The sequence below is a fragment of the Leucoraja erinacea genome, chromosome 31 (assembly GCF_028641065.1).
Source record: "Leucoraja erinacea ecotype New England chromosome 31, Leri_hhj_1, whole genome shotgun sequence".
NCBI classification, from domain to species: domain Eukaryota; kingdom Metazoa; phylum Chordata; class Chondrichthyes; order Rajiformes; family Rajidae; genus Leucoraja; species Leucoraja erinaceus.
Genome location: NC_073407.1, coordinates 9,863,740 through 9,935,828, shown reverse-complemented (window position 1 = coordinate 9,935,828; position 72,089 = coordinate 9,863,740). Strand labels below are relative to the sequence as shown.

At 44.7% G+C, this 72,089-nt stretch overlaps 1 protein-coding gene across 1 annotated transcript; it reads left to right on the top strand.

Moving 5' to 3' along the window:
• The first annotated feature begins 42,386 nt into the window (after window positions 1-42,386).
• Window positions 42,387-71,825, top strand: zbtb26 (zinc finger and BTB domain containing 26). The gene is made up of 3 exons (XM_055659889.1): window positions 42,387-42,486; window positions 64,505-64,654; window positions 67,305-71,825. Exon 3 carries the CDS (start codon window positions 67,315-67,317, stop codon window positions 68,689-68,691), a length of 1,377 nt encoding a protein of 458 aa, XP_055515864.1. The 5' UTR covers window positions 42,387-42,486; window positions 64,505-64,654; window positions 67,305-67,314; the 3' UTR covers window positions 68,692-71,825.
• Window positions 71,826-72,089: the final 264 nt, after the last annotated feature.

Genomic DNA, 72,089 nt, shown 5'->3' with positions numbered 1-72,089 from the left:
AATAGTGGAGTAACTCAGCAGGTCAGGCAGCATGTATAGAGTAAAGGAGTGGGTGACAATTCCGAAGCAGGGTCTCGACCTGAAACCTCACCCATTCCTTTTCTCCAGAGATGCTGCCTGACCCTCTGAGTTACTCCAGCATTTTGTGTCCATCTTCGGTGTAGAGCAGCATCCGCAGTTCCTTCTGACAGGTGAAGGGGGGAATTGATTGGAGGATGGATGGACAAAGGCCGGAGGTGAATGTCGAGTTATGCTTGTAATAAGGCTCGTACCACGACGTAAACAGAGTATATCTTTAATCTGTACAACAGCAGCAACAGCAACAGCCTCGTGTGTAAGCCCAGGCAACTCCCTAACTCCCCACACCCTGGGTTCCAGTCACATCCGGTTACTGGAGCCTGGCTTCTGGCACACAGGGTCCTAGTGCCCCTCTGCTCAGCCTTACACTATTATTGCATAATACCACAGTGAACAGGAGACAACAGGGTGTGAGATGATGGGAGGGGGAACAGGCATGAAATGTGAAGGGATGTAGGTGGAAGGGGACGGGGGACGGGGGGAGATAGTGGGAGAAGTGAGTGCATATCCATGTGGGACACAGGGAAGGGGGAGGAGACAAAAAGGGGAGGGGGAGATGTTGATGATTCACTATCTAACATTGGAGAATGCAATGTTCATACTGCTGGGTTGTGAGCTGCCCATATGAGATGCTGAGGAGACTATTCACGACCGTGCAGGCAACACCCCGGCACCATGTGGCAACAGCCTAGTCGCCTGGAGTCACCTATAAATCGCCTAAGTGGGACAAGGGCATAACTGTGTGGGTGGCAGCTCAGTCTGAATCTATCTGCTTAGTTCCATGCTCACGGATTGTATCAATGGACACAATGGACTGATCCATTGATACATCGATATCCAAGTATCAATGAATAACTTCAAGCAAATGGATTTACAGTACATTATCAATTGATAGTTCCTGGTCCCAGGGCCAGACCTGCTGCAGAAGAATGCATGTTTCTCAGGGGAAAGCAATAGCCGCTTTGATTACAAAAACTAAAATCAGAGACACAATCTGACCTGTTGTTCACCTGATGTTAAAGCAGTCAGATTATGTCCCTGGTTTTAGTTTATAATTAAAACGACAATCAATTTCTCCTGAGAAATGTGTGCATTCATTTTCCGTGGGTGAGGACCTGCTCTACAAATTATCAACGGGTAACATAGCCCGTAGCCTGAGCGAAACACAATGCTGGAGGAACTCAGCGGGTCAGGCAGCATCTGTGGAGGGAAAGGGCAGGCCAGGCCAGTATCAAGTCAGGATCCTTCTTCAGACCGTGTAAATCATTTTTCCATTGTTCATACATGTGACAATTAAACACTCTGTTCTTACTCTCTCTTTCTCTCTCTCCCTCTCCCTCTCACACTCGCTCGTTCTCTCTCTCTCACTCCTCTCCCTCTCTCTCCCTCTCCCCCTCTCTCGCCTATCTCTCTCTCTCTTTCTCCCCCTTCTTCTCCCTCTCCCCTACCCCTTTTTTTCTTTCTTTTTTTTCTTTTTCAAAGACTTTATTCAACACCTCAAATAATACAACAGATCAAGTCATACACAAAACGAACTTACAATGTATCGTGTCATTATAGTACAACTTTACAATCATTATTCACAATACTCTCAACCCCACGCGGTGACCAGCGCCCACGGAATACCTCCAAAGTCCCCGTGAGCACCGCATGTTCCCTCTCCAGGGATCTCCCCTACCCCTCTCTCCCTCTCTCTCTCTCTCTCTCTCTCTCTCTCTCTCTCTCTCTCTCTCTCTCCCTCTCTCTCCCTCTCTCTCTCTCTCTCCCTCCTCTCTCTCTCTCTCTCCCCTCTCTCTCTCTCTCTCTCTCTCCCTCTCTCTCTCTCTCTCTCTCTCACTCTCTCTCTCTCCCCTCTCTCTCTCTCTCTCTCTCTCTCTCTCTCTCTCTCTCTCCCCAATTCACCTAAAAAAATGTAAATTCAATCCGTAACAAAGCTCTAGAATTAAAAGATATCTTCAGCAATTGGGACTTTGAAAGCACGAGATGTTGGCAAGGGCAAGCTGGGTCACACAGTCCAGTCACTGGATAAGTAACATGGGCCATGACTGTAAACCCCACCCTGGGAACTGGGGAACTTAAATTGAAGTAATCAAATAAGCCAATACAATATGTAAATAAAGCTAATCTTGCTAACAGGTTTATAGTCACATGTTGCGATGTGAAGTGAACAGCTTTTGTTTGCATGCTGTACGTTCCAATCGGACAGTGCTATGCATAAATACATTCAAGACAAACACACAGGTTCAACAGGTGGAGCAAGGAGAAAAAGATCAGAGTGCAGAAAATAGTTTCTCAGCATGAGCCAGCGATACGAGTTGATATGAGACATATCTCAGCAAGTTCCAGAAAAAAAGTCCAATGTCTACAATGAGGTAAAGAAAATATTGTTAGCACAGCTAGAAATGGTGATAGTAGGTTTAAGTTGAGGTTTAGTGAAGAGTACAGTGAAAATTTTTGTTTTGCACGCTATGCAAACAGATTAGATATACTCTATATAAATACAATCGTCAAACTCAAGTACAATGACTAAAGGGGAAGATATGTTAGCATTCATAGCAAAATAAATTGAGTATAAGAGCAGGGAGGTTCTACTGCAGGTTACACAAAAAAGCTGGAGAAACTCAGCGGGTGCAGCAGCATCTATGGAGCGAAGGAAATAGGCAACGTTTCGGGCCGAAACCCTTCTTCAGTTGTACAGGGTCTTGGTGAGACCACACCTGGAGTATTGCGTATAATTTTGGTCTCCTAATCTGAGGAAAGACAATCTTGCCATAGAGGGAGTACAGAGAAGGTTCACAGGACTAATTCCATATGAAGAAACACTGGATAGACTCGGCTTATACTCGCTAGAATTTAGGAGATTGAGGGGGGATCTTATAGAAACTTACAAAATTCTTAAGGGGTTGGACAGGCTAGATGCAGGAAGATTGTTCCCAATGTTGGGGAAGTCCAGAACAAGGGGTCGCAGTTTAAGGATAAGGGGGAAATCTTTTAGGACCGAGATGAGAAAAAAAAATTTCACACGGAGAGTGGTGAATCTCTGGAATTCACTGGCACAGAAGGTAGTTGAGACCAGTTCATTGGCTATATTTAAGTTGGAGTTAGATGTGGCCCTTGTGGCTAAAGGGATCATGGGGGTGGCCAAAGTGCTTTACATTTGTTATAAGAATAGCACAAGAAAACAACAAAACAAGCTACATACATATATACATGTAGCCCTCACTCAGAGGACATCAGGAAAGGCTTGGGAGTATAGATAAGTCTTTAGGGAGCAGTTCTGATGGGAAAGGGGGATGCTGTTCCACAGTCTAGGGGCTGCAACCACAAAGGCGCGGTCGCCCCTGAGATGCCTAGACCGCGGGATATTCAGCAACCTCAAGTCGGGACCTGGAGCTGGAGTGGTGGGTGAGAAGACTTTTTATGTAGGAGGGGGCAAGCCCATTGAGGGCTTTGTAGACATGGAGGAGAATCTTGAAGTTTATACGGAACCGCACAGGGAGCCTGTGGAGAGAGGCCAGGGTCGGGGTGATGTGGTCCCTTTTTCGGGGCCCGTCAGGAGTCTCGCTGCGGTGTTTTGGACCAGTTGCAGGCGGGAGAGGGAAGATTGGCTGATGCCAGTGTAAAGGGAGTTGCAGTAATCTAGGCGGGAGGAGATGAATGTGTGGATGATCTTTTCCAGGTCATCAAACTGGAGGAATTTTTTTATTTTAGCTATCGTCCGAAGCTGAAAGAAGCTAGCTTTTACCACGGCATTGACTTGTTTGTCAAATTTCAGTGCCGAGTCAAATATCACCCCAAGGTTTTTGACGTGAGGTTTGAGTAGTGGGGTAAGGCTTCCAAGGATGCCTGCTATCATTTTGATTGAGTCCGAGGGGCCGAGAAGGATGACCTCAGACTTACTCTCGTTTAGTTGGAGGAAGTTCTGGGCCATCCAACACTTTATATCCTATAAAGTCGAATGGCCTACTCCTGCACCTATTTTCTATGTTTCTATGTTTCTATACAGAGTGTAGAATATAGTTCTCGGCATTGTAGCACACCAGTTCCATAGACAAAGTACAATGTCCACAATGAGGTGAATCAGACCGTAGCCCAGCTTACGGAAGGACCATTTACAAGCCTGATAGCAAAGGGGAAGAAGCTGTCCCTGAGTCTGGTGGTACACACGTTCAAGCTTCTACACTTTCTGTTGGATGGGAGCAGGAAGAAGAAGGAATGACTAGGGTGGGACAAGTCTTTGGCTGCTTATATTGGCTGCTTTTCCGAGACAGCATGAAGTGTGGTTGGAGTCACTAGCCTGCTTGATGGACTGGGCTACACTTACAGCTCTGCAATTTAATGCGGTCTTGGGCAGAGCTGTTCCCAAACCAGGCCGTGATGCCACCCGACTGTACCCTTTCTATAGTGTGTCCGTACAAGTGGAAAAGAGATGAAAAGAATGGGAGGATTGTATCGGGTAGTAGATCCTTCTCTGGGACCAGCGGGCAAAGTGCCGCCGAGCTCGGGTGCCATCTTAACTCAGGAAACGGGCAGCCACGAACCCTCAGCTCCCCAGCGAAGGTCTAGCCAGCTCACTAATGGAATGGAATGGAATACTTTATTTTCACATGCGGCAAGGCACAGTGAAATTCTTTGTTTGCATACCCAAATTATACAAATAGTGGCCACCTACGGCGCAGACAAAGTTACAAAATATGCTGGCTTCTCTTTTGTTCTCTTTTTATTTAAAACAACATTTGGCCCACTGCCTTATTAACTGTGCATAGATTAAAAAAACTACAATGGAATCCAAGTGTTTGGGACAAAACGGTTGTAGATTTTGTTCAGGAATATTAGAGTCATTCAGCATGGAAACAGGCTCTCCGGCCCGACTCATCCATGCCGACCAAGATGCCCCATCTAAGCTAGTCCCGTTTACCCGAGTTTGACGTATGTCCCTCTAAACCTTTCCTATCCACCTGCCTGTCCAAGTGCCTTTTTGATATTGTTATCGTACCTGCCCCAGCTACCTCCTCTGGCAGCTCGTTCCATGCACCCACCACCCTTAGCAGGTGAAAATATTAACAAGTGATAATAGTTCCCCCGACACTGACACACAGAACGCTCCTCTTTGCTCTGCTTTACAAATGTGCGTCTGTTTTATTAATAGGAACTGACTGATGGTTAATTTGTCTGAAGATCATCCCAGTGACATGGTGAACGGACGGTGGAATATTGCACAGTGTGGAACATACACTGTAGGAATAAATTAAAATGCAACCCAACTACAAAGTCAATACACATATGTTGGCTGACAAGGCAACAATGCCTTGTACATAATTTACCTTGACAGAATGTAAAATTACTTTCATTTAACCCCAAACCTGCTGCAATACTTTACTTAAGATGTGCTGATGACATCAACAATGAATAACTGCACAGAATTAATAATTGCACAAAGTGCTGGAATGACTCAGCAGGTCAGGCAGCATCTCTGGAGAACATTGCCTATCCATGTTCCAAAACTCCATGCCGACATCGCACACCCATGTTCTCCAGAGATGCTGCCTGACCCGCTGAGTTACTCCAGCACATTATGTTTTTTGCTCAAGATTCAAGCATCTGCAATTCCTTACGTCTGCCTTAATATCTACCATATTTTGTTGTTTTCCAATTCTGTTTTGCACTAAAGTCATATTTTTCTCTTTTCACTGTCTTATACAATTATACACACAAAATACCTTGTAACATGAACATCCACCACAATGACTCCTCCACATTCCTCACTGTGATGGAAGGCGAAAAAAAAAGTTAAATTCTCTTCCCTTCTTTGCTCTCCCGCGGTCGGGGGTCTCGAGCCCTCTGTTGACGGGATGATCTTGACTCCCGTAACCGGTGGCATTTGGGCCCTCCTGCATCGGGGCGATCAGATCGAACTGGTCGAACCTCTGTGTCCTTACTCTAAAAAGCTACAGGATGGGAAGAGCATACACTTAGGTCCACAACAGGTCGTTCAGCAAATCAACCTCCCCTGATAAAAAGAGCAGAGGGAGCGGAGCCTCTGACTGAATCTTCAATCCTTGTCACGGTAAAAAACAGTCTTTCCGGAAGAAAGCAGTGAGTGGAGGATTGTGTGGGAAGGAACTGCAGATGCTGGTCTAAACCGAAGATAGACACAAAATGCTGGAGTAACTCAGCGGGACTAGAAAGATCTCGACCCAAAACGTCACCTATTCCTCCTTTCCAGAGATGCTGCCTGTCCCGCTGAGTTACTCCAGCATTTTGTGTCTATCTTGAGTAGAGGATTATTAGGTATAAATTCCATGCATAAAATGATCTTTTCTCACGAGTTAATTTACTGTCACGTGTACCGGCCAAGGTACAGTGAAAAGCTTTTGTTGCAAGTCAGTCAGCGGAAAGACAATACATGATTACAATCGAACCATCCATAGCATGTAGATGCATGATAAAGGGAATAACCTGAATAACATTGAGTGCAAGATGAAGCCGATAAAGTCCGATCAAAGATAGCCCGAGGATCTCCATTGAGGTAGATAGTAGCTCAGGACTGCTCGCTTGTTGGTGGTAGAATGATTCAGTTCCCTGATAACAGCCTGATAACCTTATCTTACACTAAACGTTATTCCCTTTATCCTGTATCTGTACACTGTGGACGGCTTGATAGTAATTATGTCCCCTCTTTTCGCTGACTGGATCGCATGCAACAAACAAGGTTTTTCACTGTACCTCGGTACACATGACGATAATGAACTAGACAAAATTACATACACTGACGGCAAACAAGACCTGACATGTACTGGCCCTGCTCCATGCCCATGTGGGTTACAACACTGCCCTGGGTGAAATAATACACCTCAATCGATCCTGCATCCGACCTTGACAAGGGGATCTGTGATCCACTAAAGCGCATTCACCAGAACATCCCTCAACATTACGCAGCAATATGATATCTCCCTAGACATTGTATAATGAGCAGAGCTGCAAGTGATTAGAGGCCAGAGTGGATGGAGGCTGCACAGACTGAGTGTACACTGCCAACTCCAGCCGACAGTATCAAGTACTCCAGCTCCTGGTGGAATCGGACTGCAAAGGTGATTGAGCCCCCACCCCATCAGACAGGATGCTACTGTCGGGCGGGGAGGTCAGAAGCCTGAAGTCCCCCACCGCCAGGTTCAGGAGCAGTTGCACCTTACAATGCGTTGGAGGATTCAAGAACCAGAGCACATTGGTTTAAGGTGAGGTGGGGGGGGGAAAGATTTAACAGGAACCCGAGCGACAATTCTTTTACACAAAAGGTGGTGGGTGTATGGAACGAGCTCCGGAGGAGTTGAGGCAGATACTAACGTAATGTTTAGAAAACGTTTGGGCAGGCACATGGATAGGAAAGGTTTAGGGAGATGTGGGCCAAATGCTGGCAGGTGGGACTAGTTTAGGTGGAGCATGTTGGTCACCATGGGCAAGTTGGGCCGAAGGGCCTGTTTCCACGCTGTTTGACTCAGTGACTCAGTGACTCTACCATCACCAGGTTCTTGAACAGACCCGGATAACCCCAATTCTACCTTGATAATGGAACATAAGAGACCACCTCGTGCACGGCTGTAGACTTGGTTTCTAATTGGGGTTTGCACTAATGCCTCACTTAAAACACACACAGTACAGCACAGCAAAGAAACAGGCCCTTTGGCCCACAATTTCCACGCCAGATATGATGGCACGTTAAACTAATCTCCTCTGCCTGCATGTGCCTCACAGCACAAGAGTCTCGGGTTATGAGAGGCATCAGTAGAGTAGACAGACTTAATCTTTTTCCCAGGATGGAAATAGCAAAGACGTAGATTTAAGGTTAGAAGGGGAATGTTTAAAGGAGATGGGCGGGGCAAGTTTTTCACACAGAGGATGGTGAGTGCCTGGAACGCGCTGCCACGGGTGGTGGTGAAGGCAGATACAAGAGACTTTTGGATAGGTACATGGGTCACGTGCAGAGGAGATTAATTTAACTTGGCATCATGTTCGGCATGAATATTGGCGACCGAATGGGCTGTTGGGTTCCGTACTATTCTTTGGTCTATTTTTTTCATTTTAATTTGAATTTCCTCAATTTAATCAGCGTCATGGCATGATTTTTTTACAGATTGCTTTGATCTCGTCAATACAGACTGAAGATAGAGATCGATATGTTGGGCTGTGGCAAAACGCCACATCAAGTACAGACTTCCATTCTTCAATATTTTCATTTCCAATCGACATTTATTCTTTTTTGACATCAATATTTCTTGAACAGAATTGCTTTGTTCTCGGAAATATAGGTTTCATCCGTACAAGATGTGCCCCATTAGTGGACTCACGATAGACAAGTATTCACATGTACCGGAAATTAATTGAAAGCTGAGGAACGAGCATGACAGTTCCACGAAAAACAAGCTGCAAAATGCATGACCTCACATCAAAACCACGGAAAATGCCTTCCCATTTAGTTTCTATAATATACATTTTATTTTCTGCTTTGTATCCTAAAAGATATACATTACAAATTTATAATAAACTCAAATGATTTTCCGTTTATAGGATAGTACAATCCTCATTCAGTTCTTGGCGAATATTCTAGCAATGTTACAAAATTTTGAGATAAAAAAAATCAAGTCTGCAATTTATCCCATCAGATAAAGCATAACAATAAGTTTAATTTGACACCTAATTCACTTTCATATCTCAAGTAATAAAAAGGTTATGGCCATTTTCATACTCGGAAATTAGCATCTTGTTCCCTATTGATTTTCTATGGACATAACAAAAAAGCTGTGATCGTGGACAGTCAAAAGCCCATAACCTTCTTAAAAAATTAAGAGAACTGAATGCAATTTTCAGTTATCATAGATTGAAGCATTCTGAAACAAATATAAAATAATCTTACTTGGATGACCTGAAATTAAAGCATATAATTAGTTAGTTACCCAATTGTAGCTAATTTCAAACTTCAATCACTAGATCTAAACATCTATCCATTTCTTAATAAATGATTAACATTTTTAAATAGCCCAAGTGTCCAAATAATATTCACAAATAATTCACAATAAAACATGATTTTTAAATCTCATTTACATCAATTTATAGGCCAAATGGAAGGAATTTAGTGTTCATTTGCTGTAAATTAAAGTCAATTTAAATCGGCTTTCTAGTGGGTTCCTGTGAACGCGCTGGTTTAGAATGTTCACATTGCGCTGGATTTGTGCCGTCAAGTGCCCAGAAAAATACTGCGGGATATAAAGAGCCCAAAATGAACTACTCGCTATAGAAAACTTTATATACAGGGTTCTTAAGAAGCCCCATTTAATGTAAAAATAAGGTACATACCTTTAATTGTTTGCTTTATAAAACCCTGGGGCTGCGAGAGGTTGCGGAGTGAGAGAGTGATTTTTAAACTACTATAAATATTATACAAGGCCATAAAAACTAATAATACCTTTTGCGACGGGGTCTTTCAGCGATTTTCCGTTAATGATTTACTTGGCTGAACATTTTCGATTGGAACAGCCTAGTAAGAATCGCGTTTTAAACCCGCCCCCTCTAAACAGCGCCAAAATCACACACAAGGGGTGGGGCAGATGCTCAGCCACGATTCAGGTAGGTTTTGTAACATACCTAAATATTCTCTCGAACTTCTGCACGTGGACAGTAGAGAGGATACTGGTTGCTTCATGGTCTGGTTTGGTTACGCAAACGCCCAGGAATGAGAATGATTACAGAGAGTGGTATACACTGCCCAGTCAATCACAGGCACTCACCTCCCCCACCATTGAAGGGGTCTACAGGAGATGCTGCCTCAAAATGGCGGCCACTATCATCAAGGGCCCACACCAGCCTGGCCACACTCTCATTTCACTCCTACCATCGCGAAGAAGGTACAGGTGTCTGAAAACCGTGACCACCAGGTCCAAGAACAACCATTAGGCTCGCGAACACTGTACAGCACTAATTTCAGATTTGTGGCATATTGTGTGTTCAAGAGGCCACTGGTTGTTGGGAAGAGCATCCATGGTTGCACTCTTTGGGGTCATTTTACACTGGTATCGTGGTTATTAATGTATTATGTGTGAAGTGTTTTAAATTTCATGTGCGATGCTCCGCTATTCACTGGGTCTTTTCATTTTGCACTGTAACAACTGTTGCTTGCAAGATGACAATAAAGGTTGATTGATTGATTGAATTTTTGTTTATACGATATGATAGAACATTATTCATCCCCTGGAGGGAAATTGGTCTGCCAACAGTCACAACACACGACAAGGCACAGGAAAATCTTGAAATTAACATTAAAGTAAAAGTGAATAAAAAAGACAAGCGACTGTTGGCTGGCGGCTGTGTACACAGCGCCTTAACCGGACCGAACGAACAAACAAACAAAGGCAGGCTTATCCCTTGTGCGGAGAGGATTCTAAAACTAGAGTGCCCCCTCCCCACGACAGATCCTCCATTGTTCTACACGGCAGCCCCCCCATGCCTGGCCCCCATTATTATTATCTGTTGGCCTTGTGTTTACAGGCCTGTTATGCTGCTGCAAGTAGGAATGTATTTGTTCCTTTGTTGGTACATATGACAGTTAAATGTTCTTGATTCTTGACTCATTCAGCAGAAGACAGGGGTGGGAGATTGCAACCTTCACGTGGTCCACCCTGTTTCGACTAATACAATCAACCCGACGTGCGCAAACAAATAGATTAAATAGACCAAGTTGTCCATACGCAAGAAGAAGAAGCAGAAGGCAGCTTTTCCAGGTCCCACTGCTTGAAGCAGCATTTGGTTTATGGTACATTGGATTAACGATAATGGTAGTTCATAGAGAAGTTGTGAATATCCAGTGTAAATGTTGAATGATATTGATGCTTAACATTGTGCTCCATACAATAATATATATTAACTAAAATCTTCAAAGTCTGATTTATTATATTAACCCAAATTTGTGGGTAACGTACACAGAAGCTTCTGATCTTGACTCTCATTGTCTAAAACGTCCAGTAACATATATACAGGTGACATCCCAGAGAACATTGGCTTGACTGGTGGAAAGATGATACTTCGCCTGCTGAGTGCTTCCAGCATTTAAAAATATATATATTTCAGATTAAACCTTTGCCTGTGGTACCTTTGTTGTAAATAACTTCATAGGACCTTGGTCTACACATACTATATGCAGCATCTTGGAGAGATGCACGCCTATGAGTATGTTGAAATCCGGTAAGCATCAACCTTAATGATGTTGGGAACAGCACAGTACTAACATTCATAACATGTGCAGAGAATAGTAAGATTAAACGAGAACTTACCAGTTTGAAGTTTGATCTTTATTTTATGAGGAGTTACGATGAGGGATTACGTGAAGACCCCACCAGCACGCGTGCGCGACATTCTTCAAAGGCAGCGGTGTGGAATCACAGTAATAGTAATTGAAATAAACATAGTAAGATAAGAAGAACTAATATACCAGTTGACCTTTATAATAGAGGGTGGGAGCGGAGGGCATGTAATCCCTCATCGTAACTCCTCATAAAATAAAGATCAAACTTCAAACTGGTAAGTTCTCGTTTAATCTTACTATTTTACTTCGGAGTCACGTGAGTGACTACGTGAAGATTTTATAGCTTTGATTTCAAGCCGTGGAACAGTCCATGCTTCACTCACTGCCGAAGTCATTCAAGGGAGGAAGTATGTTATTGTATTCAGACATGCATCCAATTCAGGCAATAACAATTTATTTTAACAAAATAATCCTCCCTAGGGCTAAATATATTACAGAATTCAAACTTGATTCTGCAATACCGCAGGTTTGGTTATTGGCTTATTATAAAGAATTGGAAGGTCTTTCTCTAGACCATCCTGCTGTTGCCAGGATATGGTCCATAGGCACTTCCTTGTCTCTGGCTGCGGGTGTTGCTGTTGCCCATGTGGATAGAAACTTATGATGTCAGTATCCACCCCAGCAGCTCCCAAGCCTGTCTGAGCCATCTAGTGATGGTTAGTGCTGATACCCAGATTCAGATTCAGATTCAGATTCAACTTTAATTGTCATTGTCAGTGTACAGTACAGAGACAACGAAATGCAGTTCGCATCTCCCTGGAAGAGCGACATAGAATATGATTTCAATAAATAAATCTATTTACATGCATACAGTCATAGTGTTTTTCCTGTGGGAGGAGTGTCCGGGGGGGGGGGTTGATTGGCAGTCACCGAGGTACATTGTTGAGTAGTGTGACAGCCAGCCGTTAGGCTGTTTATGCCCATAGTGCCAATTTACTTCCTCTTACGTTTTAGTAGTTTCAAGGTATAATAGAAGGTGTGTCAGTTGGGTATATCTGGAATTCCAAATTTTGTCCTGATGTTCATGATCTATCTTGTTTAACAAGCTCTATTATGCGAAGTTATCTTTTCTGGAGATGCCATCATTTTTTCCAGTCTAAGTTTATGTAGAAACTGGACCCCTAGAGCTGAGACCAGTACTATCAGCATACTGTTTTTAAAATGTCAGTTTCCCCTCCACCCAGGGACAGGGACATTGCTGGTGCCCCTAGCAATGTTAGTACAACACTGACGTCCCAGATCTGGGATTACCTCCCTCTAGGAGGGTTAGTGTTATAAATAATCCTCATAATTTTGGCAACTAGAGGGTGAGATCCCATGGAGAGTTGTCGTGGCACCTGCCACCAGTAAGCTGACAGGGCACTCCTGCACAATTATAGTGCTGCAGCTCAGTCCTTCATCTACATGAAAGCTGGATAGGAATTCCCAGGACGTTGGTGGTTGTAGCTGTATTATACGCTACACCAGTCCTTGTTGATTCTTGATAGGCCACCGTGATCATGCTCATGGTCCTGTCTGCCAGCCCGGATCCAGCATGGTGGACTATGGTTCAGAGACTATGTCCGAGACCACAGGGATCCATGGCTGTGTAGGCCAATCAGGTACTTTCAAGACGCTTGATGCTGAGTCCATATGTGTTTTTGCTTAGGATCCGACTGATAAGGCAGGAGGGAAAAACATTGTAAACAATTATTCCCCAATCAGTGAGTAACGTCCATTCCTGCTGCCCGAAGTGTGATTCACAAGCGGCATACGTTGGTAACTGGTGATTGGGTCTTGATGCAAATGGATCGATATCTGGTGTCCCTCTTTTGGTAATATCAGCACCTTTTTTGTGGTCCAACAGCCATTCGGTGCTGTCATTGAATTTTCATGACCTGGTGTGAGCCTCAGTATTGAGCTTACCTGGTAGGTAAGTTTGCTGATAGCCAAATATGTATGTTAACACACCATAGCCAAATATATTGGCCAGATTGACACATGATATCGATCTTTTCTCCCATATGATTAATATATGCCACCACTGTGATATTATTAATTCGTAGGCGGACATGCAGATGGTGCATTGTTAGCAGTAGGCTTTTAGCCCATAAAACGCACCCAACACCAGTGTTTTTAGTAATTAATTTTGTTGTAGGCTTCCACCAAGTCTGCTTTACTCTTTGGCAATGTTACAGACATATGGATAACATTAATTGTAAATCCCAGAAAGTCCAGTTGTGGATGCCATCAACTTAGATTTATCTGGATGGAGATGACCCCAGTTTCACCCAATGTTTGGTAGCTAAAACTGCTGTTTTAGCTAGATCCAGGGTTTTTTCCCCACAATTGATATATCATCACGATATGCCATGACAATATGTTTTTGTTTCTAATATTGCCAAGGCCCGTTTTAATATCTTGGTGAAAAGTCTTGGGGCTGAAGTTAGCCCATTAGGCAACGCTATACCCTGCCATAGTTGCCCCATCCAGTTAAATTTTAGGTATCGACAATGATCCCTCCATGTCTCCCAAAACAAGTGTAATATTCCCCCTGTTAGTACATGTCATACACCTTTGTGTTCTGGAAGGAACCAGATCCACCTACTTACCTGGTTGCCGGTGGTACATCCCTTCTGCAGAAGAGGCGCCGGAGTGCGGGGTTGGCACGTTTTACATGAGGGTCGCTCTGGGCCTTGACCTAAAAAGGACCCTCATGGTGCTGCGCGGCCCTCATGCTTTCACCAGCTTCCAGGTGTTGATACCTGCTGGTGGCTGCATAGGGGTGCTGTCATTGCTGATGACGCTGTTATGAGCCCGATGGCTTTAATCTCTTCGTCGAGCTTTTTTACTTGTTTAAACAAGTTTCACCCCTGGTTGTGTTGCAGCTATTTCGCACAACCTTGCAAATTTGGGGTTTAGTGCAGGTTTCCTGTGCTCTCATAGTATTGATCTCATAGTGGGTATTGCAGAGCAATGTCAATCCTGCTGTCATCTCTGTACCATCGTCTGGGCGAGCAACCAATGATATGCCCGCTGTCAGAAGTTTTGAAATCTTCTGTAGTTTGACCTCTTGGGTTTTTGTGCCAGTCCCACTGTACCCCCAGATCGCATTGTTTGCTGCAGGCATTTTTAACGAAGTAAAGTTCACAGGAGGCCTATACTTCTGCGTAATTTTGTTGCCCGTTCCTGCAGAAGATGGACGTACAGGTAGTCGATGCTGGCCGCCAGCTTCGTGTGTAATGGTATTTTTCGTTGATCCGTAATTTTGGTGATCACTCCCAGTAGCTCCTTAGGATTCTGCACCCCCTGCACACTGCCGTTTTCTTCAGCCACGTCCCCTTCTTCCGGACCAGCCCAGCCCTGGTCCACAACGTTCTCCTCTATCGAGGGAGATGCATTGTTTTACAGCACTCGATAAGGTGCTGTTGTGGGAGTGTGAAGACTCCCATAGTGAGCTTGTTCCATCTCCCGGAGTAAGTCACGGGCGGACCTCTGCTGCACTTGGGCAGCGCGCCCCTTCGGCCGGACTCAGATGAGTATGATCAGCCAGGCTGAATCCTGCTGGGCTTTGCCTCCATCCTGCTGCGCTGCTTTGAGCTGTAATCTCCTGGAGCCGCTGGACGTCTATGATTGTTGGCTGCCGGGAACTACCTGGTTCCCCGCGGCAGCCTGCGGTCCTGGACCGTTTTTTCTTCCCCTTGTCCAACGTGCTGTAACATAAAGCACAGCAAGGGGAAGAAATACAACTTCAATTTTTCTTACCTTGTAGGACCGTTTGAATTTTTCCAGCGGGAGTGCTCCGCCCCCGCCCGTCGCTGTTGCACTGCGTGAGACGCTATGTCGCGCACACGTGACTCCGAAGTAAAATAGGATGCTAACATAGAACATAGAGCAGGGCAGCACGGTGGCGCAATGTCAGAGTTGTCAGCGGTAGAGTCACTGCCTTACAGCGCTTACAGCGCCAGAGACCCGGGTTCAATCCTGACTACGCGTGCTGTCTGTACGGAGTTTGTAGGTTCTCCCCGTGACTACGTGGGTTTTCTCCGAGATCTTCGGTTTCTTCCCACACTCCAAAGACGTAAAGGTTTGTAGATTAATTGGCTCGGTATAAATGTAAATTGTTCCTAGTGTGTGTAGGATAGTGTGCGGGGATCGCTGGTCGGTGCGGCTTCGATGGGCCGAAGGGCCTGTTTCCGCGCTGCATCACTAAACTAAACTAAACATGGAACAGTACAGCACAGTGCTGGGCAGACTCTTCAGCCCACCGTATCTATGTTGTGCATGATGCCAAGTTAAACAGCACATGTAATCCGTATCTTCCCATACATGCTCCTATGCCTGTCCAAATGCCACTTAAACACTGCTGTTGTATCTGCTTCCATCACTTCCCTTAGCAGCAAATTCCAGGCACCAACCACTCTCCGAGTCAGAAAATTCCTTCCTAAATCCCCTTTAAACATTCCCCCCTCTCACTTTAAACACAGGTCCTCTCAACTTTGATATTTCCACCTTGGGAAAAAGACTATCTATCCTACATATGCCCCTAATAATGTATAAACTTCTACCAGGACACCCCTCAGCCTACAATGCTCCAGACAAAATAATCCAAGTTTGTCCAACCTATCCCTGTAGCTAACATCCCCTAATCCAGGCATCATTCTGGTAAACCTCTTCTGCAGCCTCTCCAAAGCCTCCACATCCACCCTGTAATGAGGCGACCAGAACTGCACGCAATACTCCAAATGTGGCCTCACCAAAGATTTATAATGCTTCAACATAATCTCTTGACTCTTATACTCAATCCCTTGGCCAATGAAGACAAGCATGTTATATCCCTGAAGAAAGATCCCGACCTGAAATGTCATCTATCCATGTTGTCCGGAGATGCTGACTTACTCCAGCACTTTGAGTCTTTTTTTTTTAATCTGGATGACTTCTTTACCTCTCTATCTTGGACCCCAAGATCCCACTGTACTTCAATGCTGTTAAAGGTCTTGCCATTAACTGTACACCTTCCCTGTGCATTCAATCTCCCAAAGAGCATCTGCCATTTGTCTTTTAATGTTGCAACATGGCTTCCTGACCTTTGTGCTCCAATGAAGCTAAAGGGCCTGTCCCACTATACAAGTTTACCCAAGAGCTCTCCCGATTTAAAAAAAAATCAAACTCGTGGTAAGGACGTAGAATGTACGTAGCGGGCACGTCAGAGCTTGGGACGTCTCTTAGCGGCTCGTAACGCTAACGGCAGGCACTCGGGAAACGCGGCAAGCTCGTGAAGTTTTTTCAACATGTTGAAAAATGTCCACGAGAGCCTGGAGTACCTACGAGCGACTATTACCGTAATTCTCCGAGTTCGAATCAGGGGAAACTCGGGAGAACTCTTGAATTACCTCGTACAGTGGGACAGGCTCTTACGCAAGTGGCGGCACAGTGGCACAGCAGTAGAGTTGCTGCCTTACAGCACAGAGACCCGGGTTCGATCCTGGCAACGGGTGTTGGCTGTACACAGTTTGTACTTTCTCCCTGTGGCCACATGGATATTCTCTACACCCCCCCCCCCCCCCCCTGCCCCCCCCCACCCAGTTCTCCAACCAGTCTAACTGTCCCTGCTTATATTTTATCTCTGTTGGCTTTGTTGTTAACTTCTACTAGCTAACAATGATCTGTTCCACATTTTCCTTGCTCTCCACCCCCTTTGATATCTCGTTTTCGCACCTTACACTTCCTTATCTCTGTGTCCCCCTGTGTCTCTGCTGACTCTCAGTCTGAGGAAGGGTCTCGACCCAAAAGGTCACCCATTCCTTCTCTCCAGAGATGCTGCCCGTCCCGCCGAGTTTTACTCCAGCATTTTGTGTCTATCTTCGGTTTAAACCAGCATCTGCAGTGGCTTCCTACACATACACTGAAACCAAGCTGAACTGAACTGATTCAATGTAGGGATGAGGAAAGAACTCTGAACATTAGTTTTTTCCTTTATGTACCTTTAGTACCGAACTGAGTCTGTTGGAATGTGATGTGTTTGTAGTTTTCTCATTTTGCATCAATCATGAATATGCAACAATTTGTTGGCACTTATCAAACAACAGTGATACCAAGACAGGTTGTTTACATGATGTGATTAATCTAATTACCTTGGCTGCTGGGTGTAATTAACTAATTTGCATGTATAAAGTAAAGCTAAGTAGGACAATTAATATGTTTTCCGTTTGAAAGAATCAGAAAGCCAATATTCATAAAGGTACAATTAAAATTTTTGATCATTTTATTAATTAACATAATTTTGCATGCAAATTTGATATAATTAATTGGATTCCTGTGATTCTACAACTTCTGTTTTAACTATTCCTAAATACCGCTTGAACATTCTCAGTCAGAAACGAATGCATATAATGTGTGAATCGCTCTCGAGCTGCATGTCTATAGAAACATACTCATCCTCTTCTGCATCATACTGTTGGGATGCATCACAGCTTGGTTTGGGAACAGCCCTACCCAAGGCCACAAGAAAACGCAGAGAGTTGTAGATGTGGCTCAGTCCATTGCACAGGCCAGGCTCCCACCATTGATTCCATCTACCTCTTTTCACAGCCAACATAATCAACCTGTCCTCCACTATCACCCTGAGCACCGGCACACCACAGGGCTGTGTACTAAGCCCCATGCTCTACTCCCTCTTCACTCACGACTGTGTTCGACACCAACACCATCGTGAAGTTTGCAGACGACACAACAGTGATTGGGCTGATCACCAACGGCGATGAAACAAAATACAGAGCGGAGGTGCAGAACCAGGCAGACTGGTGCGCACGTAACAACTTGTCACTAAACACCTCCAAGACCAAGGAGCTGATTATTGACTTCAGGAGGTCCCATAATGGAGAATACGCCCCAATCTCCATTTACGGGGAAAGTGTGGAGAGAGTGTCCAGCTTTAAGTTTCTGGGCACTCACATTTCTGAGGACCTCACATGGTCCACCAACACCGCTGCGCTGGTCAAGAAGGCACAGCAACGACTGTTCTTCCTGAGGACATTAAAAAAGACTGGTCTGCCCCAACAGCTGCTGACAACCTTCTACCGCTGCACCACAGAGAGCATATTAAGGTATGGCATCTCTGTGTGGTATCTCAGCTGCACGGAGGCGGAGAGGAGAGCTCTTCAGCGCGTCGTCCACAGAGCGCAGAGGATCATTGGGACACAGCTACCAGCCTTGGAGGGCATCTACCACACACGTTGCATCAGGTAGGCCGTCAGCATCCATAAAGGCTCCTCACACCCTTGTAACGGACTGTTCGAACTATTTCCCTGCGGCAGACGTTACAAGGCCTTCTACGCCCGAACCTCCAGACTCAGAGCTATAGCGGCTCTGAACCGGCGCTGCTGAGTGCCACCCACCCCCCCTGGACTGTCTCCCTCGGATGGTCACGACACACAGCTTATTTATTTATTTTACTCTTCTTTTACATCGGTTGGAAGCTGCATACTAAATCTCGTTGCACTGACGTGCAATGACAATAAAAGATATTATTATTATTATTATTATTATTATTATTATTAAGACTTGTCCCAGCCCAGTCGTTCCTTCGTCTCCTCAATCCCATTGGACAGAAGAGACAGAAGCTTGAAGGCGTGCACCACCAGACTCACCAGTAGCTTGTTCCCTTCAGTTGTCAGACTTCTGAATGGTTCTTGCACAAGCTGGGGTACAGTCCAATTCACCTCTACCCAATTGCAGGCATTGGAAGGTAGACAAAAATGCTGGAGAAACTCAGCGGGTGAGGCAGCATCTATGGAGTGAAGGAAATGGGCAACATTTTGGCTTGAAACCCTTCTACAGACTGATGTGAGGGTGGGGGGAGGGGAGGGAGAAGGGGGGCGAGGGAAGAAGAAAGGAAGAGGAGGAGCCTGTGGGCTGAGGGAGAGCTGAGAAGGGGAGGAGAAAGTAGGGACTATCTGAAATTGGAGGTCAATGTTCATACCACTGGGGTGTAAACTGCCCAAGCGAAATATGAGGTGCTGCTGCTCCAATTTACGGTGGTCCCCACTCTGGCCAAGGAGGAGGCTCAGGACAGAAAGGTCGGATTCAGAATGGGAGGGAGAGTTGAAGTGCTGAGCCACCGTGAGATCAGGTTGGTTATTGCAGACCAAGCGGAGGTGTTCGGCGAAGCGATCGCCAAACCTACGCTTGGTCTCACCGCTGTAGAGCAGCCGACAGCTAGAGCAGCGGATGCAATAGATGAGGTTGGAGGAGATGCGGGAGAACCTCTGCCGCACCTGCAGATATTGGACTTTGTCTGTGGAATTGATGTGTTTTGATGCTGAGAACTATAATCTGCACTCTTTATCTTTGCCTTTGCTCTACCTATAGTGCTCGAGTTTGAACTGATTGTATCTACGTATGTGTTTAAGAAGGAACTGCAGATGCTGGAAAATCAAAGGCACACAAAAATGCTGGAGAAACTCAGCGGGTGCAGCAGCATCTACTGTATGGAGCAAAGGAAATAGGCAACGTTTCGGGCCGAAACCCTTGGGTTTCGGCCCGAAACGTTGCCTATTTCCTTCGCTCCATAGCTGCTGCTGCACCCGCTGAGTTTCTCCAGCATTTTTGTGCGCCTTTGATTTTCCAGCATCTGCAGCACAACTCAGCAGGGCCGGTTCAGAGCCGCTATAGCTCTGGGGATAAAGCTGTTTCTGAGTCTGGAGGTTCGGGCGTAGAAGGCCTTACAACGTCTGCCGCAGGGAAGTAGTTCGAACAGTCCGTTACAAGGGTGTGAGGAGCCTTTATGGATGCTGACAGCCTTCCTGAGGCACTGTGTGTGATAGATGCCCTCCAAGGCTGGTAGCTGTGTCCCAATGATCTTCTGCGCTCTGTGGACGACGCGCTGATGAGCTCTCCTCTCCGCCTCCGTGCAGCTGAGATACCACACAGAGATGCCATACGTTAATATGCTCTCTGTGGTGCAGCGGTAGAAGGTTGTCAGCAGCTGTTGGGGCAGACCAGTCTTTTTTAATGTCCTCAGGAAGAACAGTCGTTGCTGTACCTTCTTGACCAGCGCAGCGGTGTTGGTGGACCATGTGAGGTCCTCAGAAACGTGAGTGCCCAGAAACTTAAAGCTGGCCACTCTCTCCACACTTTCCCCGTAAATGGAGATTGGGGCGTATTCTCCATTATGGGACCTCCTGAAGTCAATAATCAGCTCCTTGGTCTTGGAGGTGTTTAGTGACAAGTTGTTACATGCGCACCAGTCCGCCATGTTCTGCACCTCCACTCTGTATTTTGTTTCATCGCCGTTGGAGATCAGCCCAATCACTGTTGTGTCATCTGCAAACTTCACATAGAGTTTCTCTAGCATTTTTGTGTACCTTGTATCTATGTACCTTATATCTGATCTGTTTATTTCACTGACAATAATAACCTTAAACCCCAACCCCAACAGTGTAACGAGGAACTCATAAGGTCGTAAGTAATAGGAGCTGAATTAGGCCATTCGGCCCATCCTCTGCTCCACCATTCAACTATGGCTGATCTATCTCTCCTAACCCCATTCTCCTGCCAACTCCCCATAACCCCTGACACCTGTATTAATCAAGGAAATAACTCCAGTGTTTTAGTGGTGTTGGCTGAGGGTTAGGCACTGAAGACACGGGGAGTAACTTTCTTTAGCTCCTTGAAGAGAGCCTGCGGGGACTTGGTTTAACGCCTCCGACGATACTGTTCATCCTCAGAACTGCTCAGGAGTAGCAGCCGAGTACCCAAACTGCAAGAGGCAAGAGTGTTTGATTGTCATATCTGTACCAGCAATGGAACAATGACATTCTTGCTAGCTACAGCTTTACAGGCCCCAATAACTCAACAACACAACAATGGAATATACAAGAGTCAATGATACAATACATTATCAGTAATATTTGGTAATCAGGGCTTAAAAGTGCAAACCAAAGTATGTAGTGCAACCAAATCAAAGTCCATAATAGACCTTAGCTACTGAGAGAGGGATGCGGTTAATATTGTCCAGTGTTCAAGAGCCCGATGGTTGGTGGGAAGAAACTGTTCTTGAACCTGGAGTTTGTGGTTTGCAAGCTCTTGTGCCATCTTTCAGATGGTATCAGCGAGATGAGGGAGTGGGCAGGCTGGTGTGAGTCTTTGATGATGTTAGCTGCGTTTTTGAGGCAGCACCTCCTGTAGATCCCTCCGATGGTGGGGAGGTTGGTATCTGAGATGGACCAGGCAGTGTCTGCCACTCTGCAGCCTAGTTCGTTCACGGGCGCTTGAGCTGCTGAACCAGGCCATGATGCAACAACTCAGTGTGCTCCGTACCATAGATCTGTAGAGGTCCAATAGGGTATACATCAACAGACCAGATCTCTGCAATCTTTGATAGAGAAAGCGAGAGAGAAAGAGAGAGAGAGGGAGAGAGGGGGGGGGGGAGAGGGGGGGGGAGAGGGAGAGAGAGAGATGGAGGGGATAGGGAGAGGGAGAGGGATAGAGTGAGGGGAGAGAGGAAGAGAGAGAGCGAGAGCGAGAGCGAGAGAGAGAGGGAGAGAGAGAGAGAGAGGGAGAGGGAGAGAGGGAGAGGGAGAGAGAGGGTACGAGAGAGGGAAAGAGAAAGAGGGAGAGAGAGAGAGAGAGGGTGAGAGAAGAGAGAGAGAGAGGATGAGAGGAGGGAGAGAGGGGAGAGCGTAGATAGAGAGGGGGAGAGAGGGAGAGAGGGAGAGAGGGAGAGAGGGAGAGAGGGAGAGAGGGAGAGAGAGAGGGAGAGAGAGAGAGAGAGAGGGAGAGACGGAGAGAGGCAGGGAAGGAGAGTGGGTGACGCTTGGGTTGTCCATTACCCAGCTGTGTGTGAGGTGCTGTTCACCCTGTGTGTTGGGCCTCAACCCGCCAGTGGAGGAGGCCTAGGAAGGACCGGTTGCCGTGGGAATGAGAGGAGTTGCTGTAAATTCTGGAGGACAACCTCAATAATATCTTCAAAACAGTGAGCAGTGGCGTAGCAGCTGGAGCCACCGCCTCACAGAGCCAGAGACTATGTTTCGATCCTAACACCGGACTGTCTATGTGGAGTTTGCACGGTCCCACTGTGACCGCATGGGTATCCTCCGGGTGCTCCGGTTTCCTCCCACATTCCAAAGACGTGCGGGTCTGTAGGTTAATTGGCCGCTGTAAATTGCCCTGAGTGTGTAGGGAGTGGATGAGAAAGTGGGATAACATAGAACTCGTGTGAACGGGTGATCGAGGGTTAGCACGGACTCGGCGGGCTGAAGGGCCTGTTTCCTTCAAATCAATTCAATTTTCTGCTTACGGGCAAGAGCAAGGGGAGAGGTCATGAATACAAGGCAGTCTCTGAGAAATCAGCTCGTATTTACGATTTATGAATCCCCCGCCCTCAGCAAGATACAAGAGGTGGAGCTATGGAAGCGTTTAAAGGGAGTCTGCGTGAGTAATTGAGTGGGAGAATGTTGCAATCAAGGATGGGTTTCAGGTGGCCATGCACAGACTCCTGATGAGATAATTGTTTCAGCAATCGCAACCACATCGTCTAATGGTTGTGGGGGAACAATTACAGTTTCGTAACATTATGATCTGAGCAGTAGTTTGTCAGGATGTGGAACCTGCCCATTTTGAGGCTCAGTGTGAAGAAGGGTCTCGACCCAAAGTGTTACCTATTCCTTCTCTCAAGAGATGCTGTCTGACCCGCCGAGTCACTCCAGCTGCTGTGTCTACCTTGAGGCTTTTGAGGCTAATGTGTGACTGAAAATAACTGCGTTGCGGCCACGTTTGACTCATATTTAAGCAAAGCTCAGGTAATCCATTGTGGTAGCGGCCTGGCTTGCTGCAACCTCCCTTCCATTGGCTCCATCTACACTTCACGCTGCCTCACATACAAGTCTCACCCCGGTCACTCTCCCCCCTCCCCTCTCCCATCAGGCAAGAGGCACCAAAGTGTGAAACGCACACCTCCAGTTTCAGGGACAGTTTCTTCCCAGCTGCATTAGGCAACTGAACAATCTGATACAAAGATTACGTTACTTGGAAATTGTAAAATAAACACTCAGGAACAAGTGAGGGTAGATGGTATTGATATGGAAAGAGTATATGAAAATACATTTCTAGGTGTGATATCAAATCACAAAATCTGCTGGGGTCCTCATGTAAAACGTATGTGAGCAAAGCTGGCAAGAAGCATTGCAGTCCTGGGAAGAACAAGGCACATTCTGAATCACAAAGCGCTTTCTTCTTCTTTTGTGTCCATCATCTGTGTTTCAAATGTTCGGCCAGGCTCTTGCACAGTGGACAGACAGCCTCCTCGTTTGTACAAAGCGCTGTACATTGTTCACTTGTGCTGCCATATCTAAATTACTGTGTGGAGGTACGGGGTAACACTTACAAAAGCACCCTACATCCATTATGCATTCTGCAAAAAAGGGCCATAGGGATAGTTAGTGATGTAGGATTTCGTGAACATACCAACTCTCTGTTTTTTAAAGTCAAACACCTTGAAGTTTATGGATGTAGTAGAATTTAATACAGCACAAGTAATGTATAAAGCAGGAAATAATTTACCACCAGGTAATATAGAAAAAATGTTCTTTAACAGAGAGGGTGGTTATAATTTGGGAGGAAAGCTTGATTTAAAGAAACTTTGTGTTCGTACAACTATGAAGAGTAAAGCCCCTGTCCCACTTGGGCGGCCTAATCCGCGAGTCCAGAAGAGTGTCTTCGTCCTTCAAGCTCAAGGGCACTCGCCTGGAAAGCCTCGAGGTGGATCTACCGAACCACATGCTGCATCTACCGACCACACACACACACACACACACACACACACACACACACACACACACACACACACACACACACACACACACACACACACACACACACACACACACACACACACACACACACACACACACACACACACACACACACACACACACACACACACACACACACACACACACACACACACACACACACACACACACAAACATTTTTACATTTGTACCAAGACATTTAACCTGCAAACCTGCACGTCTTTGGAGTGTGGGAGGAAACGCGAAGATGTCGGAGAAAGCCCACGCAGGTTACAGGGAGAACGTGCAAACGCCGCACAGACAGCATCCGTAGTCAGGATCAAACGCGGGTTCTCTGGCGCTATAAGGCAGCAACTCTACCGCTGTGCCACCATGCAGCCAAATTCCAAATTCATCGCAAAGAGTCTATCTCGTTAGGATAGTGGGGAGGGGTCGCTGGTCAGCATGGACTCACACACACACACACACACACACACACACACACACACACACACGCGCGCACACACACACACACACATCGCGAAGGTGGGGGCCAGGGACAGCGGAGGAGCGCTGTCTGCGCGATGAAGAGGAAGCTCTTCTTCTTGCGTGTGACGTGCACAGCCTAAAGTTGTCGGACAACTTGTTCTATTTGATCTTATTTGATTGTGTACACCAGGTTGATTGCATTTGTTGAAACAGGGTGGACCACGTGAAGGTTGACTTCTCCCTCCCCTAAGAGGAAGGTAAACAGCTGCAAAGAAAATATTTTCCAGAGGTATAAGAATGAGGAAGGGCTGGGATGAAGGTTAAGCTTTAGTTTATTGACACAGTGTGATATTCGTGTTGTGCATAAAATTTAGATAATTGTTTATAAACTGTATGTTTGCGTGCATGCATATGCGTGTATAAATGTATGTATGTATGTATGTATGTGGCTTATGTATGGATATATGTATGTATGCATGTATATGTTTGCGTATGTGTATGCAGTACACATATATATGTAGAAGAAATAAATTTGTGAATTAATGAGTACCGGAGAAGGCATAGGAATAAATAAGTGTGGACTTGTGTATACTTATTTATTCCTACAAATAAGATTTAATTTGTGATGTTTATGATAAGTTATTTTTAATGAATTGCGTATTGGTTTATTGTTCATTTCATTTTGTTGTTATTTTGCATTGTTTTTAACTTTTTTTGTTTTACATATATACAAATGCTACCAACAACTAGAGAGTGGTCCTGACCTATCATCTGCCTCATTGGAGACCCTCGGACTAACTTTAATTGGACTTTGTCTTGCACTAAACATTATTCCCTTTATCCTAGTACCCGTACACTGTGGACGGCTGGGTTGAGTCATGTATCATCTTTCCACTGACTGGATAGCCTGCAACATGAAGGCTATTCACTGTACCTTGGCACACGTGACAATAAACTAAATGAAACCAATCTAAGCAATCAAACTGCCCCCGTTCTCGACACCAGTCAGCCTTCCTTGAATCATTCAGCCTCGTACTCCACCCACACTGTCTCCAGAGGGCAAACCTTCCCAGAGAGAAGAATGCCTTCAGATGTCCCAGACCACAGTTTGTTGTTTGCACCTGCAGTTTTCGCCCCTCCCCGACTGCCCTCGAGAGGCTGGTGATGATCCGCCTTCTGGATCCACCTGATTGGGGAGGCAGTGAAGAAGGCGAATGGTATGTTAGCTTTCATAGCAAAAGGATTTGAGTATAGGAGCAGGGAGGTTCTACTGCAGTTGTACAGGGTCTTGGTGAGACCACACCTGGAGTATTGCGTACAGTTTTGTCTCCTAATCTGAGGAAGGACATTCTTGCCATAGAGGGAGTACAGAGAAGATTCACCAGACTGATTCCTGGGATGTCAGGACTTTCATATGAAGAAAGACTGGATAGACTTGGCTTGTACTCGCTGGAATTTAGAAGATTGAGGGGAGGATCTTATAGAAACTTACAAAATTCTTAATGGGTTGGACAGGCTAGATGCAGGAAGATTGTTCCCAATGTTGGGGAAGTCCAGAACAAGGGGTCACAGTTTAAGGATAAGGGGGAAGTTTTTTAGGACTGAGATGAGAAAAACATTTTTTACACAGAGAGTGGTGAATCTCTGGAATTCTCTGCCACAGAATGCAGTTGAGGCCATTTCATTGGCTATATTTAAGGGGAATATTTCGTGGCTAAAGGAATCAGGGGGTATGGAGAGAAGGCAGGTACAGGATACTGAGTTGGATGATCAGCCATGATCATATTGAATGGTGGTGCAGGCTCGAAGTGCCGAATGGCCTACTCCTGCACCTATTTTCTATGTTTCTATGTTTTGATGGCGAGCAGTGGCTTCAATGCAACCTAGGGACAGTCTGGGCCATGTCAGAGGGTGGCTGAGAGGCAGTCGCATTGCTGTGGGCTGGAGTCACAGAGCAGGTCGGGCAACACAGTGGCGCAGCGCCAGAGACACAGGTTCGATTCTGACTACGGATGCTGTCCGTATGGAGTTTGTACGTTCCCCCTGTGACTGCATGAATTTTCTCCGGGTTCCCCCCCACACTCCTAAGACGTACAGATTTGTAGGTTAATTGGCTTCAGTAAAAAAAATTGTGAATTATCCCTGTTGTGTAGGGTAGTGCTCGTACACAGGGTGATTGATGGTCAGCATGGACGCGATGGACCAAAGGGCCTGTTTCCCCACTGTATCTCTAAAGTCTAAAGTCACACATCATCTCCTTTAAAATATTCCCCACATCCACTAACAAAGAGCATAGAACAGTACAGCACAGGGCCAGGCCCTTCAGCCCACAATGTTTGTGCTGGCCATGATGCCAAGTAAACAAATCTCCTTTGTCTGCATGTGATCCACATGCCTCCATTCCCTGCACATCCGTGTGACTGTGAAAAAGCCTCTTAAACACCACTACCGCATGTCCACCAACACCTCTGACAGCACGTTCCAGCCACCCACCACCCTCTGGGTAAAAAAACCTGCCTCACCCATCTCCCTTCAACGTTGCCCTCTCGCCTTATAGCCGTGCCTTCGTATCTTTGACATTTCCACCCTGGGTAGAGGGTTCTGATCGTCTGCCCTATTTATACCAGAACACATGAACTCTTTTCAAGTTTAAATATCTACATTTGAAATGTATCTACTGCGTACGGTGGGATTTGAACCAAGGCCCGGAGATCTCAATACCAGGCCAGTAACGTGATCACTGTGTCAATGTGATAGTTGTGCAATGCCCCAATAACCAGGCAACAGGGCAGCAGTCAATACCGCCAGTACGTAGTCAGTCCCCTGCTCTACTCACTCTATACACATGCCTGTGTAGCCACACACAGCTCCAACACCAGCTTTAAATTCAACCTACCATGGACTGTATTTCGGTTGCACTAGCAACATCAATTTGATACTATTATAACGCCAGAGAGCCATGGAAACAGGCCCTTTGGCCTTATTTGCCCATGCCGACCAACATGTCCCATCTACAATGGTCCCACCTGCCTGCATTTGGCTCATATTTCTCTAAACCATATGAAGGGAACGGAGGGTTTGGATTATGAGCCGGTAGATAAGTGATGATCTTGGCATTATGTTTGACACAGACATGAATCCTGCGTGGTACTGTTCTACCTTCTATGTTCTGTGGTGATTTACAGTCAGCTGCCCAAAGGTAGGATAATCCTAATGCATGAAATCAGACATAAAAAGAGTTAGCCCAGTGAAAATTCATGGGACTTTTCTGACAAGGTCTTCGACTTGAAACACTAATCCTCATTCTCTCTTCGTAGACCAGTTGAGTGTTTCCAGTTTTCTGTTGTTCTGGCAACAACAGAGGATTGATCTCTGGGGCTTTATAAATGTTGCAGTCCCACTTGTATCTACCTGTACAAGACGGAGGCACAAGAGACCGCAGACCATGGAACGTTGAGGGAAAAACATAGTGTTGGAGGAACTCAGTGGGTCAGGCAGCACCTGTAGAGAGAGTTGACTTTTGTGTCAGGACCCTTCTTCAGATCCAAAACGTCATCTGTCCATTCCCTGACCCGTTGAGTTCCTCCAGCTCGTTGTGTTTGCTTCTCAGTTTTCTCACTGACACGAAAAGTGGTGAATACTGCCCGGTCCATCACAAGTACTGACCTTCCTGATCTAAGGCTTTTTCGGAGGCACTGCCTCAAAAAGACAGCCAGCATCATCAGGGACCCACACCACCACCCTGGCCACCCTCTCATTTCACACCTGCAATCAGAAAGAAGGTATAGGACCCTGAAAACTGTAACATCAAGGTTCAGGAACAAGTTCTTCCCAACAACCACCAGGCAATTGAACACTAACAACTCCAACTAAACTCCAAACTCCAAACTTCCGTGATTGCACCAGGGACTTTGGGCTTTTGTTTTTGTTTTTTTGCACTATTTGTCTTTAATTTGAACTTCTTTTTGTTCTTTATTATGGTATCTGCTGAGTACTATGTTTACAGTAGTCGTGCCGCATCATGTAAGAATTTAATTGTTCCATTTCGGGACATGTGACAATAAAACGCCCTTAGTTCTTGGCACCCTGTGCTCAAATTATGCACGACAGCATCCCATGAGCGGCAGCAGATAATTGGACAGAGAATCTGTTTTCAATTATATTGTTTGGGAGATAATTACAGGCCATGTCACAAGGGAGATTGCCTCTGCAGTTTGGAAATCTTGTGGGAGACCTAGAGTTTTCTCCAGGGATACCTAACTAGACCGAGCCGAGTAATTGCCTTAATGTGCATGGTGTTTCTTATGATGTCTCTGCATTGATGTAACACGTGTGTACAAAATCATGGGAGGAATAGATCAGGTAAACGCACAGAGTCTCGCCCACAATAGGGGAGTCGAGGACCAGAAGACCGAGGTTAAAGGGCCTGTCCCACTTTCCCGAGTTATTCACAAAATCTCCTGAGTTATTCACGAATTCTCCCGAGTTTTCAAACTCGCAGAATGTTCGTAACGAGTCCGTAGGAGTCCGTGGATATATCGTAGCGGCTCGTTATATCAGCCGTAGGTACTCGGGGCTATTTCTTTTACTCGTGGACATTTTTCGTCAGGCTGGAAAAAACGTCCCGACTTACCTGATGCCCCGAGTACCTACGGCTGGCATAACGAGCCGCGGCGATATATCCACGGACTCGTTACGAACATTCTGCGAGTTTGAAAACTCGGGAGATTTTGTGAATAACTCGGGAAAGTGGGACAGGCCCTTTAAGGTGAGGGGGGAAAGATTTAATCGGGTCCTGAGGGGTAACTTTCTTTACACAAAGGGTGAAGTGTGTATGGAACGGGCTGACGGAGGACGTAGTTGAGGCAGGTACTATCGCAATGTTTAAGAAACAGGCACATGGATAGGATAGATTTGAGGGATACAGGCCAAATGTAGGCTGGTGTGACTAGCGTAGATGGGACATGTTGGGCGGTTTGGGCAAGTTGGGCCAAAGGGGGCGTTTCCACGTTGTATGACTGTGGACTCTAAGACTCTATGAACAGTACAATTAAAAACAATTCCTTTTGCAATGCAAGAAACTAAATCACTCAAAAAAAACCCCAAAGTGTAAATAATTTAAAGTGAACTATCCTTTTAAAAGTACAAGATTAATAATTTAAATCTCTTTCTGGTCCACACCACCTTTGGGAATCAGCTGCAGGGAAGTGTGGCGCCACTGCCATCTGCTGGCGGCCATAACAATTGCAAATAAATACTTTAGTTGCTCAATAAACCTTCAAAATGTTTTAAAGTTTAAAAAAAATGGGAATCTGAGATGAAAACAAATGTGTGAAACACTCAGCAGGTCAAGCAGCATCAATGGAAAAAGAAGCAGTTAATGTTAACTATCGATGCGACTTGAATCTGAAATAGTTGAAGTTTTGGGCCGGCACAGTGGTGCAGTGATAGAGTTGCTGCCTTACAGCCCCAGAGACACAGGTTCGATCCTGACTATGAGTGCTGTCAATACAGAGTGAGTACGTTCTCCCTTTGACCGCATGGGTTTTCCCTGGGTGCTCCAGTTTCCTCCCACACTCCAAAGACGTACAGGTTTGCAGGTTAAATGGCTTCGGTAAAATTGTAAATTGTCCCTAGTTTGTAGGATAGTGCTAGTTTACGGGGTGACCCCTGGCAGGCATGGACTTGATGGGCTGAAGGACCCGTTTCCACACTTTTTCTCTAAAATCTGAAGTCTACTCTCCAAAGATGACTCACAAGTCAAGAGTGTTCAATTGCTATCTGTACCAATATCACCAGGGGGCGCCGCACAATGTCTGCCTCGCCAACGGCCTGTCTTCGTCTTTTCCCTCTTTGTGTTTTTAGTTTGTTGTAAAATGTATGTTTTAGTTTAACTTCCGTTTTGTATTATGTGGGGGTTGGTGGAAACTTTTTAAATCCCGTTCCTGGACGGAGATGCAATTTTTTTCGGTGTCGTATCTCCATCCGCACTGAAGCTTAACATCGTGGAGTTGGGACTTCTAGAGCTCCAAAACCACTGAGCCTGCGGACTTTAACATCTCGGAGCGGGCGATCCCTTTGCCAGGGGTCGGCCTTTGGTGCTCCATCCTGCGGGAGCTACGGACTTTAACACCGTGAAGCTCACTGTCCCTCACTTCGGGGACTCCCAGCCGCAGAAGCTCGACCGCCCCCAATGCAGGAGCTTAGACTACCCCAACGTGGGAGCTCGATCGCCGGCTGCTGATGGTTCGACTCCCCTGACTGCGGGAGGAAAGGAGGAAGAAGATAAGACTTTATTGCCTTCCATCACAGTGGGTAACGATGTTTATGTCAATTTTGATGGAGTTGTGTGTCTTGTTGCTTTTTTGTTATGACTGTGGCAAACCAAATTCCTCGTATGTTGCAAAACATACTTGGCTAATAAATTGTGATTATGATATTGTAAACATTACACGGGGTTCATATATAATAACAAAAAGACAAAAAATTAATAAATACATTGCCAGTGTACAAAAACGTTTTGTCCGTCATGCAACCAAAGATAGTCCATAGCAGTTGATAGTTGAGGTTAGTTTTATGTAGTGTTCAAGAACCTGATGGTTGTTGGTAAGAAGCTATTCTTGAGTCTGCTGGTCATGGTTTTCAGACTTTTATTCGACGGTAGGAAGGAAATGAGAACTTAGCCAAGGTGATGTGGATATCTTTTTGGTGATGTTGCCTGCATTTTTTAAGGTGGTGCCTCTTATAAATAATTTCAATGGTGGGGACGTCAGTACCTGTGACGGACCGGGTAGTGTCCACCACTCTCTGTAACCTTCTTCCATTCTGTGCATTCGAGTTACCAAACTAGACCACGATGCAACCAGTCAGTCTGCTCTCTTTGGGCTTTCCTTACGATTGCATCAATGTGCTGATCAGATCAGGGCAGATCTTCAGAAATGTACACGCCCAGGAACCTGAAGTTGATTCCCAACCTCCCCCCCCCCACCCCACCCCCCCCCCCGTGAATCTCTTTCACTTTCTATGACTCTAATGTCTTTGGGATGTGGGGATGGAACCAGAGCGCCCGGAGGAAACGCACACGGTCACACGGAGAATGTGCAGTGGCACCCACAATTCCAGAATTTGGGATCCTGGAGGGGCCAGTTCCCTGTCGTGATGCACCTCAGCAGGGTTTAGGATCTAGAACTGAGGGAGAGATTTTAGGAATCTCAGTGTTGAAGATGGGAGGAGTGAACCGAGAACGGATTTGAAGATGAGCAAAATACGACGAGTCCTTAAATGACCAGGAGCCACTTTTACACCCTCTGTGTACAAAGTACCTGCTCCGCACATCTCCTTTAAACTGCAGATGCTGGTTAATACCAAAGTTCTGGACAGGCAGCATCTCTGGGGAAAAGGAATGGGTGACATTTCGGGTCGAGACCCTTCTGGCAGTCTGAAGAAAGGTCTCAAACCAAAACGTCACCTATTCTTTTTCTCGAGAGATGCTGCCTGACCCGCTGAGTTACTCCAGCACTTTGTGTCTACCTTTAAACTCTGCCCCTGTCCCTGTCTATCCTGTTTCCACACTGTATGATACTATGGTTTTCATCACATCCAAAAGATGGCAGCACTGCTCTCCCTCAGTATTCTTCTTCATTCATGTGGCGTGCACAGACTAAAGTTGTTGGACAACTTGTTCTATTTGATCTTCCGTTTGTGCACGTCGAGTTGATTGCATTAGTCGAAACAGGGCGGACCACGTGAAGGTTGCAATCTTCCACCCCTCCCTCAGTATTGCACTGATGTTTCAGCCTGGATGTTGACACTCAGCTTTCTGGTACAGAACCTGATTCCCAACCTTCCCACTCGGTGTCATCCACTGAGTCGCAGCACCGGGTTGTCTTCAGCGCCACTGGCACTAGGCAAACACAAATTGTTTTCCCTCATGCACGTCCTTGGGAAAACGGCCAACATAATCAAGGACCACTCACACCCTGGTCATTGCCTCTTCTCCTCTCTCCCATCGGACAGAAGATACAAAAGCTTGATAGAACGTACAGTGCCACCAGATTCCGGAACAGCTTCTTCCCCACTGTCCTCCCATGAAGCATATCGGTGTGGTCCCAATCTCCCAACCTACCTCATTGCGGACCTTGCACTTTTTAAATCCACACTTCCTCTGTATCTGTAACGTTATAACGCTGTGACACTATCTTCTGCACTCTGATATGCACGCAAATAAACATGCAGTCTCACTAACACACCCACACACACCCCCACATACACCCCATGCACATACCCCCACACACGCGCACACGCACGCATGCACACACGCCAAGTTAAACGCTAAGTTAAACAGGACAAGTATCAAATAGAGCAGAGAAAATAACCATGACATCAGAGGGAGGGCATGTGTAACAAAGACTAAGGCTGACCGAGTGGTAAATATTGAGAGGCAGAAAGAGTGATCAGAAGTTAGAACGGTGGAGTATTGATCGAGGAGCTAAGCAAAGGAGCAATCTCTGCCTAGCAAGGCAGTGGATTAAACCTGAGGCACATTTGAAAGCTGATCCTGTATCATTATGGATTAAACACCAGCCTTTTATCATCAGACACCTGGGTTCAAGTCCAGGTTAAACCACTGATTAGAAAAAAGACCATATCTTTTTCCCACAGTGGTACTTGTGGCGGAGACCTCTCCTTAGTCTATGGTGTAGGGGCAGTGAGTTTGAACGACTCCCAGACCCGAGTCATCTGGAATTACATGTTGCTGGTGTGGCCACCTCTGTTGATCAGCTATTGAATGGGGCAAGGTCCATAATAGGACAGGAGGACCAGGTGTGTCTGGGAATCAAACCAACACCTCCTGCCAGCATCAAGGACAAGGCCACAGGTGAGGAGGAACACCACCGCCTGTTGGTTCCCTTCCAGGTCATACCCAATCCTGATATTGAAACAAAATACATAAAATAGTACAGGCCCTTCGGTCCACTATGTCCATGCTGAACGAGATGCCAAGATAAACTAATTTCCTCTACCTGCATGTGATCCATATACCTTAATTTTCTGCAAATCCATGTAGCTATCTAGAAGGTAGACAAAAGTGCTGGAGAAACTCAGCGGGTGCGGCAGCATCTATGAAGCTATCTAGAAGCTTCTTTAACACCACTATCGCATCTGCCTCCACCACCACCCGTCACCCCCGGTCCTTCTTCATGGGTCTAATTCCTGTAATTTGCTGCTTTTAAAGAAGGCACGTCACTTCCATCTCTGCGAGGATGCCAATAAATGTTGACCTCACCAGCGCTGCCCAGATCCCGTTAATGAATTACTAAAACAAAATGCCCACTGTGCAGGCGTGGAGAGGCTCTCAGCAAGGTGGAGAGCTCCTGAAGTCTTGAACTACTTTGACCCACATCTAGAGCATTCTGTACAGTTTTGGTCTCCAAATTTGAGAAAGGACATCCTTGTGATTGAGGCAGTGCAGCGTAGGTTCACGAGATTGATCCCTGGGATGGCGGGACTGTCATATGAGGAAAGATTGAAAAGACTAGGCTTGTATTCACAGGAGTTTAGAAGGATGAGGGGATATCTTAATAGAAACATATAAAATTATAAAAGGACTGGACAAGCTAGATGCAGGAAAAATGTTCCCAATGTTGGGCGAGTCCAGAACCAGGTGGCCACAGTCTTAGAATAAAGGGGAGGTCATTTAAGACTGAGGTGAGAAAAAACTTTTCCCAGAGAGTTGTGAATTTATGGAATTCCTTGCCGCAGAGGGCATTGACAAATAAAGCACCATTGATACATTTGCTTGGCTTGACAACACGACTCACCCCAAGAGGTAGCCAAGCATGAAGTGACAGGAAGGGAGCCACAAGTCGGCAGTCAGGAGATGTGTACACTTCTGAGAGGAATTTCCCTGCTACACCATCGAACAGTTGGTGCGTTCCTCAAACACGGCCACCTGCATACACAGCCTGGGCAGAAGTTCCCATGTTTGCCTTGTGATCATTGTGAAAATAGTTTGGGCAGTGTCACCGCATTCCCATTTCGCTCTAAAGGTACACATGACAATAATAAACTCAACTAAAGATAAAACTGCCCCAACTCAGAACCAATGAGTGAACTCATTCTCAGCTTTATTTTACTTCGGAGTCACGTGAGTGACTACGTGAAGAATAGACCAGCACGCATGCACGACATGAGCGTTCACACAGTGCAACAGCGACGAACGGGAGTACGGGCGCTCCCACTACAAGCTTGAAGGAATGGACCGTTAGACAAGTACTTACCCACAGGTTCAAACTCACAACTTTGCTCCTCTTTGTTCACCAGGGGAAACTGGAGAAAGCAGCACAGAGGGAAGCGGTCCCCGTTCGACTCCAGGGAAGGAACGTTCCGTCAGTGGAGGGGGGAGAGGCGGCACCTGGACCGCAACACGCTGCGGTCCACAGTCAGGGTACTGAGCTGATGCCCAGTCCGCTAATAGCTGTCTGACCAACAGCTCAAAAACCGTCTGGTAATCCCTGCATACTCCCGACAAGGAGACTCGCCGCCCGAGAACCGCAGAAATGCTGCCCGAAAACGGCAGGCAGCCTCTAGAGCAAAGTCAGCAACCAAACCTCAGGCTGGAGACAGACACGGAAGATGGAACCAGCACTTCAAACTACCGCCCAAGAGCAAGTAAGTGTCTGTTCTCCAAGCCTAGAGTAAGGTCATGGAGTATAACTCCAGTGAGACTTGCCTCGGGTGCTGCGGCAAGCTCGCCAAGGGAGCATAACACTCCCGCTCCAGTACACTAACAGCACTGGCCATCTCCCTCATCAGTGGAGATCGATGGCGACCAGGGCTGGGCTGGTCAAGAAGAGGGGTCACTGGCTGAACAACATCGGGAGTATGTTTGAGGTACAGGATCAGGAAGAGCTGCTGGGTGTGAGATACTGCTAGGTGGCTACACCACGAGCGAGATGGCCTTTTCAGTCTAAACTGACGGCCAGCTTACTACCTGTTTTTCCAAAAAACCTCTCCAAGGCAGGTAGTCATGAGGCGTTGGATTTTATCATGCCTCCCCAAAATTGCATTTACTCAAAGTGCCCACCATTATTGGGGGGTACATTGAGCAGGGTATTTAAAAACCCAAATATCTTAAATTGCATTTGATACCCCTGACATTGGCTATCATTTTCACATGCTCATTCCAGAGGGGCAGGGTAGTATGACAAAACACCTGACCCTACTGTTCAACACAGTATGCAACCGCAACTTCTTGAAGGAAGTCATAAAACCTGCCCTCAACCTAAAAAATTCACAGGACTGTCAGAACGCCGACCTCACAACCACAGATCCTGCTATCTGGTAAATTTACCAAATCAAATCTAAAAATTGGACGAAATATCCAAGATATTCGGCATCAAGAGGGCAGGGCCTGGAATGAGCAAACCACACAAAACCAGACAGCAGTACCTCCACGCGTCCACCGGTAGGCGTCTACTTAATGGTACTGGTGAAATCTCGGGGCCTGCATGCCAGCCCCCGTAAGCCTTTTCAGGCCAGGGTCCAGAGCGGGCCCCATGGAAAATGCGCCACCCCCCAACAACACCATCCCTATAGACAAGGAACCAGAAACAGAAGAAATGAACACACCACTAAACAACAGTGAAGGCAGATAAGTGTGGTTCCTACCATCACATAAAAGGTGAAGGTTTTGTATTTTCAGGGGGGGGCGGGGGGGAATGGGGGGGGGAATCACACCTGAGTTTGGAAGCATGAAGAACTATCACACTTGGTAGTTATATACCAAAAGTATTCAAGGATAAAAATTGAATTAATAAACTTGCCACCAGTTCAGCATGCACCCCAAAGGGGTTTACCCTCCCACTGAAAAATAACATGAGGGACTAGCTAACTGGAGAAGATATACAAAGGGGTCATAAAGAAGTCTAATATGAACCTTTGATACAAAAGAACCCAAAGATGGTGAATGTCGATGGTGAATGTTGCACCATCATTGACTTAACCACTTGAGCATTTTCACCAGGTATACACACTTTATGGAAACTTGTAACTGCTAACCGTGGATTTCCTAGGCTACTTTATGGTAGACATCGACTTAAAAGATACATACTATTCAGTACCCATTCAGAAAAGATCTTCGGAGATAACACAATTTACCTGGATGGGGTAACTATGGCAGTATAAATTATGGACAATGGCTAAATATGAGCCAAAACTGTTTCCAAGATATTCAAACCAGCCCTGACACTATTAAGGAACATATCGTCATGGCATGTCTCTATGATATTAACGACAGACAAAACCATGGAAATAGCTAAATCAGCAGCATTAGCTACTAAAACCTATTTAGCCTGGGCTCTGTCATACAATCCAGATAAATCTACATTGACACCATCCACAACTATGGACTATCTGGTATTCAATTAACTCTATCCACTTATCTATAACATTGCCGAAAGGAGAGTCAGCGTATGGCACAACCTGTAACAATTAATGGTAACAATCAACCAACCATTCAACAAAGTGGCAAGAGTAATTGGGAATTAGTAGCAGCATTACCAGCTACTTAACTTGAACCTTTCCATTAGAGCTAAGGTGCTAATGTTTAAACAAAATAACCCATACCCAGAACAGGTGACAAATGGACTAATGTGGAGTCGTCATCACTATAGACACTGGGCATAAAACCTAGTTGGAAATATTGAGTACGTCCTATGGGTAAAAGCATATTGTTCAGTAGTGCACCATTTTGCATGTTCGTTTATAAATTAACAACATCACAGTGGTGGCATATACCAAACCACTTGGGCGGAATAAAATCGATATCATGTGACAATTTATTTAACAATTGGTAACCGTATGTCGTCAAACATATTTGACCATCAGCAACTTACCTACCAGGTGAGCTAAATACTGTAAACAGACATATTAAACCAAAGTATTTGCTGAAATTACAAAGCAATATGGAACACCAGATATCGATTTCCTTGTATTCCAATTGAATCACCACATACCAATGTATGTCGCATGAAACCAGACTTTGAGGCAGCGGCAATGGATACATTCCCGCTGAACTGGGGGGGGGAATCTAATCTCTATGTTCTCCCCTTTTCTACCTCATCAGTCAGGTACTACGGCCTCATCAGTCGGGTACTACGCAAAATACAGATGGACTCTGCTTCAGGTATTTTGATAGTACCCGACTAAACCCACAGTCATGGTTCCCAGTGGTCCTTGACATGGTCATTAAAACCCTAATGATTTTTCCCAGTAGCCCAGACTTATCAACTCACCCAGTATCAGGCATAAGCCACCCATGCCACGATAAATTAAACTACTGGGTTGCAGATTTGAAAAGACCACTGCTGGGCCTGGATTGTCAGACAGCACTATCGACACGATGACAGCATCCCATCGCATATCCACAAGGGAACATACTTGGTGAACATCAAGAAATGGGAAGATACTGTTCAAATACAGGAACTACATATTCAACTACAACAAAACCTGTAGTGGAGTTCCTGGCAGGTCTTCACCACAATGAAGGACTCAGCTACAGCGCCATTAATACTTAACTCATTACTTAATACTTAACCATTAATACTTAACTCAGGCACCAGGACAACAGGCCATAGGGTACCACCCACTGGTGATCAAACTCAGGAGAGGCATATTCAACTCTAATCCCCCAGACCTAGGTACGCCCAAATCTGGGATGTCAGTGTAGTCCTGACGTACCTTAGGGGATGGTCACCAGCCAGGTCCCTCACCCTGGAACAGCCTACCCTGAAGACGGTCATGCTGATGGCCTTGTCTCAGCACAAAGAGTCCAGTTCCTCCATCTACTACGATTGGACAATATGGTTATTAACACCAGACCGTGTCACATTTACCATTCAGAGGCTGGTCAAACAGAGCAGACCAGGAACATCAGGTCCAGTCATGGAATTCCGGGCATACCCACCTGAACCACGGTTATGTGTCATGACCCACTTATTGAATTACATCGACACAATAAGAAATACCCGAGGGAGAGAAAAAGCCTTATGGGTCAGCCACAAGAAACCTCATGGTTGGGTGACGAGCCAAACTATCTCAAGTGGCTCAAGCAGGTACTGGGAGTTGCTGGAGTAAATGCTAACGTGTATAAATCCTACTCCATCAGGGCAGCATCCACATCGGTGACTAAGAGGATGGACGTGCCTATGGACCACATATATGCAATTTTATATTAAAATGTAGCTTAGATCTGTTTGGTCCATTGGTCCAGGCACTTTTTAAGCACACATTTTGATTACTTTCCATTCTACCATCAAGATATAAAGTCTATAATAGACTTTATTTGTATTTCTATGATTCTACAGACCTTGGCTGGGAACCTGGGGCTCACCAAAATTGTTCCCAATTGGGCCCCGCACCTCCCAATGGCCCTGTCTCACGGTGTGAATCCACCCACGAGTGATCCCGAGTGAAAGAAAAAATCAAACTCGTGGTTGTCTACGAGATTCCAAGTTTATGTTCACAAGTTTAAACGAGTTCCCACGTGTATGTCTAATGCAGAATGTATCCTCGGTCACTTGGATGGGTATCTTGAATCGACAATGTGCAGTTCTTCCACCAGGCATTAATGTAGCTGCTATCCCAGAGGATGCTACAGCAATAGCCACATCACCTTGACCTCTAACTTTGGAGAGGATCAAATTGGTGATAAATGTTTTTCCCGTTCCTCCTGGAGAATCAATGAAAAACATTGAAGGAAGCTTCCTTTTCAAGCAGTTGCACACCTGATCATACACTGCTCTCTGCTCAGCATTCAGGAGAGGATCATTCTCTTCAACAAATTGCTGTTGTTCAGTTCTATCGTATTGCAATTCCTGCAGCAATTCTGGATTGTCATCATCAAGGTGCATCCTTCCATTTCTTGGTCGTGGCAAATGAAAGCATTGTTTTGTTGTAATTCTCAAGCTTGTGTTGAATACACAACAGAGCCTGATCATGATGCTTCTCTTCAATCATGATATTAGGATCATTCATTGTTCTCCGTTCTTTTTCAAGGTAATCGTCTGACATTGAATTCTTGAAGTGTTCCCATAATTGTCGAGGATTGTTGATCTCAGTATTCGTCAGGAAAGCAACAAACAAATCTCTCATTGCACTGGGGAGTCTTATCTTCTCAGCATCTTCCATTGTTTGTTGCCAATGGTCGTTAGTCTGCAACAAACCTCTTTGTCTGCTGACGTCTTTGAAGGATGGATGGATTTTTCCATCATGTGTCTTCATTGAATCGAAGGATGCTGGCCCTTTTACGTGATGGAGAAGCAGTCCCAGTTAATAAAGGTCACTGCATCTTGGAGACACGATATACACTCATCCCAGAACATTGGCTTCAAAAAGACCTGGAAGATCTTCCACTCTCTTCCCAACCTTCCTTCTTTGCCATCTCTTATTGTTCCATGTGTAAAATCGGGGAACATCAGCGTAGTAGAGTGTTCTTGGAAATGGCTCTTGAGAACACGATGCCATGAATTCAGTTAAAGTCGTCCTCACCATATCATCATTGCTCACTTGCTGAGCAGCTTTGACTCTTTGACTCGTTGTTGCTGTGGTAGATGTCCCTGGAGTCAAAAGACAGCGGGCTGTCTCTCATGAGTTGGAAATTCAAGGATTGATGCCACAGCTTCTGATGGACCAATGTATCTGCCAGTCAAGTACTGTGTAATTTTGTCATCCCTGTTAACTCTGAAAGCTGCTTGATCACTTCCATTCAAGGTGTACTTGATGGCATATTTGACTGACTTTACAGTGGAGCATATCTCAATGTTGATGTGAGATTTGAACAACTTCAATAGTTCAGCATTATCGGGCACCACCCAATCAGAAGTGATAGGTCGATGCCGGCGCCCCTCTTGATGTCCCTGAATGATCCTCCCATATCTGGAGATCTTCTCCTGGACAGAGCATATGAATTATGTCCACACCTTGTGCTCCCGGTGTGAGGGGGGGCATCCCGCAGCCGGGAGAGGGGGACAGCTTCAGGCAGGAGCTGATGGGGGGACCTGGGGGGGGGGGGGGGGGGGGGGGGGGGGGGGGGGTCTGGCTGGGGGAAAGGGGGCTTCAGATGGGAGCTGTCGTGGGTCGATGGGGGGGGGGACGTCCTGCAGCAGGGGGTGGGGGAACGGCTTCAGGAGGGGGCTGATGGGGGCAGGAGGGGGGAGCGTCCTGCAGCAGGGGGGAGGAGGAGGCCTTCAGGTGGGGGCTGTCTGTGGGGAGGGGGGGGGGGCGTTCTACAGCAGGGGGAGAGGGGGACAGCTTCAGACAGGGGCTGTCGGGGGCCGGCGGGGGTCGGTAAGGGAGCGCTGCCGTGGCCTACCGCTGGCATGGTCTACTGCTGCCCTGGCCATGGCCTGCCACTGCCGCTCGCCACCAGCTACAGGGGGAGGCCAGTGGGGAGCATCCTGCAGCTGGGGATGGGGACGGCTTCAGGCGGGGGTCATGGCAGGGGGGAGCATCCTAAAGCCGGGGGATGGGGACAGCTTCAGGCGGGGGCTGTCGGAGTTAGTGGGGAGGGGGGAGCATTTGGCAGCCGGGAGAGAGGGATGGCTTCAGGCGTTCTCCTCGCCCGGTGATTGACAGCGGGTGCTGGAATGGGCGTGCCGTCTTGGCGACTGACAGGAGAGACAATTTTTAAACCCTCATAACTTTCGTAATATTCCACCGATCAGAACAAAACATGATGCGCTTGGAGTACAGGAGAACGGCGAGTAAGGTGGTGAAAAATCATAGCGCTATCGGGTACCGTTTTTGTGCAAAATTAAAAACAACGCGAACCGGAAGAGGACAATGTCTTAGAAACATAGAAAATAGGTGCAGGAGTAGGCCATTCGGCACTTTGAGCCTGCACTGCCATTCAATATGATCAAGGCTGATCATCCAACTCAGTATCCCATCCCTGCCTTCTCTCCATACCCCCTGATCCCTTTAGCCACAAGGGCCACATCTAACTCCCTCTTAAATATAGCCAATGAACTGGCCTCAACTAAAACTGGCAGAGAATTCCATAGATTCACCACTCTCTGTGTAAAAAATGAATTTCTCATCTCGGTCCTAAAACACTTCCCTCTTATCCTTAAACTGTGACCCCTTGTTCTGGACTTCCCCAACATCGGGAACAATCTTCCTGCATCTAGCCTGTCCAACCCCTTAAGAATTGTGTAAGTTTCTATAAGATCCCCCCTAAATCTTCCAAATTCAAGCGTGAGAATTCTATCTTCTAAATTCTAGCGTGAGAATAGCGTTAGAGGAGAAGAGAAGAAGAAGAAAGTGATGGGAAAGGGAAGAAGTGGGTGGTTGAAGAGCTGAGAGAGGAGAGAAGAGGAGAGAAAAATAGGGGAGGAGAGAAAAGAGAAGGGAGAAAAAGAGAAGAGTGGAGGAAACCAGAGAAGGAGAAGAAAGGAGGAGAGAGGAGAAGTGGGGAAGAAGAAATAAGAGGGAGAGGAGAAGGATGTGAAGAGGTGAAGGATAAGAGAAGAAGGAGCAGGAGGGAAGTGTAGGAGAGGAGGAGGGAAGTGTAGGAGAGGAGGAGGTGTAGGGTAGGAGGAGAGGGGAGGAGTGAAGAGGGAGGAGTGGCGGGCAGCTCCTTGAAGGCTGATTGACAGATTCTGCTCCCGGACCCGTCCGGCCCCGCGCGCGTTCCCGCCGCCCATCCCGCGCGTGCGCGCGCCCGCCGCCACCGAGCGAGCGAGCGCCGGATCCGCCGCCGCCAGCAGCCGGGGAGCGGGGTCGGGGTCGGGGCAGGTACGGGGAGCAGAGTCGGGGGGTCGGGTTAGGGCGGTGGCCGGGCCGGGCCAGGCCAGGCCAGGGGGGGTGGGGTGGGGTGGGGGGGTGTGGGGGAGGGGGTGGGGGAGGGGGACTGAGACTGAGGGAGGTGGGGGGCTCCCGGGGGCCGCGGCCTTCGCTAGAACCTTCCTCCAATACCACCACAACTGTGCGACCCCCACCCCGTTATAATGGCGGAGGGGAGAGGGCCAGAGGCCCCAGGCCTGGGCCGGCCGGTGCCAGTGGTCTGGGGGGCGGTCCGGCCCGCCACTCGGAGCCGTCCCCGAGCAGGCTTGGCTTTGTTCCAGTAGGCGCTAGGCCCGGAGCCGGGGCCTGGCCGCAGATGACCCCCCCGGTGCCCACACGCTCCCCTCTCGCTGCAGCTCCCTTCCCTCGCCCTCCCTTTGTGGCTCCCATGCGTTTTAAATGTTGTGCATTCGTGGTTGCCCATCGATACCATAACCCTAGACCCCCTACCACCTCCTGATGTTGCACAGCACATGCAAGAGAAGTTATTCTCAGCAGCTCTGTGTTGCCCTGTGTTATTTTTAGTCCGGTTGCAAAGCATTGGATTTGTTTTTGGAGTGTATATTAATGTCCTTGTTGTGGTGTGTCATCGCAACACTTTACTCGTATGCAGTGCCAACAACATTTCAAACTCTATTCCCCTCTCACCAACGTCCTTTTCGTTCAATTTGGGCTTTAGGCATTGTTTTGTGTTTTTGATCAATTGCTGGATAAATTATTTTGGTGTCTCTTGTCATTAGATTGTGCATGATAAGTATCGGTGAGTTAGTTCTGTGGAGCAGAGTGAGCAACAGTTTTTTAAATGTGGCACTTCAGCACATGTAGATGATGGTGGTTTTCAGTACATGGATAATTAAATGGGACACATGCACTCTGTAAATGATTGTGTCAGTGTTCCAATGAATTTGTTAGTTTGGCATTGAGCAAATTGTTGTTTCACACCTTTTAAAATCTCAATTAGGGAATTGTAATAAAATGATTGTATAAGTAGTTAGTGAAAAGAGTTTGAGTTTTATGATAAGCAGTTGCCCTTGTTATTTCTTAAGAGTTAAAAGTGTTTAGAACACAAGAAATATGATAATCAATAATGCAATAAATTAATAATCAGTAAAGTCTGAAGATGGGTCCCAACCCAAAACGATGCCTCTACATTCCCTCCACAGGGCAGCATTGTGGCGCAGCTGGTAGAGCTGCTGCCTCACAGCATCAGAGACCCAGATTCAATCTTGACCTCGGGTGCTGACTGTGTGGGGTTTGCATGTCTTGTTTGTGACGACTTGAGTTTCCTCTAGGTGCTCTGGTTTCCCCCCACATTCCAAAGACCATGCAGGTTTGTAGGTTGATTGGCCCCTGTCAATTGCCCCCAGTGCGTTGTGTATAATACTGTATATTTCAATCATCAAAGGTGTTGCCTTACCCGCCAAGTTACTTCAGCACGTTGTGTTTTGCCGAACAATCAGTAATACTAGAGAACCAGATAATTTATATTGGAGAAACAAAGAACTGCAGTGCTGTTTATATCAAATATAGACACAAAGTTCTGGAGTAACTCAGCAGGTCAGGCAGCATCTCTGGAGAAAAAGTATGGGTGACGAGAAGGGTCCTGACCTGAAACGTCACCCATCCTTTTTCTCCAAAGACGCTGCCTGACTTGCTGAGTTAATCCAGCTCTTTGCGTCTATTATTTATATTGGACAGTGCTTTATAGCAAGCTACAGTCATCAATAAAACTAGTAGATTGAAATGTACTTGTGCTGTCCTGATTATAACATTTGCAATTTATTTTGTACTAAATGAAAACTTATAATACTTTTCTCTGGGTTCTCTGGTTTACTCCCACATTCCAAAGACTTGCAGGTTTGTAGGTTAATTGGTGTCTTTAAATTGCCCCTGGTGTGTAGGATGTGAAAGTGAGATAATGTGGAAGTAGTGTGCAGGGAAATCACAGTGTGATTATGGACTCGGGCCGAAGGGCGGGCCTGTTTTCATGCTGTAACTCAACTAAACTAAATGTAAAACTTAATGCAGAGTAGAAGAGAAAGAAAGAAGCATGTCTTTTTTCTCCCTGTCAAACAGCTTGTAAACAGATTCATCTGTTAGTCCGTGTGCTGTCGTGGTTTGCAGGCATTTCACACTTGCGTTGTTTAAACAGAAACAGTCAGTGCAATTTGATGATTAATATCTGAAGAACTAACAAAAAAAAGGACACATTTCCAAGTGTAACCACAGGAGAATAAATATTCTTCAGTTTGTAGAATATTTTGTGTTTCTGTTTAAATGAATTACATTAATTCATTCATTCAAGACATCAGGTTCATTTGTCAATTGCCATCATGAGCCCTCCAGGGAAAAAGTGACTTTTTTTGAATGAATAATGTTGTAGAAATGGCCAGTGGTTATTTGTATTGGCAGTGAATTTTGGCTCGTATGTGCTTTGAAAGGAATGAACCCCCCAAAAGGCCAAGTAGTGCAGACATAACTCTAAAAATAAAATGCTGGAAATACTCATCAGGTCAGGCAGCATCTGTGAAAGAAAACAAGGTAAACATTTTGGGTCAACAAACTTTTTTGTAGGAAAAGGTTAAAAAAAAGTGTTAAATGTGAATACCTCGGATCGCGTTTAAAAAAAATAACTGCTGGAGAAACTCAGCAGGTCAAGCCGTGTTTGTGGAGGCAAAGATATGGTCAATATTTCGGGTCAAGACCCTGCATGAGGACCCTCCACAGACGCCAAATTCCTCAAGCATTTTAAGAAACATTTTTATATGTACTGACAACGGAACAGCAAAATTCTTATTTGCAACAGCATAGCTGGTATGTAAATGTAATGCACCTAGATAATGTATAATGAACAAAAATTCAAGAAATTAATGACCGGAATATGAGTGCAAAGAATTTCTTTGCGCAACCAAAGACAGTCTACAGTTCACAGTTGAGATTGGTGTGACGTAGTGTTCAAGAGCCTGATGGTTTTTGGGATGAAGATATCTTGAACATGGTGGTAAACACAATATGCTGGGGTAACTCAGTAGGCGAGGCAGCATCTCTGGAGGGAAGGAATGGGTGACGGTTCGAGTCGAGACCCTGCTTCAGACTGATGTCAGGGGAGTGGACTGGACAAAGATAGAATGTAGGCGGAGACAATAAGACTAGTGGGAGAACTGGGAAGGGGAAGGGGATGGAGAGAGAATGCAAGTGCTATCTGAAGTTTGAGAAGTCAATGTTCATACCGCTGGGGTGTAAACTACCCAAGTGAAATATGAGGTGCTGTTCCTCCAATTTACGCTGGGCCTCACTCTGACAATGGAGGAGGCCCAGGTCAGATTGGGAGGGGGAGTTGAAGTGCTGAGCCACCGGGAGATCAGGTAGGTTAAAATGGACTGAACGAAGGTGTTAAGTGAAATGATCGGCGAGCCTGCGCTTGGTCTCATCGATATAGAGAAATTGACACCTGGAACAGCGGATGCAGTAGATGGGGTTGGAGGAGGTGCAAGCCTCATCTGGAAAGACTGTTTGGGTCCTTGGATGGATGGGGGGGGGGGGGGGGGGGGGGGGAGGAGGAGGTAAAGGGACAGGTGTTGTGGTCACAGTTTTCAGTCTCCTATACCTTCTTCGTAATATTATTTTGCTCCAGGTTCCAGCATATGCAATATGCCTGATTGGGGTAAGGCTGAGAGGGAGTAGTCAAGACTGGTTAATTGCACCTGGTCTGATTACCAGAGGTATTAGTGGCAAACAAATGGAGGGGAAATATTGCCGGAGCTTTGGAATGCCAAATACCCGAGGTGTTGGAAACCTGGAATAAGAAAGAAACAGCTGGAAATAGTGGGTTGGAGAAAAATTGTATATGTAATAACAAGCAGATGCTAGTTTATACCAAAGATGGACACAAAATGCAGGAGTAACTTAGGGGTCAGGCAGCATCCCTGGAGAACATGGATCGGTGACTTTTCAGCTCGGAACCCAAAGGCTGAAAGGTATTTTATTGTCACGTGTACCAATTAAGGTACAGTGAACTTCTTCATCAGAACAGAAGCGTCACCGATCCATGTTCTCCAGGGATGCTGCAGCATTTTATGTTTATCTTTGGGGGGGGGGGGGGGGGGGTTGATTTTATAGGTTATACCTTGTATTGGAACTGGCTAGTTCTTGTACATATTGGGGAAAAGCTGACAACTTAAAGCTGTTGATTTCACTCTTGAGGGCTATAATGTGTCCAGTTAAAAGATGGATGCCGTTGCTGAAACTTGCTCTGGACTTTGATGTCACAGAGTGAGGCTCAAAAAATGGGTTAGAATGGGTGAGGGTGGAGATTTAAGGTAACAGGCAAGTGGAAGTTTAGCATCACCCTTAGACTAAAAATTGCTCCACGAAATATGCACTTTGCTCCTCCATTGTAGAGGAGATCATTTTGTAAATAGCAAAAGCAGAAAGGCCAAATTAGAAGAAGTACACGGGAATCAGACCTATCCTGGTCGGAATCTTTGGATGGTGCAAAGGGAGTTAGTAAACAGACACGCGTTGTTTCTTCTGCAGTTTTTTGGGGAGATGCTGCAAGAAGGGAGGGTGGGGCGGGTTAACCTCAGTGGAAATAAAAGAGTGGGAGCAGTGGCAAGAACAGTCACTGTGGAATACTGAAAGTGAAAGTGATAATGGCATTGTTTTTGAAGTGGTGTGAATCATGGAGGACAATTGTTGAATACAGACACTGGTAGGTGGACAGCGAACACCAAGATGAGCTGCATCCTTCTGTGGAGAGGAGTAAGAGCAGTGGGAACAGAAATGGTTCAGAGCCCTGACAATTACGGTGGAGGGAAACCACGATTAATGATGGGGGGGGTAGAGGGAGCTTATAAAACTTGTGAGGAAGGTGCCAGCACCAGAACATGTTTCAGAGCTAGAGATAATGGGAGAATGGACGGGTGTACTTGCAGGAAGCAGAGTGGGGGAGGTGGGGTTAGATTGTGAGAGTCTGTGTGCTTATGCTGCATTAACTTGGTTTCTTTTCCCATGGTTGTAGTCTGACCACCTGAGTATTTCCAGCAGATTTTATTTCAGATTTCTATCATCTGCAATTTGTATTTATATTTGTATGCTGGTTGACCTGTGGTTCAGGGATGAAGCAGCAAGTCCCAAGCCCATCCTGATATGGAATGATGGTGTGGTGAAATCAGATGTGCAGGCTGAAAATGTAAAAGCGGTGGAGGGTATTGACAATGTCATGGATGTAATTAGGAAGCGAAGAGCCAAAATGATGGAGAAAGGGTAGTCCAGGGAGTAAGAAATGGGTTCTGTGGGGCAATATCTGGATAAAACCATGTAATCTAAAGATCCTAGGTAGGAGGTAAAAGTGAGCTGTGAATGGGGATTTGAGAAGTGATGGTCCAGGACACAGTTTTCTGATGTCAGCATTTTCATTTAAAATATTGATTATGAACAAAATATTCTTTGGTCTTCTCTAGACAATGTACCGAGAGAATTGTCTTTAAAACCTGCCTCTCTAATCCTGTTGAATTAATTCATAGAACTAGTTTAATTAAGATGCTCACTTCCCCATGTAAAGGTCTATGCAAGTCCCTTTGCCTTGTCTATCAGTGATTACACTGATGTAATGCTTAAAAGCAGGACATTTGCCATGACCAGTCACAGTCAGATACTGCATATGGCTTACTATTTCTCTGTATGCTGCCTTCATGGGAAAAATGTCATGCAAACCAAATTCTTTATCGCACTCTGCTTGAAACCACAAAACCCTGGATTTAAAATGTACTTAATATACATCTACATGTGGCCTTTTTTCTGGAAGTTGAAGGTACCAGCTTTATTCCATTTAATTTCCAACCCTTCACTCTAGTGTTTACTGCAACACTCAAAATGGCCATCTGGCCTTTACTGCACAAATAAACAAATCCCAGGGAGTCTGTAAATCCTTTGCAGTTGGCACTGTAGTCTCGGCAAATGCTGTACTGCTCTTTGGACCCATCTGTCAAGCAGCATGATCTGCCACAGGAAAAATCAGTTTTGAGTATCGGCAGAAACTGCCTTATCATTGACACCATCGAGTACTAAATGTTTGCAATGCTGTCTATGATTATATACATACAGCATAACTGCACAAATTTAGTATTTGAAATACCTTCGCCAACTCTTGCAGCCAGATCATCAAAGATTAACAGGTGGTATGAAAAGAGTTAATTTTGCCAGGTCAGAATGACTGGTGCAGATTATAATGTGCCAATCTGTAGATAAAGAGATAGGGTATGTCACCTTTCAGCTTCACACACTATGCATAGGCTTACTTTACTAAAAGCCCTGTCCCACGGTAGGAGTTCATTCCAAGAGCTCTCCCGAGTAAAAAAAAATAATCAAACTCGTGGTAAGCACGGAGAATGAACGTAGCGGGTACGTTGGAGCTCGGGGACATCTCTTAGCGCTACGGCAGGTACTCGGAAAGACTCGCTAACGGCAGGTAAGTACGGGAAGACTTGTGAAGATTTATCAACATGATGAAAAATGTCCACGAGAGCCCCAAGTACCGACGAGTGGCCATTACTGTAAATCTCCGAGTTCGAATCGGGGCAAACTCGGGAGAACTCTTGGAATGAACTCGTACCGTGGGACAGGACTTTAAGCTGGAGAAAAAGCTTTGAAGGTACCTAGAGAATTCAAATTTATGTAACTAAATAAAAGATCTGTAATAAAAGATTATAAAAGATTCACCATTAATACCCACTGAAGTTTGCCACTGGCCTTTTTGTGGAGGGAATCTGCCATCCTTGTCCAGACTGTCCACACTTGTCGCTTTACCTCCCCCCTCGACTCCATTCAAGGATCCAAGCAGTCGTTCCAGGTGCGACAGAGGTTCACCTGCATCTCCTTCAATTTCATCTATTGCATCTGCTGCTCTAGATGTCAGCTGATCTACATCGGTGAGACCAAGCGTAGGCTTGGCGATCGTTTCGCCGAACACCTCCGCCTAGTCCGCATTAACCAACCTGACCTCCCAGTGGCTCAGCACTTCAACTCCCCCTCCCATTCCGTATCCGACCTCTCTGTCTTGGGCCTACTCCATGGCCAGAGTGAGTACCACCGGAAATTGGAGGAACAGCACCTCATATTCCGCTTGGGTAGTCTGCATCCTAGTGGCATAAACATTGAATTCTCCCAATTCCATTAGCCCTTGCCGACTCCTCCCCTTCCTAGCTCTCCCTCAGCCCTCGGACTCCTCCTCCTCCTTTTTCCTTTCTTCTCCCCCCCCCCCCCCCTACCCTCCATCAGTCTGAAGAAGGGTTTTGGCCTGAAACGTTGCCTATTTCCTTCACTCCATAGATGCTGCTGCACCTGCTGAGTTTCTCCAGCACTTTTGTCTACCTTCGATTTTCCAGCATCTGCAGTTCCTTCTTCAACACAATGTCCTGTATATGACCCCATACTCAATGATATGGTGACTCCGAACTGATCTGAAAGCTGCTCTGTTCTTATGGTATTAGGAATGTGCAATACATGCAAATGTGGCCTAATGTCTTTAATGAATTATTAGTAGTCATGCCGGTTATTCTCGCAGATGCTGCTTGACTTACTGAGCTTTCAAGCATTTTCTGTTTTTATTTCAAATTTTCAGCTGCCTTTTTTATCCAGGAACTCCCCTGATAGAATGTTGCCAAATTTATGGCCAGCTATCAACAGCATTAACTAGTTAGTTTTTAGATTGAAAAGTGGATAAGATGCTCTGTTTCAAATCATTCTAATTCTGAGAATTCATCCTTATTCAGGTCACTGCCACTCTTGATAAACTTGCAGCGTTAAGTACTTTGGCCAAATGTGTAAACATGTTCAGCATAGATCATTCTTGGGGGATACTGTAAATATCTGGTACACTGACATTTATTGCTGTAGTATACAATTTGTTTTTGAAATGTGTCGGGTTGGCATTGAGCTGCTCTAAAATGTTTCTGTTTTACCCAAGTTGTTCAGCTGCTGCTCCAGAGATTGAACGTGCAGCAGCCACCGCACGGGTTTAATTTTGGAAAGTGTAGCAGCTTCTCTGAAACATAAGGTTATCTATTACTGACAGCATATTCAACAGGAAATGCTTAGTTGCAATAAATCTAGCTGCCTTCAGCAATGTCACTACAATATTTATTTTGGTTCCTGCATCTTTATCTAGTTTCAGAACCAATGCAAGACAGTTTCCAAATATGTCTATCCCTGCTGTGGATCCATTGAACTGAACAAGACTGTGTTTGATTCTTATTTGATCAGCTCTATTTAATGCTTGAAGTTGAGGCAACGTACAATTGTTTAGGGATAGATATTTCTGATTATTTTGATCTGCTAATTGCAACCAAAGTGACCTGATAATTGCTTTGAATATGGGCCATGCACCATAGTACACACCCAGTACATCTTCCAATCATGGCATTAGTGCATCAATGCCTAAAGATTAAGAGAGAGACACAAGAAACTGCAAATGCTGGAATGTTGAGCAATAGTCAGGAGGAAATCGGCAGGGCCAGGCAGCATTAACTTGCCGAGTTCCTCCAGCATTTTGTGCATTACCGTAAAAAGTAAATACTTTTGGATTCTGCCATACTCAGACCATCACACTGCACTTGAGTATCGTGTGTTTGCAATAACTAAAATTGGCTTGAAATGCAATTTTAAGTTTCAATCCATCCTTTACCACACATAAAATGAACGTTAACCATGAATTGACAGTTTAATCAATAATGACCACAATCTTTGTGGTGTTATTCACAAGTTGCACATTTACCTCACAGTTCGTGTCTTTGGATCTTTCGCACTCGCACATTTTCTGTGTGTATAGCAAATACCCATTTGATGATCAGAGGACCTGTTTGTCTGAGCAAGGGTCTCGAACCAAAACATCACCAATTCGTTCTCTCCATAGATGTTGCCTTACCCGCTGAGTTTCTCCAACATTTTTTGTCTACCTTTGCTTTGGAAGGTAGCTTCCTACCTTTGGAAGTTTACTGACTGAGGTATTATCTTTCGCCAAAGCACAACGTATGGGAATGCTCTGTGCTATCATAGACCTAATGGGCTGTTTGTCCTCCTACGTTGCGTGAAATATGAGAATTACTTTTCAATGCCATCTGACCATTTCACGTTTTCCTCAAAGTTTTCTCTTCTATGTTGATGTCATTCTGACAATTTCTCTGTGTACATAAACACATTCTTCTGATGTGGTTTATTACCTTGAGTGAAGACACTTTTCTTTCCCCAATGACTTGCATGTTCTTCTCTACTCCACCACCACAATTTCATGGTGAAGCCATAATAAATTCCTTGTGCCAATATTAGTTGCATTCCAGTTTTGGTTTTTGATGTTCAATCAAAATGGTTTATTTAAGGTCGTATGTAGAGACACAATATTTTCCATCATAGTTTATCATATCGTTCCTCTTTTGGAACGGCACGCAGAGAATTGCCACGTACCGACGGCATCTTTCAACTTCCAAATTTCTGAAATGTCTGACGTAGGCCTAAGGAAATATGCAATTCTTATACATCTCATTTTTATCCCGGTGTACTTGTGGCACTGGAATGATGAAGTAAGGGGGTGGGCCTAGTCCACCATAATACCATCAGCTCCTTCCACCACTACTGTGTAGCTGCCGAAGGCTGCGCTCGATCTGCTTGCTTGGCTGGCTAGTATAGAAGCTTAATAAAAGATACATTCGCATTCCCTCTGCATCATGGACCTTCATTAGATTAGTGAATTGCCGTAATTTGTTTTCTCTCTGGAATGGGCCTCACTTAATTGTGCATCGGCAAACTGTCCTGCTACCCTTTCCATACAGTTAATGAAGCCGAGTGTTGGCTCCATTCATTGCTGTATGCTGAAAAAGATCAATAATTTTATACAATGGATAGTAGTGGAAGAATATTGGGGTTAGTGCAGGAAAGGATCAACAGTGATCTAATTGAATGATGGAGCAGACAAAAGGGTGTGAATAGCCGTTCTAAGCATTAAGCATGCCAAACATGTTAATAATTACTTAATACTCAAAGTTTAAAATTGTCTGTCATTCTCGTCCAAAGATAGATGAAAGTCCTACAGTATCTCCTGAAAATGTTAAATTAATTTATTTATTTTATATGGAACTGGCATAGTCGACTCAAAACATTCCTGTGATAACTCTTGAGTAAATGTTGTCTAAGTGACCATGTTGCTATCATTTCCTTGACATCAAGGTGTCTATTATGATCTGTTTTAAGTGGAGTGAAGGCATTGCTTTTGGGCAAATCAGAAATATCAGCTTCTACTGCATAAACTTCCAATTGGGAGAAAATGCCAAGGTTCATTGTTAACATTACCTCCATATTCCTGAGGACAAATCAAATCAAATGCTCATGTGAATTACTAATTGTGTCAATATTGCTTATAATTTTTTGTAAATATGTGATTCTCATAACTATTATTCCTGGAGTCGGAAGCCAGAAATTCAACTTTCAGCTGTCCCACATGTTAGAGCAGGTGTCTTCATGAGCAGCAATTTCTTACCTTTTTCAGGAGCACATATTTGCTTTGCACACAAAACAGTTCCTTATGTATAACCCTAATTACAGAATTTCTTCTATATCTCTTTCCTCATCTTAGATACTTCTTAAAACTTTGAACGAGCCTAAAGGCATTTTGTATCATGTGCCTTGTGTAGCTCTGTAAAGAGCCACAGGATGATTTATTATGTTATGATTCTTCATAAACACGTTGTGTTGTTACCTGTTCCTATGGACTATGATTTTATTTGGTTGGGTTGGGCGGTGGAATTTTTTGGCAGAGTCTTCAGAATTACAGCAGTTGCATTTAAATTTTGTGTGAATTGGAGTTAATATGTGACGTATTCAAGGGGAAAATACAAGTTTGACAGACAGTTTTCTGCATGTGGATGCAGTTAATAGCATAGGATTAGATCCGATGATTGGAGGCATGTACAGATTTCATTATCTATAAGTAGAATAGATATAAGGCACAGATAAGAAATTGGAAGTGAGTGCTGTGACCATGTCATGGCTTGGGTATCATAGATTTCCAAATAGAAACATTTGTTAGAAATGTAAAGGTTCAATTATGAATGACAACAAAAAAGCTCATAAAACCATACTAAAGTGGACAGACGTTTTGTAATTGTAACCGCTGTAAAGGTGAAAAATTTCCGTTTTATATGTGATTAGATATAATAAAAAATAACATTTTGTACATTTTAAAAAGCCGTTCCATATAGAAAATTATAAAATCCTTCATTTGTAATAATTGAAATCCGTCAATCCATTCCTACTTAATTTGCCTAATTAAAGTAGATATCTGCAACTCTGTATGTCAGATAAGGGATCGATGAAGTGGATTTATACATCTTAAAGGAGGAAAGAAAGCAGAGAGAAAGCAGTAAGAACATTCAAGAGTTTAGGGTCTTGGCACCTGAAGGCACACAGAGAGAATAAAGTTGGATTTGATTTGTGTAAAATTGGTGGTTAATGGTCAGCGTGGATTCAGGGAGCGAAAGGACCTGTTCCCATGCTGTATCTCTCGATGACACAGCAGCAAGTTGTGCTATAACTAAGTTTGAAGATATGCAAGAGGACAAAATTAGGAGTGCAGAGATATATAGGTCTAGAGGAGAATAGAGGAAGGAACGGCCAAGCTATAGGGTTTGAAATATGGCAAGAATTTTAAATTTAGAGCATTACTGAGGGCACCAGTGAAGGAAGGAAGGAAGGTAAAAGATCATTGTCCCATCTCCACCCTTTTCCGCTTTCCGCAGAGACCGTTCCCTTTGCAACTCCCTGGTTAACTCATCCCTTCCCACCCCCTCCCCATGTACCTTTCTCTGCAACCGCAGAAGATGCCATACCTGTCGCTATATCTCTTCCCTCGACTCCGTCCAGGGACCCCGACAGTCCTTTCAGGTTAGGCAAAGGTTCACTTGCACCTCCTCCAACCTCACATACTGCATCCGTTGTTCAAGATGTGGACGCCTATGCATCGGCGAGACCAAACGCAGACTGACCGATCGCATGAACCAATCTGATCTCCTGGTTGCTGACACTTTGACTCTCCTTCCCATTCCTACACAGACCTTTCTGTCCTCTGTCTCCTCCATTGTCAGAGTGAGGCTGAACACAAATTAGAGGAACAGCATCTCATATTTCGCTTGGGCAGCTTACAACTCAGTGCGATGAATATTGATTTCTCTCACTTCATGTAGCCCCGGCGCTCGCTATCTCTATCCTTTCCCCTCCCAAGGCGCACTAGCTTCTCACTTTCACCATACATACAACCTGTTTCCTTTATCATCATTACTTTTTTGAATATCTTTCATTGATTATTATTTATTTATCTCTGCACATCACCGTCTATATCTCTCCTTTCCCTTAAGCCCCTGTGAGTGGTCTCCATGTACTCGTGGCCGCAAGTAGGTCGCGGCGTTTTTTCCAGCCTGACAAAACATGTCCACGTGTTTTAAAAAAAAGGCCGGCATTGAAAAATTGATACTTTTTACTCGTAGGTAGGTCGTAGTAGGTCGTGATGGTAGTCGTGGGTCGGTAACTGGCCTGAGAGAAAAAAGAAGAAAATATGACATTTTATCATGTGATCATTTCCACTCCTAGCTAGTCGTAGTTGGCCTTAGGTGTGGAAGACCGAGGTCAAAGGGGGTCGTAGGAGGTCGTGGACATAGTCATAGGAGGTCGTAGAAGGTCTTTTACTTCAGCGAGTCAACACGACCGTGACATTTTTTTCAACTCGTCTACGGTCTTCTAAACCCTTGGATTAGGTCGTCCAAGTGGGACAGCCCCTTCATCCCTGACCTATCTGAAGAATGGTCTCGACCTGAAATGTCACCCATTCCTTCTCTCCACAGATGCTGCCTGTCCCGCTGAGTTACTCCAGCCTTTTGTGTTTATCTTAGGCTATTAAGTGTGCCTTGCTAAAGGGGTGTTTAATAGGAGTTGCTCATACACCCACAGGGCCTGTAAGACTTTAGGCTTTTAGAGGGAAAAACATTTGAAAGATGTTTTTTGCAGAAAAGAAATTGCTTTCAACAGGCAATCTCAAAAGAAGAGAAAATGTTAAGAGGCACATTCCAAGATTGGAGAGTGAAGGGTGAAAGGCACTATGCAAAAGGAACACATAACAGACTACTAGACATGAGGGATGGTCATTTGTGGGGAGAGAATTAAAACTATTCTAAAAATGAATTCAAAGAAACAAGCTTTGTATTGCCCCATTGAAAGATTCAAGATTCAAGAGACATTTATTGTCGCATGCACCAATTGGTACAGTGACATTTGGGGTCACCATACAGCCATACAAATAAAAAAGAGCACAACACACAATAGTGTTTAACATAAACATCCCCGCACAGCAGAATTGTGAGGGAAGGCAACAAAGTTGTCATCCTCCTCCTTGATGTTCACCCGTGGTCGGGGCCTCCCGAGACCTCCACCGTCGCCGCTACGGGCGGCCCGATTTTCAGGCTCTTTTGCCGGGATGATGGAACTCCGACGTCGTAACGGAAGAACATTCTCAGCGGCTTGGAGTTCCAAATCGTCCACTTCTTACCAGAGACTGCGGCTCCCAAAGTCCACAGGCCGAGCTGGGTGGAGATTCACACAGGCGGCCCTTGGAAAAGGGATCCCAGGACTCCGCGAAGTTGAAGACGCGACTTGGAGAATGGTCGCATCCTGGCCAGTAAGTGACTGGGAAACAGTTTCCCCCTTACCCTACCCATCTCTCTCCCATAAAAAGACTAAGACATACTTTTTAAACAGGCAAAAAAAATTTAAAAAGATGGAAATACATACAGACTGTAGGCAGAGGCTGCCATCATACGGCACCCCTAGTGGAAGACTTGGAAGTAAAGATATAGACTGAAGAGACTGCAGATCCTGTAATCTGGAACAATTTAAAAACAATGTTACAAGACCTCGAGCAGTATCTGTGAAAGCAAAAGATGTAAGTCGACGTTTCAGATGAGACCCTGTATCTGGACTGGGGCAAGAGGAAGGATTGCCAGTACTTAGCAATATGGAATTTTGCTTAGTTTAGTTTAGCTTTGAGATACAGTGCAGAAACAGGCCCTCTACAGCTATGCCACCGTGCCGTCTCAAAGGTGATAAGTAGAACCAGATCAGAAGGGGAGATTGAGCCAGATGGCGGGTGGTGTAGGTGATCAATGGGACCAAATAAGGAGGGAATGATGGAGAAATGTAAATGGCTGGGCAGGGAGGAGGATGGGAGAGATGAACAAGAGGAGAAAACTAGTTGGAGTGAATTGCAGAGAAGACTGGGGAATGTGGGTTACCTAAAAAAGGAAAATTCGATATTCAGACTAGTGACTTTTGACTACCCAAGGGCAATCTGAGATGTTGTTCAACCAATTTGAGTTTAGCCTCTCTGTAGCAGTGGAGAAGGACGGACAGGACTTTGTGGGAGTGGGAAGAAAAATTAATGTATTGTGCAAGGACCAGAGTTTGTGAGCAGTAAACCTAACATTTTTGTGGGTTTTTTTCCACTAATGATATTGTGCAACAGTTGTTAAGCGGAAGCCACTTTTTTATACATATTAACTATGGCTTTTAAAAAATCAACATTGTCACTAGATTTCAAGTGTTCATAGTAGTAATGGGCGGCACAGTGGCACAGCGGATGGAGCTGTTGCCTCGCAGCATCAGAGACCCGGGTTCCATCCTGACCTCGGCTGCTATCTATGTGGAGTTTGTATGTTCTTCCTGTGACCGTGTGGGTTCCCTCTGGATGCTCTGATTTCCTCCCACATCTCAAAAATGCTGAGGCCTCTGTAAATTGCCCCTAGTGTGCAGGGAGTGGGTAGGAAAGTGGGATAATGTACTACCTGTGTTTAAGGGTGATTGTTGGTAGGTGTGGATTGGGCCAAAGGGCCTGTTTCCATACTGTATCTCTAAACTAAACTAATGCTTTTTGATCTATATATTCCTTTTCCTTTTAAATATTGAACGTTAGTCTACTGCTATTACCCTATTCCAAGCAAAATGTTTAATGGTACAATGCCACATCACAGAATTCGCAATCTTCATTATAATATTGGATGGAGTCCAAAAATGGGAGAAATAAAACTGTTTATCCTTTCTGACATGTCAGGAATTCATAATAAACCTGTGGGGACAAGCTAGAATTATCAAACAACCCATCAGAATTGCCTCCCAAAGTCCTCTGACAATTGTACAATTGTATGAAGACCGGGTTTTAGACATCTACGATGTAGTTTTGTAAGGAATTATGTAGGACAAAGAATATATAGTGTATATCTGCAGAATGTTTTGAGGAAGGACATTCTTGCTATTGAGGGAGTGCAGTGTAGATTTACAAGGTTAATTCCCGGGATGGCAGGACTGTCATATGCTGAGAGAATGGAGCAGCTGGGCTTGTACTCTCTGGAGTTTAGATGGATGAGAGGGGATCTCATTGAAACGTATAAGATTGTTAAGGGTTTGGACACGCTAGAGGCAGGAAATATGTTCCCGATGTTGGGGGAGTCCAGAACCAGGGCTCACAGTTTAAGAATAAGGAGTAAGCCATTGAGAACGGAGACGAGGAAACACTTTTTCTCACAGTGTGGTGAGTCTGTGGAATTCTCTGCCTCAGAGGGCGGTGGAGGCAGGTTCTCTGGATGCTTTCAAGAGAGAGCTTGATAGGGCACTTAAAAATAGCGGAGTCAGTGGATATGGGGAGTAGGCAGGAACGGGGTACTGATTGGGGATGATCAGCCATGATCACATTGAATGGCGGTGCTGGCTCGAAGGACCGAATGGCATACTCCTGTACCTATTGTCTATTGTAATGTGGAATAGATTGCTTAATGAATTGTACTAAAACAGTATGGAAAGCATTTTTTTTTTCTTTTTAGTGTATTAAACATCCTCATTCTTTTAAACCCCAATATGATTTTAAGTAGTTACTACCTTGATTACTGTTGTTTTACTCCACAAGCTTATCTGTTGATCTACTGTTGTTCTACTCCACAAGCTTATACAATACAATCCAATACCTTTTATTTGTCATTTGAACCTCACATGAGGTTCAAACGAAATTTGGTTTCTGCAGCCATACAAGAAAAGAACCAAGACCCACACACCAACACAATTTACACAAACATCCATCACAGTGAGTCTCCTCAATGTGATGGAAGGCAAAGTCTTGTCTCTCCCCTGCTCTCCATTCCTCTCCCGAAGTCGAGGTCAAAGCCCCTGGCGGGCGCTAGCAAGTCCGCGGCCACTCAAAGCCACGCCGGGCGATGTAAGGCCCTGCCCCAGGTCTTGGTGTTTGAGCCCCCGGCGGGCGCTAGCAAGTCCGCAGCAAATTAAAGCCGCACCGGGCGTTGTAAGGCCCCGCTCCAGGTCACTCTCAACCCCGCAATTCGGACAGGAGAAGTCGCCGTTGCCAGTGCCCCGCAAAGCGGTCTCCCACCGGGGACCCGCGAGCTCCCGGTGTCACCATCCACCGGAGTCGGGTCGCAGCAGCGCGCCACCGCAGTTCTCCACGCTCCGAAGCCTGCCAGCTCCACGGAGGTAGGTCCGCAGCTCCATAGCTCCACGGAGGTAGGTCCGCAGCTCCATACCTCCACATCTTTATCTTTTACCTTGTTTATTTTCCCTTTTAAATGTACACCATTGTTTTCTGGTTTGTGCAAAAGATTTATTCACCCAAATAGCTTGTTTCCAGAGACATAAAGTCTTGAAGGTAGACACAACTAGTTGGAGTAACCAGCGGGACAGGCAGCAGCTGTGGAGAGAAGGAATGGATGATGTTTCAGGTCAAGACGCTTCTTTGGACTGAAAGTCACGGGAAAGGGAAACGAGAGATATAAACGATGATGTAGAGAGATGTGGAAAACAATGAATGAAAGATGTGCAAAAATGTAACGATGATAAAGGAAACAGTCCATTGTTAGCTGTTTATTGGGTGAGAACGATAAGCAGGTGCGACTTGGGCGGGGGAGGGATGGAGAGAGATGGAACACAGGGGTTACTTGAAGTTAGAGAAATCAATATTCATACCACTGGGTTGTAAGCTGCCCAAGAAAAATATAAGATGCTGTTCCTCCAATTTGTGTCCAGACTCACTCTGACATTGGAGGAAGCCTGGGACAGAAAGGTCAGTGTGGGAATGGGAAGTAGAATTAAAGTGTTTAGAAACTTGGAGATCAGGTAGGTCCAGGCAGACTGAGCGAAGGTGTTCAGCGAAGCAATCACCCAGTCCACGTTTGGTCTCGCCAATTTATAAGAGTCCACATCTTGAACAACGGATACAGTAGATGTGGGTGGAGGAGGTGCTAACCTCTGCCTAACCTGAAAGGACTGTTGAGGTCCCTGCATAGATTTGAGGGAGGAAGTATAGGGTCAGGTGTTGCATCTTCTGCAGTTGCTGGGGAAGGTACCTAGGGAGAGGGTGGTTTGGGTGGGATGGGATGAGTTAGCCAGGGAGTTGCGGAAAGATTAGTCAGCGGAAGGCGGTAAGGGGTGGAGATGGGAAGATGTGACTAGTAGTGGGATCGGTGGAGGAGGCGAAAATGTCAGAGGATTACGAGTTACTACACATAAAACCTTGAAGGTACAGACATGAATTTAAAAAGACACAGGAGGGTATATCAGAAGATGGCTACTTAAAAACCCTATCTGAAGTAGGGTCTCAACCCGGAACATCACCCATCCCTTCTCTCCAGAGATGCTGCCTGTCCCGCTGTGTTACTCCAGTATTTTGTGTCTATCTTTTGTTTAAACCAGCATCTGCAGTTCCTTCATACACACTTAAAAACTCTCCTGGATAACTGCTTCATGATATTTATTATCAAAAAGAAAATCATATCTATTTAGATTTCAATTTTGTTTTTAAGAACTGAACAAATATGGGTTTTTTTTTAAATATTTTGCAGGTGCCCATCACAACAGGTGGGGATATGTTCTGGAGGGAAAAATAACACCTGTTAAACTTGGAAATATCTTTCAAAAGACATATTACCTAGCTTTTTTAAAACATGTACTTCACTCTATTATCAGGTCACCCACAGCTCTTTGTTACTGAAGAGTAAGTAGGCCAAAGTTCTTGAGTGATCTTATCTGCGTAGCTTTTAAGCTAATAATTGTTTTTGTAAGTATGAGAGAGAGAGAGAGAAAATAGGTTTTTTTGATTAATGCCAAAACCTATTAATAGCCTATTAATTCAGCTACAGGTTCACAGATAGTCATGAGAGCTCAGTGATCGGTGCATTATAGCATCCAGATCTCTTTGTCAGTCGTGATTTCCTGCAAGTAAAGCTTGTATTTTTCCGACTGTACCAATGTGCTGGATGGTGCATTTACCTAAACTAAATTATATTTGAAGTTGTGGTTTCCTGACCCCCTCCCCCCCAGCACAATTTGATGTACCTCTCCATTGTGTTGACTATACCATGGATAATATGCCTCAAGGCAGTAATTACTACTATTGTCATTTCAAGCTGCCACTGATACAAAAAAGCTGTGTATTACACCTTTACCAGAGACTTTTTATTTGGATGCAGTAACCAACAGTGCTTGCTGCTGACCTTGTTGACAGCTGCCTGGAAAGATTCACTGACCCCTGGTGAAAACTCTCCCATTTGTCATGTTGGTTCCTGCTGGGCATCAGCTTAAGATTTTCCCTGATGGCCAGGAGTTGTGATGTCATCAAATTGGCTGCAATAAACAAACTGCTGGAGGAACTCTGGTTCAGACAACATCTGTTGTGAGAACAGACAGACAATGTTTCAGGTCGGGCTCCCCTTCAGAACCGAAACGTCATCTGTCTGTTCCCTCCAGCTGAGTTCCTGCCTGACCCACTGAGTTCCTCCAGCAGATTTTTTTTTTTGCTGCATCAGATTCCAACATCTGCAGTCTCTGATGTTTCTATCGGACTGGCTGCATAGCTTAAGAGAAGGCTATGAGTTTTATTAGCAGAAGATAAAAACACATTGTTATAAACAACTTCAACATTTTAGTCAAGTAGAGTTTATTATCTATTGCGCAATTACAGTGAGGTACGGGTACAATTAAAATTTTGCTTGCAGATTAACTTGGACCACACAAACAAAGTTTGCATTATTTATAAATTATTCAGATTTTATAAGAGAATGCAAAGAAAAGGTCTGCAAAAAAGGACATTAGTGCAAAAAAACATAATTAGAAAAGTAGTCCATGGTATTGCAAGAGGTGCTCCATAATGTTCAAGAACCTGATAGTTCCAGGAAAGTGTTCAAGAAGGAACTGCAGATGCTGGGAAATTGAAGGTACACAAAAATGCTGGAGAAACTCAGCGGGTGCAGCATCATCTATGGTGCGAAGGAAATAGGTAATGTTTCGGGCCGAAACCCTTCTTCAGTTCCAGGAAAGTAGCTGTTTCTGAACCTAGTAGCGCCATTCCACTTCTGCCTGATGGTAGCAGCAAGAAGAGGACATGTGCCGGATGGTGGGGATCGTTGATGATGAATGTTGCCTTCTTGAGAATCTCATGTAGGTGAGGAGGACTGTGCCCGTGATGCACCAGGCTACATGCAGAGCCTCTTGCATACCTATGCTGTGGAATTGCCACCCTGGTACCCTGAGATCTTCAGGGTTTTTCTCGACCACGGGTTTCTAGCTTCTTAATACAATTTTGTGTGGTTCAGCCAAGTCCAATGGTACGCAGAATATTATAATCAAGAGAATTTCACTTCAAGACCTATGTGGGTAGTTTAAGAATTTGTTAGATTATAGATTAATTCATTTAATAGTGAAATTGAGTCTTTGAATTATAGGGAATTTGGAAGAATGGTTGCAAAATTGGCTGACATAAGATACCACAGATGCTGGAATGCTGAGTTTTTTTTTTAAAAGCAAATTGCTGGAGGGAGTTAGTAGGCCCGGCAGCATAAGGAATACTGTCTTTACATTGTCACCAATGCCCTGGATGGAATCCCAGATTTGACAGAAGTAAGAGAAGAGATAGCTTTGGGCTTTATCTTCGTATCCTCTTGAGCCACAGGAGAGGCCCTGGAGTTCAGGAGAATACCTAATGTTATTCCGACTATAGACACAAAAAGCTGGAGTAACACAGCGGGGACAAGCAGCATTTCTGCAGAGAAGGAATGGGTGACGTTTCGGGTTAAGACCCTTCCTCCGACTCGGCCCGAAATGTCACCCATTCCTTCTTTCCAGCGAGAAGGTACAGGTGAGGATTTAAGTTATGAGTGAAATCCAAAGACTACATTCTAAGAAACTATTTTCAGCACTTTTGTTGGGTTTTTTCATACTGCTGTCCATGGACCAAGGGTGCTGAATCTACAGTAGCTGTAGCATAACTTCTACTGTTGCAAATATAAAGGCCAACAGTCTATTTGCCGCGAGACACAAGAGGCTGCAGATGCTAAAATCTTGAGCAAAGTGCTGGAAGAACTGATTGTCAGGCAGCACCTGTGGAGGGGATGGACATAACACGTTTCTAGTCAGTACTCTTTCGGTCACTTCAGTCTATTTGACATGTTGATTGCTTTCTGGACTAATCCATGACATATTTATGGATTGCTGTAAATGTTTCTTTGTAGGCTTTTTCTTTTCATTTATATTGTCTCGTCCCACTCATTGTCCACGGTTATTTTTGTCTTGACAGGTGGATTTGTACCACATGGGTGTACGTATAAAGTGATTCAAAACCATTACTGTAGAGAGGAGTTTCTTTGGAACTCTTAGTTTTGCATGATTTTGCATTTCACTGTTTAGACAATACAACGTTTTATCCATTTTATATTTACTAATATTGAAATCTATGTACTATTGACTGTTGAGGACCTATTCTGTAACTTAGCACCGAAAATTGTCCGAGCAGAATTACCCTTTGCCACTTTTTATTTTGCTGGTGTCACCGTGGGCCATCGCAATATTTTTTGTTAGATTTTTGTAGATACCTCAGAAGGGACAGTACTTTGCAAGAGGTAGCACTATCAGACCTTGAATCGTAGCTTTGTAAGTCATTCTTTGACCATGACTTGGTAGCTTAGAGTGGCGTCTATGTGGAACAAACTGCCAGAGGTAGTACTTGAGGGCCGACTGCCCCCCCTCCCCACGTGGGAAGGATTTCCCCAATGTTGGGGAAACGGGCGAGTGATGGAATATTGCGTTGGGGAAACGGGGCCCATCGGGCCAGGGGGGTAGGGAAGGGAGATGTGTTATGGAGGGTGCGAGGGAGTGACTGGGAGTAGAGGGAGGGAGAGGTGAAGGAGGGTGTGGAGGAGGTGAGGGGAGAGAAGAGGATGGGTGAAGGAATGTGGGGGGATGAGGGGAAATGAACAGCGCCTGCACAGTTGGGGGAACGGGTGATGGAGGTGATTGGCTCCGGGGGCGCCTATCTCCGGGGTGAGCACCGACGGCGCGTTCAGGGAGACGGGGCCCAACACGTTCGTCCCGCGTGACGCCCCCCCCCCCCCCGCATTGGGAGACGGGGCCAAACACGTCCCATTTGGTCTAGTATGTACTATTAAAAGCCTCGTCTTGTTTCTATATGTGTGTGTGTGTGTGTGCCCCAGCACAGTTGGGGACTATGGGTGAGTGGTGGAATATTGCGTTGGAATGAGTTGCATTGGAGGACCAGGCCTCCCGTGGAGGCTATGGGTGAGTGGTGGAATATTGCATTGGGGGAACGGGTTACGTTGGGGGACCAGGCCTCCCATGTGATAAGGACCCAATTGGTCCCACTTGGTCTAGTAGTATATAAAAAGTAGCTAAAACGCAAAATAATTGCAAATGCTGGAAATCTGAAATAATAGCAGAAGATGTCAGTCAACGTCTAAGAAGATCTGAGCCCAGTACTCTACAGATATTGCCTGACCTGTCGAGTATCCCCTGAATTTGTGTCTTTATGTAACATGGTATAACTGTCTGCCTGTACAGTGACAATAAAGTGTCTCTATGATTCTCCCAGACAGGTTTTTATTTTCTCATTCATGAAATATGGACATTGCTGATATGGCCAGCATATATCGCCCACTCCTTATTGCCTGCCACGCCATTTCAGAGATCCTTTAAGTGTTCACCGTATTGGTGGATTTGGAGTCACATGCAGGTCAACCAGGTAAGGACATTAGATTTCCTTCCAACCAGAGAGTTGGTGAACCAAGTGGAATTTTAAGTCAATCAGTACATCTTATTCCAGATTTATTTAATACAGGTGGTTCTGCTGAAATGCATGTTTCCACAACGCAAATTGGATATAGCTCGATCGATGAATTAGTGACAGTTCTTTAAAATTATTCAGGCCTACTTGGTTATAACGATATTTCGATTTGGAACTAGTGAAATATTTAAGTTATTTTGGAAAAATTGACACACAGAAAAAAAGTTGTCTTGGAAAAAAGTTTTTATGTAACCTCCCAAAGGTTAAAAAACAGTTTTTGCTTCACTTTGGGAAACCATAGAAATTAGCAAGCAATTGTTTCATTTGACATTTGTGCAATATTACTCTATTAAACAATATAGCATACAGCCTGTAGTAATTTTAGCTTGCAGTGATAAAAAAATAAACCGTTATTAAAAAAGTTTATTTTTGAAATTCATGTGGAGCAAAAATAACATTGAGAGCTTGAAACTCGCTTGCTCCTAATTCCCTTATCCTCATTGAATTCAATGTTTTTATATCGCAATTTTCTATAAGGCAAGATTTCTTAGCTTCTTATAGTCAAACTACCTGTGATTTGAATTTAGTCCCCCAGCTGCGGGAATTGAACGTATTTCTCTGCATCTCTATTCCAAGCTAACTCAGAAACTGAGCCATGATCATACTGTACTCTATAAATCTTGCCAACTCGTATTTTATTAATGTTATTTATGTTATTAATATGATGAATTAAGAAGTGCATTTAAAAAAAAAATTGCTTCAAAATAATGACGATGTGGATTCAGCCAAGTATAAATCAGCAGTGTTCTCTTTGCTCGCGAGACTTCTATTTTCTCCATATCGTAGTTCAGCCCTCACAGTTCAGTTTTGTTTTGTTTGTAGTTGTTATTCCCCATTTAATGGTTTGGCCTTGAAGTGTGGAAAGTGTTATTACAGTTACTGCATTGTGGCAGCACAGTGGCACAGCAGTAGAGTTGCTGCCTTACAGTGCCAGAGTCCCAGGTTTGAACCTGACTATGGGTGCTGCCTGTACTGAGTTCATACGTTCTCCCTGCGGCCACGTGGGTTTTTCATGGGTGCTCCAGTTTCCTCCTGCACTCCAAAGACGTAGAGATTTGTAAGTTAAATAGCTTCTGTAAATTGTCCCTAGTGTGCAGGATAGAACTAGTGTATGTTGGGATCACTGATTGGTGCGAACTCAGTGGGCTGAAAGGCTCATCTCCACACTGTATCTTTAAAATCAAAAGTAAAGTGTTGCCATTGCTATTAATAAGCCAATAAGGACATATATTCAAAAAATCCTTGTATTTTCTCAATTTGGATAGATTGTCTACTGTCTCAGACAGGGCCGGATTTACGTATAAGCTTCACAAGCTTAAGCTTAGGGCCTCGAGATCTAGGGGGGCCTCGGCAGGGCCGGATTTACCTGTAGGCTTCATAGGCTGAAGCCTAGGGCCTCAAAACCTAGGGGGCCTCCGGCCAAGGTTTTTTTTCCCCCCCAGAGTAAAGCAAATCCTTTTTTTCTAACTTTGACCCCCCGAAATTCTGGTTCCGTAAAGTTTTGGGGAAAACAAATGAAATGAAATGAAAATTCAAATTGTCATTGTCAGTGTACAGTACAGAGACAACGAAATGCATATTTAACTCCCTTGAAAGGGAGACACAGGGCGTACCCGAAATTCCATTACAGGTTGAAGTGTCCGGCCAACGCTGGAAGCAGGATTTGAACCGGCTACCCTCCGGTCGCCAGCCGAACTCTTAGCCCATTGTGCTATCTGTCGTCCCTCAAAACAATTGCGACCCTCCGCGTCTGCGCAGTTGGGGGAAGCTGGTGACGCAGTAGCGACGCAAAATGACGCTGTCTCTCCAACCACTCATTACTCTTGACTCGACTAAAATTATTTCTGAAATATTGGCCATAAATTTGGTGCACAAATGCTCCAAAATAAGGATCAGAATGCACCAGAGAGCATCTAAAACCCCAGGGCTTCCAGGGCCCTTAAGCAGGCCCCGGACCCCGGCTGCAAGGGTCTTTGTGCTTCGTGCTTGTGATATGCGCTGCATGGAATTATTTCACATAACATTTTTGTAATCCTGCCATGAAACCCCCCTTTATGAAAAGCTTCGTACGGGCCTGGTGTATAATATTTTTGACACTGTCATAGGCCTTTCTTACATATGCTGTCACAACGCACTGTAGTCTCTAAACAACACTTCAGTAATTTTCCTTGCTCTCCATTTCAAAATAATAGTGTTTTAAGCCAATAACTTGACACTAGCACTGGCAATAAATAAAAAGTGCAGCTTTACAGCCCTTATCTCATTGGCCACGCTCGGCTGCACATCGGTGTCAATCTGGTGGACTCTTCCATCTTCCTCTCCTCGTGGGGGTGGGGGATTGGCAGGGGCCTCACAAGTGGAATAACCTAGGGCCTCTCTTCATCTAAATCCGGCCCTGGTCTCAGACAAACCTGAAACTGAACTTGGAATGTGAAAGGTACACTGGCAATGGCATCGCACCATTGTACGATGAAAAGGTACTTAAAGTACCAAGTGATCTTCCTTCTTTTTATAGTAACTTGCTCATGTTCTTTCTGTTTCTTTCCAGGTTTGGAAACATGGCTCCAAATTCTGAAGTCCTTCGGTTTAAGTTTACAAGCTATGGAGATTCCATGTTGCAAAAAATGAATTTGCTGAGGCAGCAAAAACGATTCTGTGATGTTACGATTCGAATCAACAATGTGGCATTTCTGGGGCATAAAATAGTTTTTGCTGCATGCTCTCCCTTTTTGAGGGATCAATTTTTGCTGAATGATTCAAAGGATGTCAGAATTTCACTTCTCCAGAGTTCTGAGGTTGGAGAACAGATACTTTTATCCTGCTACACTGGTATCCTAGAATTCCCTGTGAAGGAATTGGTAAATTATTTAACTGCTGCAAGCTATCTACAAATGGGTCACATTGTGGAGAAATGCACACAAGCTCTTTCTAAATACATTGAGCCAAAGTTGTTGTCTGATGACCAAGGGCACCAAGTAGGGGAAAGCAGCACTTCAAATGCATTTCCTGAAAGTTCAGAAAGGCTACAAGAAAGTCCACTCTCTGATTCTGGAAAGAACAAAATGGAAGATCTCACACAGACTCAAGATATTTCTGACTGTGAAACGGACTCTGAAGACAGCAACATTCGTATTGTCAAGGTGGAATCTCTGACTAGTGATATTCAAGAGAGTGAGAACGGCGACAGTTTGAGCCATCTCTCCAATAACTACAGTAATAGTGTGGAAAGAGTTGTCGCACATTCTCCCGATTCGCAGCACTCCCTCGTTAATTCATCGGTTGATTCCAGAAGCAACAGGGTGTTAGACAGCTGTTTACAGAACTTTGTAGCTGATCCGCCCAGATTGTCGGAAGTGGTGAATGGCACAAGTTTTATGCTGGCAGCTAATGAGTTTGAGCTGCAAGGTCTGAGCAGTTTTCCAAATGAGGAAATGGCGGCGGCGGGTGGGTTTTTATTCCGACGCAACAGGGGCACAAAACTGTTTGCAAACAAAACCATGTACACCAATCATATTAAAATGCAGGACAAATGGCTTCAGAAGCCCCATCATTGCAGTAAATGTGGTAAAGTTTTTCAGCACCTCGAAAACTTCATCAGCCATCTGAAAACTCACAAACTTTTCCTGTGTCTGCGCTGTGGTAAAATCTTCACGCAGAAGAGTAATCTGACGCGGCACATCCGAGTACACACGGGAATCAAGCCCTACCAATGCACGATCTGTGGGAAGACATTCACTCAGAAATGTTCTCTGCAGGACCACCTGAATCTCCATAGCGGTGACAGACCGCACAAGTGCAACTACTGTGAAGTGGGCTTTGCACATAAGCCCGCTCTCAGGCGCCACCTCAAAGAACAGCACGGGAAGAAATGTGTAGATAATGTCACTGAAGGAAGCATACAAGAAATTACTCTAGAAGTAGATACTATTGAATGACTGTGGTAATTTACTGGATGTAACATCTTCTAAGAAGGTCAACAAAACCTCTGTGCAAGCGGTAAACAATTGAGGGAAGTTGCTAAAGATTTTCCACCAAATGGATTAGTAAATATGCAGAACACTGCACTTGGATGAAATGTTCCGTAGATTTTAATCAGATGAAATAGAGCCCACTGTAACAGTTGTTTTATTAGGATTGGGTATAATTTGAAAAGTGCAATTCAGTACTTTTAAATGAACTAAATGCATTTTAATGGGCCACATAGTTTTTAATGGATGAATAGGTGACATAGCCTTGTGTTTGTTTCGTTCTCTTTCCTGTAGGGCTATATAATGGCACAACAACCCTCTATAATTGTAGGTAACTGAAAGCATCTGGTTAGTTATCTAATTTTCCAAGATCTTGTGAAACCTTGCCTTATGACTTTGTCAAACATAGGAACAGGAGGAAGCCATTCAGAGCCTCCAGTCTTTTCCGTCACGCGACTAATTTCTGCTTAATTCTCCTTACTGGGCCTTGTTCCACATTCCTTAGTCAGCAAAAATCTATTGATCTCCAACGTGAAAATTTCATTTGAGCCAGCATTCACTGCCTTTCCAGGGGAAGATAGTACTAGATTTTTCACTACATTTTATCCTGATTTCTGTCCTAAATGTAAAAGTGATATCTACATTGCACTGGAGGAAGCAGTTCTGTGTGTCTCTCTTGTTTAATCCCTTACTATTTTAAAGCATCTTACATAGATCATTCCTTTTTTAATCCTTCCTTTTCTAATAATATTCTAAATAATGATTTCAAACATTTGGGCAATCTTTTTTCAGTCCTGTCTTCCTCTGTTGTCTCTAGATTTGTACCAGTAATATATGCTAGTTTGGGAAATTAGGGCTATTTGTTGATATGCTATGCGTTTCAAACTGAAGGACACTTCATAGTTTCTTCAAGAATAGTGATTTCATACTCTGTGTATTTTCACCAAATTTTTAGAACTTGTAATTCTTCCAGAAATTATTATGGACATATCCATCTACCACGGTGTTGGTGAAATCATGGGAGTGTTTGCTATCTCAGAATTGTTATCATGGGAGTTGCTGTATATGAAGGTTTTGTGTTTAAAATTGAAGTGTCAGTTTTGAAACCACAGGACTTGTCAATCCTTGAACATTTTGACAAATGGTCTGTACAACATTCTACTGATGTTATCCAGTGAGATACACGAGTATTGATTTGAAGCTTGGAATAATGTTGGCTTGGACTATTTTACAAAATGCCTCTTCACTCCACTCCCTCTCTGCAAAAAAGAATCAACTGTGTGATACCTACTGACAAGCATTTATGTTTCTCGAATTGACACTAAAGTTGTGAATTTAACCTCTGTGCACAAACCACTGACGTTCCATATCCAGAACTAATTTATAACTAGCGTCTTTTTAGCAGCGAGGGAGCATTCACCTCATCAGATGTTTTCTTGTGTTGTACCTTTGGCATTTAGGATCTTGCAAACCTTTTTCACTGTCCTGCTAATAGTGAAAGTGTGCTCTAGAGAAACATTGAACTAAATCTGTGGAGGAACATTTCATTGAATTGATCCTGAGTGCTTTTTGGCTCGTGAAATGGTGAAGCAGTGTGGTCACTGTAGCAAGGCAAGTTATGTAGCATCCATTTTGTGCATGTCCCACAAACAGGAATGGGATAATTGTTTTTAAATGTTGTGGACTGAGGGAGTAAATATTAATCAATAAACCAGTCAATTTCCCATGCCCACTTTTTAACGAAGTAAGAGATCATTTGAATTTTCTCCGAGAGATTAATTAGGGTCTTTGTTTAATATCTCATCCAAACTGGAATCTCCAACAGTGCGGCACTCCTCTGGAACTATACTGCGCATGTGTCTCAGGACTGAGGATTCTGATTGAAATGAAATGGTACCACCACACCACTCACTGCCTCTGCTTCCTCAGCAACTCTCTATTAGTACTTTTACTATAAGTACATGCGTTTCCTATAATTATAGTGCCCTGGCCCCTTGAAAGTAAAGAATGAAAGGAACAAATCTAATCCTCTGATGCTTATGAACCACCAAGAAGGATACACCAGAACTAATCTTTCTACTGAACTTTGCTGTTCAATATAATTTAATAACAAGGTGTGGATAGCGTTTCCTGCTGCACTGCTATTGCCAGTTTCGGTTAATTGCACTCATTTAAGAATGCTCTTAAAGGCACATAAGTTAGTTTTGTTTTTTTCTAAGGACACTAACACAATTTTTTTAAACCAAACTAATTGCTATACACGAATAAAAAGAGCAAATAGTTCAGAGGTTTTAAAATTGCGATATGGGTGACGGATTACATTTAGTCTAGTTGATTTTAAATGCGATTTATTCCATTGGAAAATGGGTTTAATGTAAATTTACATGGATTTTTTTTAAAGCAAATTATTTTTTTAAGTTGTATCCTAAACACACAGTTGCATTTGTTAATTACTTTTTTGCATTAATTAATTAGTGTGATCCGGTGAGCCGAATAAAATTAACACTGGCAAATATTTAAGCACAGTTCACCTGTGATTGATCGTAGCCGAAAAAGAAATTTCAGAGCGAGATAAATAATTGTTTTGATTAATGGAATTACTACCTTCCATAATTCTGTCTTTCTAACAGATCATCATATTATCCTGGAGTATTTACCCCCAATAGGCCCTTCAATGTTTATCAAGCTGAGATAGATATGTAAACAACTTCTTCCTCACTTTTTGCTATTTTCCAAGCCAAAAAGCATCCAAGCACTTTGTCCTCATGAGGCTTTCCAGCCCAACTTTTGAAGCTTCAATAGCTGAATCTAGCTGATCGTTTGTCTTTCCAAATCCATCCTCCCCAAAGAACCTGACAGAGTTTAAGATAAACGTTGGAAAGCACGTGTCTCTGGCAGAGGTCGGGATGACCATCAAAGATGATTTTGGGAGGCATTAAAATAAACTTCAGGAAAAAAAATGGAAGGCAATTATGTCAAACAATCATGTAGAAAAGCAGGGGAAACATTTAAATGGTTCAGCAGAGCAGCCATGAGGTTAAAAGTCTGTTTAATGGTAACATAGAACACTAATGTTATTCTCCAGGTGAATTACAATACTATTGGGGGGTGGGGGGGGGGGGGGGGGGGGGGGGGGGGGGGAACAAGTACAAAAGTACAAATCAGTCTTGGCAGAATACAAGAAACTCCCCAAGGGGAATAACAAGAGAAAAGCTGTGAAATGACACATCATGGATCACAAACAAAATAGCACAATAGTCTACCTGCACATAAACTAAAAAAGGTTAATTAATGTTAATCAGACAATTGAGGGGGCAAGATAATGAAGAAGTGATGAAAATGTTATATAAAATGCGTAGTGCAGG

Bases quoted from the DNA above. Each gene is read 5' to 3' on its own strand.
- zbtb26 (XM_055659889.1), top strand. From the start codon at position 67,315: ATGGCTCCAAATTCTGAAGTCCTTCGGTTTAAGTTTACAAGCTATGGA.